Genomic DNA, 72089 nt, shown 5'->3' with positions numbered 1-72089 from the left:
TTATTCGCTCGGCAAGCCTTGCGAATATATACACCTTTTCAACTCGTTGGATAAAGTAAATATAAAATCACACAATATAGATATCCTCTATATATTTAGTTGTAATTATGTTTTATCCCCTCCATCGGTTGTTAGTCATTTATTATATGAAGTTATAAATGATATAAAACGAACACATACTTTTCAAAATGATATTAAAATACTTATAAGTTAACAAGAATTATTGTTACATTTTGTCGCATATGATAATTCCATCTCCATCAAGTCGCATGGATATTTGAGATGGAAATTTCTGTCATATGGTAAAATTGATAAAGCATACAAATGAAATGATTATTAATCATGTCATTTCTACATTATAACACATATCCGGTTAATGTTTTTAATCCACTTTGAATTTTTTTCAAATTCACTTTTTATCAAGTCTATATTGCCACAAGGAAGTAATTTTATACATTTTTAGCAACAACATTTCTGATTTAAATTTAAAAACAAAGTTCGTCCTTAATATTAAAGGAGCATAATCATGATTTTGGTCAAAAAATATATTTTCAATTAAAATGTTTATAATGCTTCAATAAGGATTTTTTTAATAGGCAACCAAAATTTGAGTGTCATTTGTTTAATTATAAGCGCGTTACAGAGCTTACAATCCCTCGCTATGTAAATAAAGCTTTTGTTTACATTTTAAATGTTGAAGTGAAAATTCCAGTTTTAGACCTAAAATGAATGTGTTTATCGTTAGGAACTGTTTATTAATGTTTCAAAAGAATGAGAATATGGACAAATCATCTTGTAAAAGATATTTTACTGGTATATTGAACATATGTAAACAAAAACAGGACACGAGCATTGTTTATATACATGACGAAGAATTGTGAGCCCTGTATCTTGCTTAAAACTCATCGACGGGCACCCAAATTTCATTTGATCACTTCAAATGCATTCATAAAGCATCATGAATAATTAAAACAGAAAAATAAAATTTGACCAAAATCGTGACCATGTCCATTTAATGCACAGAAAGAATATGTTATTCTTTTTTATCGTGTTGTGCAAAATTACATTAAGATACGTATAAAATTTCTCTCAGAAGTTCAAAGAATATTGATAGAAAGTTGTTTCTTCATCTTGCAATCTATTTTTTTTAACAATGCACAATGTAACTAATAATGAAATTCTAATGATTTGATGCATCGTGGTCAGTGGAAGATGTTGTTTTATAATAATTTCTGTAAAATTTCCGTTATGATATATGCTTTGTGCGTAAACAATTTATGACAATCAATAGGTTGCACATTTGTAGAACGGTTTAAGGTGCGAGTAGGAGATGTACGAGGCAAATGAGGGGTGTTTTATTTAAAGGTGTGTATATACATTTCCACAAAAACACTTGCGATATTGAATGAATGCAAGAAATTTGGTAAATTGGCACTTATTTGAATTTACTTTTAAATTTTCCTGAACCAAAATCGATAAAAGGGCAGATTTGTTCTCCAATATGGGATAACTGCATTATCCAATATGGAATAACTGCAATGGGTAGAGGCTATACTGACTGTTTTATCTGCAAGTGTCTTCAACTTTAGGATAATGAAAGCATCGTAGTTTACAAAATATGAATATGTCTAACGTAGATTCAAATCCTTCATATAGCACTCGCAACTACACATAAATTAGGTACTTCCAGTGTCAGTTTGCAAACATCCATCAACAGATTATTTACCAAACTACAAGCGGACTACAAAATTGGGGGGGGGGGGGGGTAAATCAAATCTTAAAAAATTATAAAATTTTATGATTAGTGCATCAATATTCCTCATGAATGGAAGGGGTTGCAAAAAGAAGCCTGATAGTCTGATGGTGTTAAATGATGCAAAGGTAGATATATCAAGCTTAAAAAAAGGTGTTTTTTTTAATTCGTAAGAGTATTAATTGGCAAAAACATATATAGCAATGCAGAATGTATGCTACAAATAAAAAAAAAATATTTGATGATATTGTTAATAAGCAGTGCAATGATGGTCAGAGCCACAGACCAAATGTTTTATGTCAAAAAAAATGTCGCATCAAAACAACATTTCAAATTGCTTCCATGAAGAATTAAATCTTCGGACATGTTATTTCAAACCCGTGCCACTTATTACATATTATTTAATATCATTATTAAAATAAGGTTTATCTGACAATCTTTGACATGAATCTCTTGACAACTGTGTTGTGCATCAATTGATATTATTTTTTTAGCTGTAAAATATCCTGTTAGCAATCATAACGATATTTCCGTTTTCTATTAAAAAATTATAAAAAATCATATAAAAGTTTTGCAAGCCGATATGTTTCAGATGTTTTTAAAAATCATTAATATATGGCATATTACGCATTCACATGCTTATATATGGTCTTAATCTGTAAATTAAATGTGTTTCTAGACTTCCAAATGTACTTATTGAATCAACAAAACAAAATGTCCGTCCGTCTGTTTGTGCACTCTTGTCTGGGCAATTATACATCTGCTCGGGAGGATTATTGGAAGTATCCACGTGATAAAATGATCATTCATAGCTTGCCTCTTTACTCAAATAAAGAAATTGCAAGTAGTTTGTTGAGAGAAGCAAAAAGATTTATTACCTTTTATTATGAGTAATTAATGTCTTTTCAGATATTGCAAAATATTGTCATTAATGGCCCGCCACGAACATAGCCGGAGTGGAAGAAAGGGGGAAAACTCTCATATAGTTAAAAAAGAGGGAAATACTTCTATACAGACAGCATTTCGTGGGAGAAAATATTTTATATAGTCATTATTTCCAAAGGGGGGGGGGGCTGTTATAGAGCCATTTTACCGAGGAAATAGAAGGAAATGGTACTATCCAACATTTGTAGAATTATTATTTTTGACATGTCGTTTTTAATGATGCGTCACATCTAATCAGAAAATAAATTGACATCTTGATATATATACTATTTGTAAGAATTTCTGTTCACCCGAGGGTCAGTAATCCTGAAAGAGCTCAGATTCGTTTGAACAACGAATACTAATTTGTCATAGATTGAAATGAAATTTGGGTTGTGTTGGTTTAAAGAATAAGGGCCCCCAATTCTTTTTGATTTATTTTTCTCTAAAAATCCGTATAACACTTTCAAACTTTTATACGTTTTGATTTCGGTAAAAAAGAATGAGATCCTGACTTAGTTTTCTTTTGTAATCAGTTGCATCATTTAATTCAATATTAACAAACATAATGCAGCGGATGAACTGTTACATGGTTGACACAGAAATGTGAGCCAAATAATGTTTTAAATATGTCATTCTGTCGACTCAAAGGTGACTAAATATTGGTTTACTGTTTACTGAATAAGACAATTCTACCATTTACAAAATAGGTATCCTTTTGAAACCTCTGTCTTAAAATTATTCGTGGCACTGATTCATTTACTGCATAGTACTTCTTTTATATGTGTCTGAATGGTTGTTAAATATTCTTAGTACTGGGATATTGCTGAAAACGAAATGTTGTGTTGAAAGCTGGTGCTGTCGATCAGTCAGCAGACACACGATGATATAGTACAAAACACAATCAGATTTCTTTAACAGTAGTACAACAATTTCACTCTCTTGGTATCTACGTACGTGAATCAATGTAACCGGTGTAAATTGTTACGCCAAAAATGAAATACGATGTATTGCTTTTTGTAAATAAATGCAAAAGATAAACTTAGAAAGAGAGGGTTAAGATTTATGGTTTCCTTATTGATAATGCATTACAGTCAAAAGCTTTAACAACATCAGGTATATATATTTGTTCTTTTTATTTAATACTAACAAAAAGCACAGTCCCTGCGAAACAAAACACAATGATACACTTATATGCTGCTAATGTGTCTATATACTATGTTCTCTCTTTACACAACTGCATCCTGGTTCGAAGGGTACGAGCGTTGAACAATTTAGTTCATTATTTGCTTTTGATAGTTTCAAAAGAAAAAAAATGATAAAATATCTTTACTTACAATTGGTAGTGGTAGATATAGTATGTAATTATCTATTTGTATGAGACATGTATTAGACATAACCATTTTTAAAAAAGTATCAGACAAAATACTCCGATGGTAAAATTACAGAGTACTGCCACTATTTACCTTAATCATTAATTATAATTTGTACGCCATCAATGACCCATTGACCTCATTCGTAAAAAGTGGTTTTACGAGGACGTTTATTGGTTATTGAATCTTTTCAATGAAAAAATAGTTCCTGTTCTACGTATTTTTCTACACAAATTGCTAGCTATATACGAGGGTTGTCCAAAAATAGCGTAGGCAGAACACATAACTTAAAATCTGTTCAGTGCAATTTCATTAGACTTCCACAATTTTTTTAATTGCTCTTTGGCAAACAAAACTGAAAAATCAAATCAGTACTTTGATAATTTCTTGAGAAAATAAATAATTAATAACAACAAGTTTTGTAAGGCGGCACAATGTGCGACGTCGAAAATACACAGTTTTTACGTTGTTGCTAGAAACTCCAGATCATTTTAGATAACATTTACGTTTTATTTCCGAAAATATCTTGAAAAAAATGTTTTCTTTGAAAATGTACCCTGGGTGTACATTGTACATTCAACATGGAATTCTAGTTTTTTTTTTTTTTTTTTTTTTTTTTTTTTAAATATTTACTAAGTATACAAACGATATGCCGACTCCAAACTTGCCTGTAATACTTGTTGCTAACGTTCGTCCTATTTAAATATATTGTTCAGCATTTTGACGTCCATTTCTAACGGTCGGGTTTATTTTTTTCACTTATTGTCATCAGACTCGTCCGAATATTTTCAATGTTGTACGACTACTTATTCACTAAATGCAATTCTAAGCGATTTTGTTAATTTTATTTTCTTTAATGGCCGCATTGGATTTGTTTCAAGGTCTTTACAAAATTTTATCAGTTACCGCAGCGCCGCCTTAAATGGCGACGTCGTTATTTTACAACAACTTAAAACATTCCTACTTGTTACAAAATGCGCTATAAAATCTTTATGAGTTTTATTATAGCCAAAACATATTCTGAGTAAATAATAAAGTTATTAACAAATATAAATGTGTTTTATTTCAAATTTTTCATTCCTTTTTTTAAGGCGTTCATTATAATTCAGCTACTAACGGACAGATAAGGTGCACATTTTTTTGGCTATGAAAAATTATCATGTTTCAAAAAATAAACAGTTAATTTTGAAATATCATTGTTTTCAATTTGTTTGCAAATATCTACCCATTTACTTTATTTGAAACTGAAATGCTTATACAAGGAAGTAAATGAATGATTACAATAGATAACAGCTTAAGCATACCGGATATATAGATATCTGAATTTTTCATGTTCAAACATACAGTACTCTTTTACTTTATGTTTGAATGCCTAAAACACTTTGACATGTGTCACCTTTTTCTGCGAATGCTTATATTCACGATCATGTCTAGATACAGCACTGGAGTCTCGAGCTCAAGGTATGACCGATCGATTTATTTTTTAGACAAATAAGTAATAATTATAATTGTTTGCACTGAATTAAAATGCAAGACAGTTTTGATTGTTTAACTACATTGATAAAATAGGTTAACTTTTATTTTTCAAAAAAATTATTTCATACTCTATCAATCGGTTTTACTGGGTTTTTTATTTTCAAGAAAAACTAAACATACATCTTTCATGAACTTTTTTTTCTTAATCGCTTCAACTAAACCGGAAATAAAATTAAGACATGCATCCATTTCTTGATCAATGATTTGCAAATAATTTTTAACACGACAAGATATAATGCCAGGAAAGCTTTTCTTTCTTAATTAAACAATAATATTAATCTGTGTACGTATTAGGTTGTTCAATGTTGTTGTCTGGGTTGCTTTTGGAACTTTCATACTCTACAGTGTGAGAATATGTACACATAAATTGATACAGAATGAATAAAATTATATTTTGTTTCAAGACGTGCCTCTGAATCATTAAAACATCTGTATTGACAATTTCGTTTACATTAAAATAGGATTAACGATAAATAAAAAAAGAGAACACTTTAACTGTTACATGTACTACAATTAATATTTGAAAACAAATCATCTTGATTGGTACAATTCAAAAATATACGTCTATTATTCAAATGTGACTTCTGCGACTGCACTGTTGAATCTAACACCATTTAAGAAAATGTCAATTTGAAAAACCAAAGAGGTACCAAATTGAATGTTCATTTTTAATTTAAATAATTTTAATCAAAGTTTAAAATTACTGGAATGGAGGCAACATTAACATGATTTTTAACCTTTTTTGAAAATAGGTACTGTATTACATTTAAAAACCAAATAATAAACATAACTTCGCATAAGGAAGGAAGAGGGAAGTTTACAACTCGTTAAGGTTATATACAATGAGTAATTTTTAATTTCATCGTTTATGTGCTTTCAATTTTTAATCAGTTTGGTCGCTAATCCAAATCATTCGGAAAGTTACTATGAAAACTGAGCATTAATTATATTAGTATTAGTACAAATGAGCTCAGTATGAGAAGATTCCATACGATAAGAGAAAATAATTTTAATATATTTCGAACAAAACAAATTAACGTTAAAACAATGTTTCCATTAAGCTTTAACTAATCTTACATGCATTATTTGAACGCAATTAAAAGTTATCGTTGAATAAACAAATAATAAAGATTTTTTTTAAATTTATACACTCTAAAAAGCAACAAAATATCAACAATTATATTTTGAATTGCAGTATGTTCAAAGGTTGCTACTTTGGCTTTATCTGGAATTCAACAACTCAACAATGTGAACGTGCGTTCTCTTCTGTCATTCTTTCTACAAAAAGATTTCACTATTAAGTAAACCAACAATTATCTGATTTACAATAACAATTGTATTATCGATTTGTCAATACTAATGGACGGGAGAACATGGTAACCTATATAATATCTTAAGTTTATATTTACAATCATATTAAGGATGTATGGCAGGCTACACTGGGAGGAACTGTTCACTACTGTGTCCGTATCCTACATACGGAGTGAAGTGTCAAGGATATTGTGACTGCTCCGAAGACTTGTGTGATATTTCTATTGGATGCATTATTCTTACCACAGGTTGACATTTTGATAGATTAAAAAATACTTAAAGTCTTTCGATGGTTGCATGACGTCATCGTAAACATTCCGGAATATTTAACTGTTATTGGTTTTAATATTAGTATTTGGTGATGCATGGTTTTGCCAATTTCTTGATTTAACACATTTTAAGCTATGTAAAGTGAAATGACACCCATGTTTAGCAATTTATAGACAATAATTTGAGTTAAAATCGCTGAATTCAATGAAAATCTGATAAAATCTTACCCAGACAATCTAAACAATTCATATTTTTTTTACCTGGCAAGGTAACCATTTCTTTGCAGATTTCGATATGATATATAATGAAGTACAAATGTACCAATTATCAGTGCGTTTGAACCATTATTTCATAAGACGTTTTATGTTGCTAAACTGTACTTGTTCATGGTTAAAAAATTGTATCAAAATGCACTGTAAATGAGATATCTTTCATACTGGCAAGTTTAAATGGCCTTTAAATGTAAAAAAAAACAAAAAAAAAAACAAAAAATAAAATAAAATCAAGGATTGCGATTAATTTCTTTGAAAAATTGCTTTATTATATCGAAATCAGTAAAAATAAATGTCAAGTTGGATTGGAGAGTGGTCGTTGCTACAATGGCCCTAATAGTGTACCTGAACGAAATTTTTGTAACAAACAATATTCAATTTCAATTTGAATGTTTACATATTAATATTTAAATTTAAACAAACATTACGCGGGTAGGTTAAGGCAACTCATAGTTTAATGACCGTCAAAATTATGATCAATTTAAATAATGTTTATTTTTATGAAAACAGCGTTGGAGTGAAAGAGTTCACCAAGATATTATTTTTCTACTTCGGAATCGACTCAATCTTTGAAGCTGCCGTGCCATGGTATCACGTGACAGTTAAAAATAGATCACTTTTTTACCTTAACAGAAAATCAAAAAGTGTAACACTACCCCAAAGTTCATTTGTATGTTTTCTACAATAATTCGATTGGAAATTAGTTCATGTTTATTAGTATTACTGCTAGAATCCTATTGTACATCGCATAAAATAAATATTGTAAATATTTATCGGAAACCCTCTCAACTTCTAAAATTTCATTAAAAATACTACGTATTTTTCGTTTAAAACAACAAAGCAAAGGATTCTAGCAGCACTTTTCATGTAGTTTAGGTCATATACCGTTGATATGTACCAAACTCATCTTTCCTAATATCCAGGGTAGTGTTACACTTTTGCCATTTTTTGTACACACTGACAGAGGAAAGGCTGGTCAAGCCATATAAATGTCGATCCGCTTACCTTATAACACTCGCTGATTAAACAAAATATCCATGCCTGTATTATCCTGATTATATTCGAACTGACACTCATCTAAATCTTAGGTATCTGTATTAAATAAGTCTTATTTCGGCATTGTTTACACTGCATTCCGATAATTTGTCTCCCGACATGATCTTCTCTTTTAAACATGCTTGTGACGTCATCAATGATAATTATACGTAATAGAGAGAAATCGAAGATATATTCAGTTAGAAGAGTTTCTAGTGATATTTTATGTCTGTAATTTTTATAATATAAACCAGCGATAAAGTTAAAATCGACATGTTTCTGAGTAAAATATGACATCATGCTGCTTATTGTGACGTCATATCGATCAGAGGAATTTGATCGCTGTTAGTTGCCTTATCATACCCGCGTACTCGGAATAATCCATAAAAACGTCAAGGTAGAGAAACCTTAATGTGGAAAAATAAATCTTATAAAATGTACATATTTTTGATGCTATCTATTACTTTACACCACATATATTTATATAAAACAAATCAATTTTATGATTATAATTATTATCATTATTGCTATCATCATCATTATTATTGTATTTTCTATGTATTTCAGCAGCTCAGGAAAAATGTAGCCCCGGATTCTTTGGAAAAAACTGTCGAGCAAAATGTTCTTATCCATATTTTGGGGAAGACTGTCAAAAACGATGTGATTGTGACGAAAGCCTGTGTGACGTTTCCACCGGATGTCTTGTTGTCACAACAGGTGAGCAATCAGTTCTTTTTCTTTTACTTAAATTTACTCTTATTTACTTAATATCTTGACAAGTTTGAGTGGGATCATTATTACTTTTCAGTGCATGCATCCTGTAGCCCAGGATACTTTGGTACAAACTGTAGGGGAAAATGTTCCTATCCTTATTACGGTGCGGAATGTCAAGGTCAATGTGACTGTAATAAGGACTTATGTGACGTATCTACCGGATGTATCGCTATTACAACAGGTAACAACTGATTATGTCAACTTATTCATTTTTTTTTGCTTTAATATTTATTAACAACCATTCACAACATTTAAATGAATTGTTTTTACAGTTCAAGCAGGATGCATCCCCGGGTACGTTGGTGAAAACTGTCGAGGAAAATGTACCTATCCCTATTACGGTATGGATTGTCAAAATCAGTGCGACTGTGATGAGAACAGATGTGATTTCTCAACCGGATGTACAAATTTTACAAAAGGTATTGCATCACCTTGTACACTAATGGTTATCAATAACAAACTCTATTTATAAATGATCAGAACTTTTTTTATCTATAGAATTATTAATATTTGACGATGAATGTTTGCCTATAGAGATGTATTTTACAAGTATGACATAGAAACTACATCCTGAAACCAATAACACAGAGTGTTCTAAAAATAAAAGGACTATAAAACGTGCCAGGTTATCATTATGTTGAAACATTCATATAGGGTATATGTAAACAATGACAACAAATAATTCATCAAAATATCCATTGTGATTGTCACTTATAGACACTATGGCACTAATTAAGAGGACTCGATGGGCGTGGTATTTTTGTAGGGGAAGAGCTCAATATAGAAATCTCAAAAATATATGAAATTTCAATTGTTAGAAATTTTTTTTCTAATTAACAGTTTATGGCAAAAATTGTCATTTCTAAAAATTAAAAGCAGATGAGATAGAAAAATTCTCAACCAGCAGGCTTCCTTAAAATTAAGGTTATTTAATTTCACGTTTGATTAAAAAAAATGATAGTAGCTTGTTTTTTTATTAAAAGAAAAGTGTGTACATGCTAATTAATTGTTTTTGTTTGACTAAAAACTTTTAATTACATGTATGAGGATCACAGTTTGAATGCTGTATCAATTTTTTTTTTGATAAAATTATTCTTTATCCTAGGGTTATGTTGAAAAGCAAATTAAATGTATTGCACGAAATGCTGTAAGAATAAAGAACTTTGACTTTATATGGATGGGAAGCAAAAATGTTACATATCGTATCAATTTGTTAACTAAGAATTACACTTCATAATTGGTTGGTAGCGAGGCTTTTGGGTTTTTTAATTGTAGGATAAATTTTATTGTGAAGAAAAAATATACAACAATAAACGTCTTCTTACTTTTATTTTGAAAGGTGAGGCTTCGAAAAATTATCGTACGTTGACCGTATGCATTGCACAATATTTACGTGCATTATGCAAGTAAAAAAGCTTTGCTGTTATGCTTTTAAAGATTACCGAACCTATGAAAGTACTATCAATAGATATTGTACAATGATCACGATGCTATTTCAGTCTGTGTTAATCGTCATCCCGTACCGGATTTCGTATTCATAGCTGTCTGCTACCCCTTAATTATCTGTTTATATATTCATTTGATGTAAGGTTTTGAACTCTTTGGATCGTGTTAAATTAGCTATCAACACGACTGAAAGAACCCGTAGAACAGAAAATGATATGGTATTGTTTCATAATCGACATGAGTTTGAGTACTGTATTGAATACAGACACAGCTTCTGAGGTGAGGAAAAAATCGTTATCAATTTTCATTTTCTTTTGTTAATTCAATTGTTCTTGTTTAACTTTGTTGTTTAAAGTTGTTTATTGTTTTTTGAATATTTTGTTCGTTTATTTTGTTTTGATATTTTAAGTTATGTACCTATTTCATGGTTTTTATAAATTTATCTGTAGTAAAGTGAGAAGAGTGAGTAGGTAATGTATATATTAAAACATAGCATTAAACAATAACTAAATTTAACAGTGTTATTTAAAGGTAATTTTCGTCCAGGTATTTAAGTTATATAAAGCAATTTACTGTAATTTTATCTTAAAATAAATACAAGTAAATATGATACAGCGCTGTCACGTATACAACAATATCTTACCTCCTGCTAAATTGTAAGAAAATCATTGGCTGACAGTTACGTGGAGACTATGTATATTCCTTACATAGTCAGTACAAAATAATACCTCCTTCGAGTATCATGACGTCATTTTAGAGCATAATGACGTCAAGTTTCGTACTCAAATTGAAACTTATAATATTATTACAAACGCTTGATTTCCATTGTTTTATTTACTTATTATCATTAAAAAAAGACAGTCGGTAAGATATATATCGTTACATTGTTTGTAGCTGACCTTATATGGTTTATACATGGTCAGTAAGTCTAATATTGGGGTATATGGAATTTATAATGTATAAGCCATATTAGGTCAACTACAAACCATGTAACTAATATTGTCTCATTGTTATGTGATTGGTCGTAAATTATTATTGTTATCTGTTAGTTATGTTTCTTGTAAATTTTATGGTTTTTATAATTTATATATTGTTTATCTGTAGTAAAGTGAGAAGAGAGGGTAGTTAATGTATGTATTACAACATAACATCATAAAATAACTTTAAACAGTGTAATTTAACGGTAAATTTCGTTCAAGTATTTAAGTTTAACAAAGCAATTTACTGTAGTTTTATCTTATAAATACAAGTAAATATGATAGAGCGCTGTCACGTATACAACATTGTCTCACTGTTATGTGATGGGTCGTATAGGTCATTAATTGTATTAAATATATGTGTATGTGGAACTTAATGTGTATGTTTTGTATACGCAGATCCCGAATGAAGTTACCTGGTGTTATGAATGTTCCTACCAGACCTACATATGTATGGTGTTTGACGACTTTCAGTCCATGAACTGTCAGACTGTTATAAATGAACACAGATTGTGAAATTATACACAGGATAAATCTCTGCCATTCAGTTAACTTTCCAGGCCATTCAGTTACCATTCAGTTGACTGAATGGCAGAGATTCAACCTGTTAAAACTCTGATATTGGTTTTTCATTTCTGAGGTTTGATAGCCTATTGGGTCAGCCTATATCAGTTATTTTCTGTGATGTAAGCAAACAACATGTAAACGTATATTTTGAGAGTAGTTATTAAAAATACTTTATTTTTGTAGTTTTTGATAAAATTAAGACATGTTTTTAAATGATGTAACAGTTCTGTTTGTTTCATATTTGTTAGATACGACAACTACATTCATAAATGATATTAACGTTTTTAAAAAAATGTCAAATTAGTGTTATACCATGTAATTATCACTTACAAATAATCATCAATAATCAGGGCATGGTTTGTTATGTCTTTTATTTGAATTCACAAATGTACATGTATTGAAAATACTGAAACAACATCAGATTAAGGAATGCCTTGTATTCTGATACATGTATTCATCTATTTCCGTTAGCAAAAACTGAGTTAAGGTTCACTGTATTGTATTTTTTTTAATGTATGTGTTTAATTCATGTTAATTTTCGCTTTAATTGTTGGGTATTTAGGTTCCTAATGAAACCCAAACAACAGCATTTCAAAAAAATCTGCTATTTATCGAAATTAACATAAACAATTAACTAAATTGTCAAAAACAAATATTTTGTCATAATATTCTGATGTGTTATTTATTGCTTTACAAATTTCTGATTAATAGAGGATTTCATATCCTAAACTTTTTTCCGGTTTAATTAATAGGATATAAATAGAAAAGTATTAAAGATAAAATGAGTTAAATGTTTGTTTATGTTTAGGTTTGATAAGTTTACTTAATCCTTTGATTAACTTTAAAATCATTGATTTGAAGGGAAAAAAATCTTTATTTATGCAGAAAAAAAGTTCATTTGCATATGAATTCAGTATATACATTTTTTATCACGTATTTATTTTATACTGATATATACTGATATATCATTCTTCTCCTTGTCATCGGAATGCAGTGATGTACCTTGGCATGATTGTAAACATTAGCATTCCCAGCACAAGTTGAAACACAGTTTAAAATGTTTTGTCTCGCACTCGAAGGTCAGGTTAAAGAGTGTTTTTTTTTGTAAATGAAATTCAGATATATAGATGTATATATCCGGTATTTGTACGCTTTTGAAATAATTTAAATATTTGGGGAGTGTTTAACAATAAAAGTTCGCTATGTTTACTGATAATATATTACAGTAGATTCTTTCAACATCAACAAGTTAATGGATAAATATTCAATTCCTAATTTCTGCGATCAAATTTCTTGATTACAATTTCGTTTTAATAAAAGGAATACTAAGCCCTCGATTGTTTAAAATTATATTGGTATTGAAATTATAAACAAAATAATAATTTGTTTAGAAGTGTACAATATATACTTGGTTTGAATTATGCTTATCCCTTATATCGGTTGTTAGTCGTTTATATGAAGTTATAAGTGATATTTAACGAACACAGACCATTCAAAATGATATTAAAAATATTTATAAGTTAACAGAAGTTTTTGTTACATTTTGTCGCATATGATAATTTCATCTCCATCAAGTCGCACGGATATCTGAGATGGAAACTTCTGTCACACGGTAAAATTGATAAAGCATACAAATGAAATGATTATTAATCATGTCATTTCTACATTATAACACATATCCGGTTAATGTTTTTAATCCACTTAGAAGATTTTTCAAATTCACTTTTTATCAAGTCTATATTGCCACAAGGAAGTAATTAAATACATTTTAGCTACAACATATGTGATTGAAATTTAAAAAACAAAGTCAGTCCTTAATATTAATTCACAGAAAGAATATGTTATTTTTTTTTTCATTATGTAGTGCAAAATTACATTAAGATACGTATATAGTTTCTCTCAGAAATTCAAAGAATATTGATAGAAAGTTGTGTCGTCATTTCGCAATCTATTGTTTTTTTTTAAGAATCCACAATATAAAAAAAAAAACCTTAAAGGGATGATTTATACAAAAGTATTTCTGACAATACTGCAAGTTGTTTTGATAGATACGGTCAAAATGACAAAAAATGACCGGCAGACTTTGATATACGTTATCATGACTTGTTATAGTTCGGCGTCGCTGTGTGAAGGGTAGGGTCAGTTTATTCCTCAACGCAATATGTAAATAGTTGTTGGTTTGTAACTGAATTAAAATGAAACTGATTAAATGACGGGCCCGTCTTTCGGCTTTTTTTTTAATATAACATTAGCATGTCATACATTTATAACAACGAGAAAATAAAAATACATAATGCTTAATCAATACAATAGATGTGTCGTACACGAATAATAGAAATATTTAGGTGTAGATACTTCCTATATTCATACTTCATTTACATAGATAGCTAATAAGATACTGTTGCCTTTTAAATATTCATCTTAGCAAAGTTAAATATAATTTTAAATGGAAATTATACATGTATCATCGAAATTTATTCAAAGAAAAACAGAGACACACACAAAGAGAACTAGAAAACGGAAAGGAAGTTGTACTCAAAGTACTGAGAGTACTGAAAGACGAGTTCTTGAAAGTTTGAATTTGTAATTGTCCTGGATTTCCTCGAATATGCTTCCAAAATTTATGAGTTTGAATTAGTTGTTACAATCTAATATGTTAATTCGACTTTTTGCAATTGTCTGATACTTTATCTAAATTTTACTCAATCACGGCCTTCATAATTGTAGAAAATTGATACAACGGTATGTTATGTAAAATGAGACCCCAAGGAAAATTTTTTAAAAATTACTACATGTACTAACCGGGAAAATCAAACAACTATATCAAAGTAGATATTTTTTATCAATAGATTTATTCAATTTTGTGATCCAAGGGAAAATCCACAGGTCGGACGGTATCCGTAATAAAAGTTTTATGAAAACCCCGAAAACTCTAAAACTGCTGAATTAACAAACAAAGTGAACATTTGTATACCGATAACAAGCACAGGCACCTGACGTTAACAATATTTTTTTTACAATAAGATTCCAAGAACTTTGACAATAAAAAATATTTGTCGCGGTCGCCATTTTGATTTTTAAGACTGACTTATCTGACACGATTTTCTTCATTTGCGATTCATGCAAAATTAATAGGTAAAAATAAATCCGTTCGCAACTTACTACTTTTTTGTGTAAACTCGTGTATCACCTACACGAATTACGATACAACTGTTCCTTTCACTAAAAATCATACTCCGAAAATCAGAGACATAAATAACAGAGATTGTCAACACCGCCATTAGCGTGTAAATGTTACGAGATCAACCTTACTTTTAGAACTACAAGTGCAACAGCAATCCTGTATAAGTCATTAAATTTGAATCTGATAGTGAACATGAACATGAACCTGTTAATATTTTAAGCATGTTTTATTTATGAAATATTTACAAAAACTCTGTATTTAGTTTTTAAATTATTTTTTTAAAACTTATTGACTTTTCACAAAGTAATGGTAACGCATTTCTTTAATCATGTAATCGTAATGTAATGCATTACTTCAAGAAAATTAAGTATTGGTAATGGTAATTTATTGCCCTAATTCATGAAGTAATGGTAATGTAATGCATTATTTTACAATGTAATTCACCCCAAGCCTGATTCCAACTAAGCCGGAAAACATGACTATTAACATTTAACTTGGTTCTTCAATCGATAAGATTGGATATATTATATGATGTATAAGTCTTCCAAAATGTATAATCTATTATAGATTTTGCTTACAATGCATTGTTTAAAATCTATATTCAGTTTAAGCAACTAAAGAGCCAACGAACGAGAAGGCAAATTCAGACTTGTTTTTATTTTCTTTGTTCAAAATTCCTTTAGAGACGAACAGCAGTCATACCGCAAGTAGACTGGAAGCCAGTGAAACACCTATTTAATTTGTATAACCCGTTCCGATTTTAACTTCGGATTGTGCATGAAGTTTGGTAGTATTAAGGTGAAATATTGTCAAAATAAAATTCACAACTTTTCAAAAATGGCACATTGCGTTTGGGAACTTTAATTTCGATTCCACCATCAACGAGCTCGTACGCCAACTGAATCGTCAACGTCGCTGTGCATTTAGTTACGTAACTCATTCCACATTTGAACCCTAGCAAGAATATTTTGATCAATAAAACTATTTGTTTATTTTCTAAATAGAATTTTGTTTATACACAGAGGACTTAAAATATTTAATGCGTGTATTTATAATACATATTTACTTAAATGCATGAACACTTTCTGCACTATTTTCTTACGCGTAGACTCAATTCATGTGTTCTACGCGTGCCTTCCGGTTTGAGACTTCGGCTGACAGTAAACCAATAGACGTGACCCCGTCTAAAAAGCAAAAACAAAAGTGTATCGGTGTACAAAACTGACCAGATAAAAAGATGTGGTAAATTTATGAAATGCAATGACTATTTAATGTTATTATCATTATTACTCTTATAATAATATTGTAACTTAAGTTCTAAAGTTCTTATAATTCCCATTTACTGTAAGTTTCCTCTACAACGTGTCAAAATATGTATAAAATAAGACAGAAGGACAGCCTCCAGATGATTACTGAAGACCCGTGTATCCCCAGTGCACATGCATACGCTACAATGATATACGGTTAAAGCCTTTTGATGAGGTCAATACATGGTTTCATCGATCTGATGAGAGTATATCGACCGAGGACGAAGTTATCAGGTCTTTAAAACCGTGCATTGACCGATATCAAAGGGTATGATTTTTTTATCATAATAAATCAGAAACTAATTCTCTTTATTTTTTTTATTGTCTCCAAGCGTATAACAGTGAAATATTTTGTTCATAATGTATAGATGCTGATTTCGCTATTATGACGTCAAAATACCGCACGTGCCAAAACCAGTATTTTGTCAAGAACATTTTTCTAAATATTTTCTTTTGGGGGGGGGGGGGGGGTATATTAGGGTCTGTATCAAAAAACAGGGTCATGTGACAGTAATTGACCATTCATATGCTTAGGAAAATACGATATAATAGTAATATAAGTTAATGCAATTAAGTCAATACTAATGATTTGAAGCATCGTGGTCAGTGGAAGATGTTGTTTTAAAATAATTTCTGTAAAATTTCCGTTATGATATATCCTTTGTGCGTGAAAAATGTCTTACAATCAATAGGTAGCAAATTAGTAGAACGGTTAAAGGTGCGAGTAGGGGATGTACGAGCCAAATGAGGGGTGATTTATTTGAAGGTGTGGATATACATTTCCACAAAAACACCGGCGATAATAAGCGAATGCAAGAAATTCAGTAATTTGGCACTTATTTGAATTTACTTTTAAATTTTCCTGAACCGAAATAAATAAAAGAGCAAATTTGTTCTCCAATATGGGATAACTGCATTATCCCATATGGAATAACTGCAATGGGTAGAGGTTATACTAATTGTTTTATCTGCAAGTGCCTTTAACATTGGGATAATGGAAGCATCATAGTTTAAAAATATATATATAAATATGTCTAACGTAGATTAAAATGATTCATTTGAGACTCGCAACTACACATAAATTAAGTACCTACAGTGTCAGTTTGCAAACATCCATCAGCAGATTCTTACCAAACTACCAAGTGGACCACAAAATTCATTTTTTTAATCAAATCTTTAAAAAATTATATAATTTCACGATTAGTGCATCAATATTCCCAATGAATGGAAGGAGCTGCAAAAAGAAACATGATAGTCTAATAATATGGATGGTGCATGCGGTAGATATACCAAGTTTAAAAAGCGTTTTTTTATAGTATTTATTGGCAAAAATATATAGCAATACAGAATGTATGCTATTGATAAAACAAATATTTGATGATATTGTTAACAAGCAGTGCAATGATGGTCAGAGCCACAGACCAAATGCTTTATGCTAATGATTTGTCGCATCAAAACAACATTTAAAATTGCTTCCATGAAGAATTCAATCTCTGACCATGTTATTTCAAACTAGTGCCACTTATTAAACATTATTCAATATTTTATTATTTTGCATAGATAATTATGAACCCATTATTGAAACATAGCAACGGAAGCTTAAAATTAGTCACTAAGTTTCTTTTTCAACTACGCAGGGATGTTAAGGAAGCATGTGAGCAATTTAGCGTCTTATTTTGACTATTATATTCAAAATCGTGAAATTAAATAACTTTTTGAAGAAGATCAAAAACTTTATATAATCCTAAAAATGGATGACAGTGCAATAAAATCGGGCAGTACATTACTGCCACATTGGTGCATTATCACCTGATAGCTATAGATAGCTTACGTATATTCCTATTTTCCATTTTACGCATTTATAAAAAACTAACAATCCGTATAAAATATCAAGTTCAATATATACGGGATAGTGTTGTTCTAGTCGGATAATTATATCGTAAACAACCACAGAGGAAAGCTTAGCCGAAAAGGAAAGCAAATTTACATATCTTTTAGCGAATGATCGATAAAACTAACATCTCTCGAAGTATTCTTGTTAAATTCTCCATAAATCACACCACAATACTTTATAAGAGTTCTTAGATTAGTTATTTTTTGAACATGTTAAACGTTTAAGATGCTTTCCGATCAAATTCACACGACATTCAACTAAATGTAATAATTGATGCATTTTTGTGACGTCATATGTACTTCGTTACAACGTGGCGTGTGTTTCCTGATATTGCATATTGTCTAATAAAAATTGCATAGGCCCAGGTGATAATATTGGCATTAGTTTAAAAATATTTTTAAGAAAAATCCTTTGTTACGTCATACACTTTGGAGGTCTTGCTTGGGCTTCAAAAAGATATTTTGTTCATGAAAGATATTGCTAAAACATTTCGCGAAATCATCAAAATAAGGAACACTTTTACTATTTAAAAGCGATTTACCTAAAAGCGGGGTAGGTTTTCCAAGCATGACTTACTTTGGTAACCGTATTCTTAACCGATTAAATTTTGAAAATTCGAAAACTGTACTGATCTTCACCTGGACCAAGCTGTTTTTACATGCATTAAAATTCCTTTATTGAGTTATTTACATGTAACAGAGAGAGTGTTTAAACCACTAAATGATAAATATTTTGTTTTAATTGAAGCTTTAAATCAACAGAATATTTAATACTGATTATTAATATGAATGTATTCTGTACATATAGCGTAAATGGCGGTATCAATGTAAAGGAAACAAGCGGTTTTTATCACAGTTTCAATATTATTCACTTTCAACGTTACGATACATTTTTAAGACCTATCGAAAGGAATGCAGATCGCGACGTCAAAGTGATTATGGCGTCATAGTGTATAAAGTACATACAAGTGACGCTCTACACATCCCTATGGGAAGCCTGCACATACCAGCGTGGTCAAAATCGTAATCCTCATTGGTAGGATGGGGTCACTTGGGGGAGGGAAGCCAATTTTACAAAATATATTTTAAATTATGATGTTTACAAAAACTCAAATGTTTAATATAAAGTGTTATTATATGCAAAAATTTTGACATATTGTTGATTCTTGAAAATTGTTTGGACTTTGGACCCTGGAAATTTCTTGGGCCTCACAAGGGGTTTAAATGTGTGTAGAGGTTTATATCCCATATATAAACAGTTATTTCAGATCTTCTTGAAAACTACAATGCTTAATATGAGATATGACTATAAAATCATCCTGATACAAAAGGGGATCAATGATAAAGATATGATAAGAACATCAAGGGGAAATTTTAAAATCTTTTTATGCAGGATCTATTATGCCACATTGTCCAGAAATTTTGTATATGACTCCATGAATCTGATTTCATTATGTCTATTATTCCTCAGATTAGCGATGTGGCCCGTGAGCCTCTTGTTATTGTGTTGGTCATAATTACATTAACATAATAATGCAGACGATTTCATTTTCAGATCTTTCAAGAGAAGTGAGAGAATACACCTTAATTGAAGACTTTATGCAGATCATTCGATTTTATTTAGAAATGCAAAATGTAGATAAGTTCAAAAGGAAGGAAGTATACAAACCCATTTTAATATCAGCGCATTTTATTTTGATGCATTCGATATAAATGGCAAGCTTTGGGTTGCAGACGCTGATATGCATTTTCGTCACTAGTTACACTTCTGCATCGCGATGTGAAAGGTAAGAAATTAAATCATCATTTCTTAATGAATTTAGCAAAATTATTTCACAATCCTATCAATAGAATCGCTACAATAGCAAACAAATCGTTCATCATTCATCAAAATGAATATTCACAAATATTAAATAAAGCCTTTTTCATTTATTTTAAGGTATTGTTTAAATATAGCTACAGAACTATTCTTTCATGTATGATGCATTCATATCCTTAAATAACACCTTGTACCTTCCTCTGGCTTCTATTCTGTAAAAATACAGTCTTTCATATGATGAAAACATTCCTTAAAAGAACCTTCATCCTTATCTTGATCAGAAGAATACAATTGTGTTAAATGCGCAATACGCTTACGTTTGCTGTTGTAAATTGATGAATAAACACATTACGTTCTTTTAGTTAACAAAATATTTTCAATAATAAATTGAATTGCATTATGACTTTTTATATAATATGAACTTATCTCTGTGTCTCAATTTTCATACTAGAGTTATGCTAGAAACAATTGACTTAATAACATCTAGCAAGTCGAGCTATTTGCTTTGTTTAGGTAGCAAGGGACAGTTTCGAATAAAGTACCCGTCAATATTTTTGTAAAATTGAGAGTTGCTGTACTAGAAGGCTTATGATTATTGCTAAAATTCATGAAATGATTTTTAATGATTATCATTAGTTAGAGGGGTGTCTCTTGATGAAATTGATATGCAATATGTAGGCCCTTTATGTTAGGTACATGAGAATCAGAAGTAAAATGCGAAACCTGCGGCTATGACTGTTGTGCTGACTTTACACAGTGAAATTGCAAGTTACAGACGGGAGGTAAAATAACACGAAAAGTAGGTGGATGGGACATTGTAAACTATACACCGGTAAGTTTCTGACATGTGATAGTGCAACATGCACGCGGTACGGAAGGTCAACCCTCTGCAGGGAATTAGCTGGGGGAGGTCTAAAAAGCTGAAAAATCATGAAAAATTAGCAAAATATGAAAGGGTCAAAATCTCATAAAAACCAGTAGGTAGAGAATTTTACAGGTTTTGACTAGTCATTTTCTTTAGAAATTGATGATTGGCCTTATAAAGAGTGAATTAAAGGTATTTGTGCTGAATGGGAACTGAGGAAATTCTAGTTACAGAGTTCCGAAGACATGCATCCCTTGGCTACAATGAATTGTATAAAAAAAACTGTCCCCTGCCACCTTAGTGGTAAAATTCAAAGAAAATCCCATTTATATTAAGGGGGAATTCAAATATTGCATTTAAAGATTTAATGAAGTTTAAATGGTGTGAGGTTGTGTATATTAAATAAAAATCTTTTTCGTCTATAATTTATATTTGAGAAAACTTATATATTAAAATGTAGGGTTGTCAACGAGGCAATTATATACATTGTAAGGTAATAAACAACAACCAATTTTGTTTCTGATAAATAAAAAGTCTGAAATACAAAAACTCATATGTTTTTGCCAATTGATCTATTATTTCATCTGTAATTTTTTATTATTACTCAAAATGTTCGTTTAAAACGGATAAACATACTAAAATGCAGTGTTCATGACATACACACTTGTCACACATTACATACTATTTATATTACTACATAGTATAGTACGTAGATATTTCTATTATAATAAAACTAAATACATACATCTAATGTATTAGTGGAATAATTATTTTCTATTACTAAATGATGTTATAATGTGTTTGACGTGAATTGAACATATTTTCAGAAATCTGAATATCTAACAGTCCATTTTAATGGAAGTTTTTTTTCGTATGGTTAATTTCCTATGCATTCAAATTAAATACTTATTATACATGTCATTCCTACATTTTAACACTTATCCGGCTTATATTTCAAAACCACTTAACATATTTATCAAATGATTTATTTATCAAGTCAACAAAATATTGCCACAAGGAAATAATTTAACACATTTATAGCAACAACATAAATGATTCAATTACAAAAACAACGTCATGTCCTAAATCTCAATTGGCAGATCATTAGGTATGTTATTTTTTTAATGTTTTGATTTGATTTAAACAGATTTTATTGTATATATAAAACATACATACACAGTTCTTACTGTATATGCCATAATTATATTTACATAGGCAAATGGGTTGGGTTTTTTAAATGGAAATTCAAAGGTTATTGTTAGAAAATCATCTTGATTTATGTTTTCATCAAGCATTTTTCTTTTATATTTATAAATGCCATATCTGAAAAAGTTCAAAGGAAGGAAGTATACGAAAGCATTTTCGAAATTAGAGTATACTGTTTTGATGCATACGATCCAAAATGGCAAGCATCAAGTTGCAAGCGTTTTTGTGCATTTTCCTGACCAGTTGCCATTCTGCATTGAAGTGTGAGGGGTAGGATTTATTTGTACCCTTACAAAAAAGTAAAAAGTGTTAAATTGTTTATTGAACTGAACCAGAACGGATTACATGTACACATAGCTTGCACGCAATCTCTTTCACCTTCATTTAACCTAATATAAGCATGTTACAGTTTTTAAACAAAGGCGGAGAAAAATAACATACTTATTACTTTTTCTCGACAATAAATGTACATGTATTGCAGATGAATAACTAAAATGCGTCTAATAGTTGATCATTCCTATTTCCATACTTCATTTAACTTTTGCATGTATTCAAATGTTATCAACTGTCAAATTTACATTGCTTCTGTTATTTCAATCCTTGTGAAACATTTCAGGTTTTACAAAGGCTGTTGTCCAGGTTCGTCATGGAACTCATCAACTGAACAGTGTGAGAGTAAGCATAACTAAAATATATCAGTTTCTTCTCTAAGTTTGTTTGATTTTAGAGACAATAACAATAAGACCCCCAAGTTGTCAAGATTTAAAACACCAAAAGCATTGAATCCAAAATTAGATGAAGTTTGTCATTGGTTACTTTAAAATTAAAGACATTTGTTTTATACCAATAAAGATACTGCCTACGTTGCACTAATTTACACTACACTTCAACAAGACAAACAATGAGACTTCCAACCAACGTCCACATAAACATGGATTTTGAAATATCGTAGATACCGAAGTTAAATTTTGTTCTTACAATTCTCATTTGAGACTAACAGTTATTATGGTTATTACTGGCTAATCTTCTACTTCATTTTCAAATGTTCATGGACAAAGAAACAAAAAACTCACACAAATTTTAAATGAAATGTTTGAAATGAACAAACGTGAAATAAGAAGACAATTTAGTTTAATGTACTAACGGGTATATTTGTTGCGAAGTGGGTACCTAGAGATAATCATTTTTATTTTAAAATGACAATTCATTGTTCATAATACTAGGGGTTTTAAAGACTTCATTTTCCATTGCGCATCTTTTGTGCATTTTTGTAAAATATAGTATACTATACTTTTTTGTATATTGTTTCGATAAAACTTATTAAGTTAAACTTATTTGAGAAAATGAAATAGAGGTAAAAATCTTTAGATATTTGTCAAAATATTATTTTTCCGTTGTTTGTTTGGTGAGTGTAATCGTTGAGCTTTATAGACGTTATTATCAAATTATGATCTAAATAGTAAGTTATAAGAAATAACAAAAAGAGAAAAATTAAAATGTGGACGCTTTTGAAATTTCTCACACAATGTTAATGTTATTCTCAGGTAGTAGAATGACAAAAATTGCAACTGTATCAAAGATTACTGTGATGTGTCAACAGGATTTTTAAGTTTTAACAAAGGCAAACGCCTAATAATGTCAGATCTTAAAAATCGATGTAACTGTTGATGCTCAACTCTGAACTATTAAAAGGGATTTTTCTACTAAGGATGTATGCCAGGTTACAGTGGATTGAACTGCTCCAGTCCGTGTCCTTATCCATTATACGGAGTAGAATGTCAAAAGAGTTGTAACTGTAACCGAGATTTGTGTGATGTGTCGACAGGATGCATTAATAATAACAAAGGTAAATATTAACATATCATATACTTTCTTAAAAATCGTTTTGCTAATAAATGTATTAATATATTGAATATTCATTATTATTTTTTTAAATTGATGTATAATGACTAAAATTGTATTTATAATAATATGAATGAAAATGTCAGATATTCATGATTAGTTTCATTATTACAGACACATCTATTCATTGTTTAACTTTGAACTAAACATATATGTTTACATACTTAGTATGTATGCCTGGCTACAGTGGAGTGAACTGCTTTCTTCAGTGTCCTTATCCATCATACGGAGTGATTGTCAAAAGATTTGTAACTGTATCAAAGAACTGTGTGATTTGTCGACAGGATGCCTACAAACTACCACAGGTAATTAACATATTTGTTTATCAACTGCTAAATATATATGATGTACTACAGTCAAGTTTTAACAGAGTGCCCTAGTATTTTTTGTTAGAAAATCTGTGACGGAAAATTCTGGGGATATAAAGAATTATATTTTTTAACCTTTTATTTCCTGATGATAATACATATATAAACGGTTAGATATAATAGAAGATTAGATATAATGAAGGATTTAAATTTCTAATTATTTTTTTCTCTTATTTTGAAATATAATTATTAGCCCAGAAAAGATGCATAACTGGGTACTTTGGAAGGGACTGTAGAGCAAGGTGTATTTATCCTTATTACGGAGAAGAGTGTGAGGCACAATGTAACTGTAGCGAGTCAATGTGCGATGTGACTACTGGGTGTAAAGCTGTAGATGAAGGTATGATTCAAATGACTACCAAAAAATATAAGGTTTTTTTCCCAAACCTATTGCTATGATGTTCCGTTTTAAAAGATAACAATTGAGGTTTATCATAAAAAATAATTTTTATTCACTATTATTTTTTTTCTGTAATGTGTCAAATGATTTAAATCAGACGTAAATAAAAATTAAGTCTTAAGTTTTCATTTTGTTTCAATAAATTATCCTTTAAATCATCAAAACTAGGTTATTAAACACACCGATTCGTTCAAAACAAATAACTGTTATATTTTTACAATTGTTAAATATTGTTTATTTTTGTATCGTTAGTTATACATAATTTGAAGTTTTCGAAGTTGTTATACCAACGACAGCGTGTTTTTTTCTATGCGTGTGTGAGTGCTTCTGTTCCCAAATTCTCAACAAAGACGTCTCTCCAAGAATTTCCGTTATCGTTCTTTATTGACGGCAAAACATAAAAAATGGTTACAGCATTTTTACATTCTCAAATAATGGTAAGAATTAATAAAAAAAGATAAATGAATTATTGTTTTATTGACCGATTGCTTACTTTTTAATTTTATATTTATAAGAGAACGATTGCTGAAAAATGGTGAAATAAAAAGTTTTATTTTTTTTATTTTTTATTTTTTGTATTATCAAAGGTGAAATTGAGAGAAAACTGTGGGTTTAGTTTTTAAGAAGGTGTGTTGGAAAGTTTTAAATTTGTTCTGTATTTCTTTTCTTCTTTCTTTAAAAAGAAGCTTTTTTTATCAAAAATTATTAAAATCCATACAGATTATTAAATACAAAATGAAAAAAGATTCGAAATCTTTTAACAATTAAAAGATTTTGGATCACTTTTCATTTTGTTTTTAAAACATCTGTATGGATTTTAAAAATTTCAAACGATTTGACTGATTGAATTGATGAATTTAAAAATTGCCATTAATTATATAATTGCATTCAATATTGTTTGTAATTTATAGTTTGAAATTTACATGTAATTAATTACACTTAGAGATATATAATTTATAGATCGTTATTGGCAGATTTCCAAAACTTGTGATAATCGAATAAACGTGTTGGATCTCTAGTAATGCTCAGATAAAATAGTTGATAGTAGTCTGTGATTATAAATCCCGTACTTAAATTTCAATTTCACTTCTTAGTATTATAGTTAACGGAACGTAGCATCGCGTTTGGAGTTAAAATAAACTTCAGGGTCGTAACAAAAAATGCATTTATATTACTCCTATTTTTCATTATGATGTCGATTATTCGCAGAAATGAAGGAATAAACTGTAATAAGTAAGATTATTATAAGATAATTATATAATATTGTATTAAATAGTAAATATAGATTTTTAATAGAATAAATGATAATCAAAAGAATGTAGGTATGTTTTTTCATGTCAACGTTTTCTATACCATACTATGAGCATATAATTCCATTAAATAACTCAGCTTGGCTGATCAACATTGACATTTGTTTGTATATTCCTATTTGATTTCTTTTATGTGTAATCATGGGTAATTGTTAGGACTGTAATAAATATTTTTGATCAGTTAAACTTGAAACAAATATATATCTTTAGATTGTACACAAACGTAACATTTCGATATTTTTTGGCTCACTTTTTTCTATATCACGTTTGAATAACTTTACATGTTTTTTTCCCTAGGAATTACACCCGAATCGTTATTTTTTTAGTTGATTGATCTTAAGTTAAATTAACAATTAATTTAATATTAATATGATACTTAGTTTTATATTCAACTGTTATTTACGAAGAATAACATTTAGTAAATCAGAGATATGTCACTGTTACTACATGATTTAATTCCTTTAATGACATGCATACACAAAATGGTCATTGTACGGATAAATATGTTGTTTGCAAAATAATGATGAAACATACTCATGTATGAAATAATCGATATAAAAACATTTCTATTGTAATCTATATTGTTATTTTTATCATTTGAAGAAATAATGTAATAACGTTTAGTATTCATAAGTTTTCAAATCTATATTTCAATTTGTTTACGTGATGGAGTTTGAAGATTATAAAAGAGGATAGTAAAATCTATCTTCATGTTCAAACGGTGTCACAAATCGTATTTTTAAAAAATAGTTCAGTTTTTGGAATCTACCATTCATCGTGAAAAAGGTTTTCCATTCCTACAAAACATTTCTTTGGATATGACATTTGCGTGAAAATCTTTACCAAAAAAAAAAAACAGTGAAAATATTGAGCATCAAATTTAAAAAATGCACTGATACATGTAACTTAGTCTCTAACATACATATAGCAAAATTTATATTCTCCATTATTCCACATTTAGATTTGATTCAAAATTGTCAATAAAACAAGGCTGATAGTGAACAAATAGAATAAGTTTAATGTTCGAAAAATTTTCAAAACACTTGTCTCTTTTTCAGAGACGGAAATTGTTGCACTGGTTATATTTGGAATGCCGAGACCAAAGAGTGTGACGGTTCGTATTATTATGTAGTCATGTGTAAAATAAACACATACATAGGTTTACATGTCTTTATTTCAAGTAATGTTTTTTATGCATATTTTGCAGTTTGTCCTCCAGGAGAACTTGGTACGAATTGTAGCTCTCGTTGCCCGTATCCCCTGTACGGACTCTTGTGTCTAGAGTACTGCAAATGTAGCAGAGATTTGTGTGATTACGTTTATGGGTGTAGTGGATCGACAACAGGTAGAGTATTAGATTAAACTTTTCATTTGAAAAAGGGAAAATGTTACCTTAATGATCAATACAATTTTTCGAACTTTTTTATGTTTTGAGATAATAGCATATTTCTCAAGTTAGATACGAAACTTTTTCGGGATATTTGGAACAAATCTATGATAATATTTCCAATTAAAATTTCATAAAGTATTGACTAAACTTTAGCTAGTTATGGCGTAATAAAATACTAAACGTTAACACACTCATTACGTTTCACGTTTGCCTTATATTCCATAAATACAATGGAAAATAATTTAATAGAGATAATATGTATATGAATAAAATGTGGGCTGGGAAGTGTTGTTTTTTTTTATTATCGACGGATAAACAGGTATTAGGTATTCAAAATGTGTTGACTGACCGTCCTTTTAATGAGTTATTAGTGTAAACTCTTTTCCGGGCTAATGATATGGCACATTGCAAACAACTTTTAAGAGAGGAGTTTACATGTTTGTACAAAATATTTTAAACCTTTACAAACTAATTTTAAATGACGTCAAATAGTTTTAAAATTGTATTGCTTCGTGTTTGTATTCTATTACTGATCTTTTTGGGGGAAAACAAATTTATTTTATTTTTTCCTACGTTTTTGTTATAAAATCATATGTAATTCCAATTCCGAGGAGATCCTATTTTATGATTTCGATAAATTTCTGTAGTTAACGCAAGGTGTGATCCTGGATTCTTTGAAACAAATTGTCCTGCAAAATGTTCCTATTCATATTTTCGAGTAGATTGCCAGGAACGAAGTGATTGCACCGAAAATCTGTGTAATGTTTCCATTTGATGCCTCACTCAAGCATCAGGATCAAAATCTGTTTCTAATATTACATGTAGGTTTTTATATGGTAATTCCGAACTACTGTGATATTTAATCATGGAATTATATTAAAAGAAATATACTTTTTGTTTACAACCAATCCGAAATGCAGTCCGGGTTTTCTTGGTAAGAACTGTAGGGGCAAATGCGCCTATCCTTATTACGGTGAGGAATGTCAAGGTCAATGTGACTGTGACATAGACAGCTGTGATGTCTCTACAGGGTGCAGGAACATTTCAAGAGGTATTCATTTTTTTAAATGTGGGTTTTTCATTATCAATCGAATTTTAAGTATAACGAAATATATTTACATTTTCCTGTGTCTTTGCCTGTGATAACACTACGTATCGATTTTGTACTACATAACTCATAAAGCCAAATTGAGGCACCATCTGGGTTTGCTTATTTATATTTCAATATTAATTCGTACGATGGTTGAAATTATATAGATATAAGTAATAAGGAATCGTTCTTTGAATATTATGAGGTCACCGTGATAATTTCGGTCGGGGCGTGATCAAATATATCATAAAGCCATTCGGACTTTATTGGATTTGATCACGCCCCGACCAAAATTATCACCTCATAATACTCAAAGAATGATTCCTTATTCCTTATTTAATACGTTCACAAATATAACGAAATGATAATTTGATTGTAAAGTTATTCCTGCTTTTTGTAAAAACATGATGATGAAAAGGGTTGTTGTTTTGACAATATGTTTGTTTCATTAATGTAGAATTAATCAATTGTCAATGATAAGTCCTACAACGAGGAATTTTTTTCTATGAACGATAAGTGCATGCTTTAATTAATGATTGTGATAAATATGATGGATATGTACACACTTGCAGAGAATGTATCAATCATAATTGGGCGAGCGATGTGATCTTGTTAATCTTACTAAATAGTTGAACAGCTGGACGATTGACAATCCATCGATTCAAATCACTGAATTGGAAAACACAACCATTTAAGCTACTGTAGTGTATTGGGGGGGGGGGGGTAACTTCCGCTTTATTTTTATCGGGCTCGGTGTCCTTTTCGCGGGCTTCTGCCTCTTTTTTCCCGGGATCTCGACAGAGAAGCCATGAGAAGGTCTGCTGTTGATTGTGTTTGCCTTTTGTAGTCTTTTATTATATAATATACCTGTTTTATACATAAGTTATTGTTGGGTTATTTATTGACCGCGGAAATCACTTCACTACATAAAATTGCGACTCATTAAAAAGTGTCTTTCTATATCATACAATATCAAAATGCAGATGTATTAACTATTCGTTGTTGCACCCGTGGAACGTTAAGCCGGCGCGTATAGCACTTCGTTCTTGCTTTGCGTATTACACAATGTTTCTTCTCGTTTCGTGTACATTTAACAGTAAAGTTGCAATGAAGGAGCAATGCTAATAAGAAGAACATTTACACAGGTGGGTCTGTACAGAGAAGCAGAAGTTTGAAGTCAGGAAAGAGCTTTCCATTGGACGGAAAGATAATGACATAGAAAGACAAAGTACTCAAAGTACCTATATCCGGTCTCATTTAATAGTGTTGAAAACATTTTTATCGTGTGACATTATTACAGACTAAATAAACATATTGAGAATAAATGAATTGACTGAGTAGAGAAGCAAGTGAATACACATTTATATTGTGTATAATAATTAACTCCCAGACTAAGACTAACTATTTTACAATTTCCGCAACAAGTTGTTTTCTCAAATTGAAACATATGTTACAGGATTTTTGATTTTAGAATGTTCTCGGCTATTCGTGTTAGAAATGCATACCGCCGCTTAGTAACTAACACAAATCTGCATTGCAATCTCGAAGCATTAAGAGTGTTACAAAGAAGATTATTACATTTGGTACTAAAAAGAAAAACCAAGCTAACTGGAATATGGTATTTCTGCATGATTTTACCTTATAAATTCATGTCAAATGAAGTGTTTATTTTTTATTAATATCTAGTTTCTTCAAACATTTTTTTTTCACAATGAAGAAAACAGATATATGTCGATTCTATTCACAAAAAACCCACATTTTATTAGGATTATCACTTATTAAGTTTGTAAATAGCATTTATAAATATTTATGCAAAGTCAATGCAACTACCTATGATATATAATTATGACATTGAATTAAATGTATGGCTGACAAAATTAATGAAAAAGGAAATGGCTTGCAAACGTGCTTGTAATAACTTTGTAAAGATTCAATCCAACAAATGTTGGTCATGCACCTTTTTCGATAATGAAAGTATTTATTCGTTAGATGAGCCATATTGATACCCATGTCTTTTGATTTCCTTAAAAATTCTTTATTACATTTATGTAGAAATTGTTCAGGCTCTTATTACGATAGCTTTCTCAACAGAAGCCAGTACATTGGATCTATCAGGAAATTTGGAAGAACAAGTACATCACTTCAATGATTCTTGATGTTGACAATTTGTTCATTTTTTAAAAATTTTTGTTCAATCAACTCAATGCTGAAAAAGTTAATACATGTATATAGTTTGTCAGAGCAAATGCTTGCAAAATATTAGTTATAAAACATTCTTTGTATAATTATATTGTTATTGTATTATAAGTTGACAGGATACAAAGACCATATGCAAACGGTCATGACTTAATAAATCAATGGATAATAAAAATTGTTGTTAAGAAGCCTCTAAACTTGAAAATAAAGGCAATTTTCGTTTTGAAAAAAAATACTCACTATGCGTCATATTTAAACGAGGTATAAGATGTTTATGTCAAGATTCTCATTAATTCTTCCATGCTGATAATCTTTTATATATATATATATATATATATATATATATATATATATATATATATATATATATATATATATATATATATATATATATATATATACAAGAATTAATGAGAATGTTGAAAGCTTTTTATTTATGAATTGTTATTTTTTGTACACGAATTATATAAATGTAAAAACATTTAATTGTATTATTCTTCATTTTTTTCAAATCATATCTTGTGTTTAAGAATGACTATATACATTGAAAAAAACCACAAAAATGTGTCTTAATGTCTTTTGAGAAGAAAATTAGATTGAACATACATGTATAATTAACGTATATAGTAACGATATGAAGACAATATATGTTGATTTCATAAATTTAACACTAACACAATAAATTCTGACAAAAACAACTAAACTAGGAAAAACCCAACTAAATTTGCAAATCAAATCTACCTAAGCCTGTTGGTAAAATTCTGATGTTTAAAATATAAATAAAACCGGCAACATTAATCGTTCAAAATTACAATTTCATTGAGAAAAAAGAGGGGAGAGGTATATGATGTCTACAGTTTCCGGTATCTCATTCATCAAAATTATATGCACAACATAAAAGGAAGAAAACTTTCATTATCTTCTAATTAAGCCCTGTGATGTGAATTTTCAAATCAATGCATAATCATTGTTTTGCGATGTTACAAGTATCAATATTCACATAACCTTTGTCCATTCGCATTTCCTCAGCAGATAACAAGTGTCATAAGGAAACAGTTTCATTCAATATATTTTTAGAAATAATTAGATAATGAAGTGTCGGAAAATCAAAGTGTTTATCTTCCCATTACATCAATATCAATGACAAACGAGTTTGATTTTCCTATCTGTAGGCGAGTTTTATTTGAATGATACTTTTTACGAATATAAAATACTACTTTGCTCATGTATAATATCAGACTAAACAGTACGTTTTTTTTTTAAGCTCAAGCGGAAAAGTTAAGAGTACCGTCATGGTTTTATTGTGTGTGCTTTTTCTTCTTTTTGTTTGGGGGGGGGGTCGTTTTTTGTTTTTTGTTTCTTCTTTTGTTTTGCTTTTTTGTTTTTTGCTTCTTCTTTTTTTTTTGGGGTGGGGGTGCGAACACAGTTCTATCTATTGCTGTACAGTCACCTAATTTGCAACTACTAATTAAATTGTTTTAAAACCTTTTTTTAAATGCTACTGAAAAACTGTTTGATCTTTTTTTTATCCCCTACTGACCGATTATGAAGGGAATTAGTGTCTTAAACTTGGGTGTTAGTTTGTGTTGTTACAGGTGACACGCCACCTATTACATGTTTCCCTTCAGATGTCTCCCAGTATATCAGATATGTACCTTTCATATGTATACTAGTAATTAATAAAATAAATCGTGTCAGGCTGAGATCGTAAGTCAAAAGTTTGAAGAGTAATGGCCCTCAAGAATGAAGTCTTTGTCGTGGAAAAACAAGATATATTATTTTATTGAATATGCATTTATAAACTTAGAGGTGAACAATTAAGTAGTAATAAACTATCATGAAAATAATAGGACTCTATTTTAGCATGATAATGTGTAAAAAGCTGTCCAACAAAATTTCTTAATATCTATTATGCTTTTAGAGTAAATAATCTAACAATGCGGGCAGTATTGCACTGTAAACATTGTTGTAACTGGAAGATGATACAACAATTCTCTGGCCTTATCTTTATTAAATATACTGATAAAAATTAATGCGTAAATCTAATGGAAAAAAATAAACGGAGAAAATTTTAAAAAACAATGTAACTGCAGTGAACTAATGTTGGATGTAAAGCTTTAGATAACAAATGTATTCATTTCATAATAAAACAAATTTTATTTTTTAAATAAATAATTTTAATTTTTAATTGACAATTCAGGGATTTATAAACGTCCCATGATAAATTAAACTGTCTGTTGATGAAATCAGGGGCGTTCACACTAACATATACGTCACTTATAACGAGTTATAGCAAAATTTAAAATTATTGAACTGTTCTTTCCGTTTTGACAAATTACAACATTCTTGATCTCATTTGAATAACAGTCCATTTTCATCAAACTACGTTAAATTGAAAAAAACAATTACAATTTCTGGACTCTTCCTGAGCTCTACCGGAAAGACCGGAAAGTTTCGATTGTTTTCACAGTGCGGCAAGCAAAACCTTACGCGCCTCCTGACCACAAACGAACATCAAGTGTTTCGGCGATCAACGATAATGACGATTGTTTTCTATGATTTATCGTTGTAGATATACCAATATCTTGTATAAAAATGGGTTTCAACAGACATGTAGCATTGACAAGCAAAAAATAAAAAAAATAATAAAAAATGAACTGGCAAATCACAGAAAACTCTATCCCGTTAGAAGAGCCTATACCTATTCCCTCCTGCGAGAAGCCCCCCCCCCCTTCCTCCGATGTTACATATCTGTTCAATAAGTAACATACTCATGGGTATAAATAAGCACAAATGGAGAACTATCGAACTTTCTTATCATGACACTTGAAATATTTCAAGGGCACATTTTCTACATCCTGAAAAAATATGTATTCAAGCTCTTAGTCATATGCAAAGTCATCATAAATCTTCAGAAAAACAAGCTCTCTCTCTCTCTCTCATTCTCATTCTCTCTCTCTCTCTCTCCTCTCTCTCTCTCTCTCTCTCTCTCTCTCTCTCTCTCTCTCTCTCTCGTATTGTATTTATTTATTCAATGAAAATAAGAAAAAAAACTATAAGGACTCATGTACATGAACAGCTCGAGTGGAAAATATTAATTTGTACACATTTATATTTTAAAATTTTAAAGGCAAAGATAGGAAGATAAAACCTGGAATTTGTAGATACGGATGCAGAGATACTATACAATAAGAGGTGTTTCGGTCCCTTGTAGAAGACTTTAGACTGTGGTGTTGAAAGCTGACGTCTACATTTCAGTATACATTAGGGATGGTTTATTATCAATAAAAGTACTATGCAAGTAAGGAAATTTTTTTAATAAGAAGAACAATAATTAAATTCTTCTTCAGTGTATGTTCTAATTTATCTAATATTATCAACGGAAACATTACACACAAGGAAGTACTTACGAAATTGATTTATTGCTGAATCTATGAAAAACAGGAAACACGATAAGTCGAAGTGTTATTAGCGAGAGTCGGCAATATCAAAAGTTGATTTTGCATAATTTTGGAAATAAGCCTGGAACTGCCTTTACATTGTGACGTTCTGCGTTTTAATTTGACCGCTTCTCTCTGCTTCGGATAGTAATATGGATTTTTATAACTTTACGTAAGTTCTATTGACAGATTTAATCTTACGTTTTCAAGCAAGATTGAAAGATATGGCCACGAACACAGCACAAGACGCCGTCCGATGCAGCATGTGCACGGAGGTCGTCGTCTTCCTATGCGGCAGTTGTCATGTTAACCTTTGCGGACAGTGTTTACCGACCCATCTAGACAGAAACAAATCTTTGAAGCATGAAATTCTTTCATACACCTCCGAGTCTGTCCAACCGAAACCACAGGCATCGGAATGCCAGGACCATCCTGGAGAATCTCGAACCCTTTACTGTCAGGACTGCAACGTCCCAATCTGTTCGCAGTGCCTGATCATGACGGGGAATCACAATCGACATGGGGCAGTGAAACTGGCGGATTTCTCGGAAAAAACCCGGAACATTATCATAGAAGATTTGATAGAATTGCATCATTTTGAAAAAGAGTATTCAATGATTGTCAAAGACCGGGAGAATAAAATTAAGAAGTACACCGAGCACAGTAATCAAGAAAAGAGTTCGTTAAAAAAACGAGGGCAAGAGTTGAACCAAATCCTCACTAAAGCAATAGAAACAATTGAACACGAGTTGACTGATATGGTTAAAGAAGATCTTCAGATTTTACAAAACGATAAAGACAAAGTGCAGAATTCATATCAAGTAGTAAAAGACTGCATTGAACGAAACGAACATATCTTGAATGAAGAAAATTCCTTTAAAATGCTTGAGTACAAATCAATCGTAGAAGATTTACGGCTTGTACCACCTATGAAAGACATAAGTCCACCAAAACTGATATTGCCAGACGTGAAAAAAGAAGAAATCATTAAACAAGTTGTGTCTCTCCAGTCATCTGTACACTCCACTCTTCCAGGTTTTACCATAAGTAAAACGGGCGATGTTACGATGGCTTCAACACTAACGATGATGGAAGAGCCAACTCTTCTTGTAGTTCTTTTAACGCACTGTACAAAATTAAAAGGAATCTGCTGCGAGTCTGAGGAAAAGGTTTGGATTTATGGAGATGACGAGAAGATTAAACAGCTAGACAAATCGGGTAATGCGTTAAATTCCTTCAATGCTGCATCTGGAACCAGTCAGAAAGATATTGCGATGAATAGTGATGGCAATATTGCATTTTCTCACAAAGAGGATGCATGCATTTATTTAGTAAAGAAGACCAAGATCGAGAAGTTTGTCGATGTATCCGGCTGGATACCCTATGGTCTCTGCTTTAATTCAGACGGAGATTTAATGGTCTGCATGAGACGGAATGATTATACAGAAAGCAAAGTGGGTGTATTTGCCGATGGTAAATTGAAACAACAATTTCAATTCGACGATATTAGGAAACCATTATTTTCAATAAGCCGGAACAGCATGTATATCTGTGAAAACGGAAATGGCGACATCTGTGTTTCTGACTGGAACGCATGCGCAGTGATAGTGATGAAAAAATCCGGAGAATATCGCTTCCGTTATACCGGGTGTCTATCGCGCAGCTTTAAAGAGTTCTATCCTCACGGTATTGCAACTGACAGTTACTGTCGTATTCTGATCGCAGATCGAGATAATAACTGTGTTCATGTAACCGACAGAAACGGAAAGTTCGTCCGGTATATCACGTGTGGTTTGCAGGATCCGTTTGTTTTGAGCTTGGATACAGAGGAAAATCTTTGGGTTGGAGAATGCGACACTGCCTGCATCAAAATCATCAAGTATCTTGAGTGACTTGACAATGAAAGTTATATATATATATATATATATATTTATATATATATATATATATATATATATATATATATATATATATATATATATATATGATAAGTAAAACAAACTTTTTTTTCTTGAAACAATTCTCAATGCCTCATATCATTTTCTATATCTGACTACCATCGTTCCGCTTGATTATATTTATATTTTATTTTCTAATGTTAATATTTCCTAAATTGAAGATACAGAGGACTTATTTTAAATATACCTGTCCGTCTTTTCACCGTATATTTTGAACTATGCAAGCTTTAAATTAGATTTCCTACCAGTGAAGTGTTAAAAGCTGTTGGTAATATGGCTTCAAAAGTTCAAATTGTAGCACAACATCATGTACATTCTTACTGAAGAACGTTTCATAATTGATATGAATTATTCAATAAATATTGAAACACTTCGACTATTTTTAAACATTGTAGAACCGTGTATCGTCGAACACGGATATGTAAAGTCCGGACATGCATAAATATAAAGAATCTAACATCTGTAGGAATTGTTGGTAATCTTCAACTATCATAGAGAAATGGTAATTGAAGAAAGGGTTGATTTGAATTAACAAAGACGGCATTGATGTTTGGTCATTCTATCTTTTACTTACTAGCACCAGTTGTGTAAAATTCTTTACTCTCTGTTGCTTAATAACAGGTAAATAACAGCTTTAAGGTGGTGCAGGATACCTGCATATTGTGGTGTATACTTCTTATTGAGATAAACAATAAAGTATATTAAATATTAATTAAATATTTACCCCCCAAATAGTGTTACCTTACATTGAAACGCAATGGGTTAGAGCGTTTACATGTCTGTTAGAGCATTGGGGTCCAAGGTGTACTTTTGGTTTAGAATTATAATAAATGAATTTTCAGGGGGGGGGGGGGGTCTGGACCCTCACTCCCACCCCTTCTCTAAATCTGTGCACACGATGATGTACATGTAGGCACACAGAAGCAAATCTAAAACCGGCAACCGCCACGGGGAGGGGGCATAATTTAATTTTTAATTTTGTTTGTAATAATTATATAGACCGTTATACTTTCAATGACATGAAATGTTAAGATTATTGATTAACTGAAATTCACTGCAAACAGTTCAACCCCAAATTGCACATAAAATGCTGCTCATGTGTATTATCATATTAGAAGGGATCTCATCCGTCAGTTATGAAAATTATCATTTTTAAATGTATTACCGGAGTTTGCATGTGGCCTTCATTTTTAATCAAACTGGTACAAAACAGTGTTATTTAGGGGCAAACCCTTGGTGCAGGTTTTACTGTCTAATGACAGCATCTAGTTTAAATATTGGCAAGAAGTTCTCACTTGATAAATAACAATATATCGGGAATAGGTGCGGGGGAAAATTATTATTATTATAATATAGAAAATATCTGTACTAATTATTATTATTATAATATAGAAAATATCTGTACAAGCCATGGGCCTTCTTGTCATTAACCTTACGATATTATTGCTCAGGCGACAATTAGCCATGTGTAAACATATATTTGATATCATTCACACTAAAGGCATTATGGACAAATCTTGCGATTAAATCAGTTAGTAATAAATGTAAATTTACATACTTGACGACCCAATACCCCGATGTTTAGGCCAGTTGGGCAATTGACATCTTCCCAAGTCAAGGGTTTCTGATCCGCATCGCTTCTCACGGATCAGAAACCCTTGACTTGGAAAGATTGGCTATTGACTAAATAAGTTCACTTTCTAGACGATTATATATTCTAAGTTGTATTAATGAATACGGGCAGTATATGTTTGTAAAACACCAATACCTTGTTTGGCATCAGAGACATCAAAAACATTTGTGTTTATGTTATTTTTGTTTCTGTTGGCATTTGATGCCAATATTAGTTTTATAAAAGTAGACTTGACTCCAGTATCAATGTCATATTAAAGATTTTAAAAAAATGTTAGCTGATGTCCAAAGAAAAAAAAGCAAAAGCTCAATCCGTTCAAGGTTATAGCAAAATAGATAATATCCATTGTTAAATCATGAATTAAAAATGAAATGCGAAGAACTTTGGTGTGTGCCACTAAAGAATAAATCTGCGATTTATAAAAGCTCTACCGCGAAATCAAAACTATTTACAAGGTAATTACTATCGGGATCGAAATTTCTTGACATGAATGTAAGCGATAATGCTTTAAAATTTAAAAAAAATGACGTCATTTGAGTGTTTTACTACGGGAAGATTTTACTTGGAATAACAGAGATGAGATGGGCGTGCGGGCGCGCCGACGCGCTGAATACAATTAGTCCCTACCAACGATGGAGGAGCTTAATGCAGAACCAATAGTAGAAGAAGCAAAGGTATCGGCGACCTGCCATTTGCACCGTTTGAAACAGTGCAAGGTATATGCATGACATCCTTTGTCAATGCAAAGAAACAAGTCGCAGGAAATGGAGAATTTAAAGATCATTATTTTCTTCACGAGCAAAGGAAAGAGAAGCGACTACAACAGCTACAGAAGCACACCCCACACGAGCATCCTCGACCTAGCATTTGTTCAAATTATCTTGCTCAGACTGCAGAAGCTAGCTATGTGTCTATACTCAGAATCACAGAGTTGCTACCGCTTAGAAACGTCAATGGTAGGTATGATTTTCTTCCTTTGACAATTTCAGAAGAAATGCATATCTTCCATGACATCATATAACAACTGAAGGTATTTGATCTGGACATGGTCAGCAGATAGGGGCATTTTGATATCCTTCTAAATATTGCTAGCCAAAAACTTATCTTTGTTGAAACCTTCCACACGGATATAAGAAGACAGATCTGTTTTAATGGCAGTGTCTCTGAGACATTCAAAATTAACAGTGGCGTCAGATATTATTTTGATAATTTGTTGATAATTTTTATAAAGTTTATTTGACAATCTTTGACAGGAATCTTTTGATAACTGTATTGTGCATCAAATGGTACTAAATTTTTAGCTGTAAAATGTCTTGTTAGCAATCAAAACCATGTTTCCGTTCTCTATTTAAGGTAGCTCCATACTCGTAAAATTCTCTGAGGAAAGTTGAAAAACCGAACTGATTTCGACTTAATAGACTTAAATGTCATCAATTGTTAGAAAAAATATGCATGTCATCACACTTTTTGAGATGCCAAATAAACATAAACTAAAGCATATTTTAGCATTAGAAAAATGTATTTTTTTGTTGTTAAAAGTAAAATCTTGTAGGCAGAAATTTGTTTTTCTTGTTTAATTTTAATGTCAACTTTATCAGAAAACTAAAATTACTAAAATATTTTAAAATTAATCGTTGGAATAAGAACAACTATAGCATTTAGACATACAACTGAGAGAAAAGTCAGAAAAAGAGTTATTTCCCCTTTGCATAGATAAAATATATATAAACATTTGGAAATTTAGTATAAAATTAAGTGCGAAAATATCTTGAACCTACCAATATTTCTAATTACATCCATGTGATTATATTCACATAAAATAAATAAAACTATCTTGCACAATTTTTAAAGAATTCAAAGTTTTACAAAAAAGTGTGACGTCACAGAACACTGGATCTACTTTAAAAGTACGAAAACAAAATCATATAAAATCATTGCAAGCTGATTTTGGTCTCAGTTTTTTGTAATCATTAAGATATGGCATATTCCGCATTCATGTGCTAATATATGTTCTTAATTTGTAAATCAAATGTGTCTCTAGAATTCTAATTGAACTTTTTGAAAATCAACAGAACGAGTCGTCTGTCCGTCTGTTTGTGCAATCTTGTCTGGGCCATTTTACATCTGCTCTGGAGAATCATTGGAAGTATCTACGTTATAAAATAATCATTCATAGCTTGTCTCTTTACTCAAATTAGGGAATTACAAGTAGTTTGTTGAGAGGAGCTAAACTATTTATTACCTTTAAATATGAGTAATTAATGTCATCTCAGATATTGCGAAATATTGTCATGAATGTCATGCGACGAACATATTTTTCCAGGAATGGGGGGGGGGCTGTTTTATAGCCATTTTGCCGGAGGGAAACAGGAGGAAATTCTACTATCAAACATAATACAATTATTATGCTTGACAGGTCGTTTTATTGTTTTTACCCAAGGGTCAATGATCCTGAAAGAGCTTAGATGCATGTAAACAACAAATACTAATTTGTCATTGATTTGTTATAGAAGTTATGTTGGTTTAAAAAATAAGGACTCCCAGTTTTTTTTTCACTAAAAATCCGTATGTATAACACTTTCAAACATTTATACGTTTTGATTTCAGTAGAAAAGAATAAGACTCTGTCTTAGTTTTCTTTTGTAATAAATTGCATCATTTAATTGAATAACAAACATAATGCAACGGATTGACTGCTACATGGTTGACGCAGAAATATGGGCCATCTCAGGTTTTAAATATCTCATTCTTTCGACTCAAAGGTGACTAAATATTGGTTTACTGTTAACTGAACAACACAATTCTACCATTTACAAAATATGTATCCTTTCGAAACCTATTTCTTCAAATTATACGTGACACTGATTCATTTAGTGCATATTACATGTTTTATATGTGTCTTAATGGTTGTTAAATATTATTAGTACTGGGATATTACTGAAAACGAGACGTTGTGTTAAAAGCTGATTCTTATCTACCAGTCACCAGACACACCATTATATAATACAAAACACAGTCAGATTTCTTAAACAGTAGTACAATATATCACTCTCTTGGTACATACGTACGTAAATCAATATAACAGTTGTAAATTTTTACGCAAAAAATGAAATACAATGTATTGCTTTTTGTAAATAAGTGAGAAATTTAAACTTAGAAAGGGAGGGTTTCAGATTTAAGGTTTCCTTATTGCTAATGCATTACAGTCAAAAGCTTTAACAACATCAGGTATGTATATTCGTTCTTTTCATTTAATACCAACATAAAGCACAGTCACTGCCAAACAAAACACAATGATACAACTCATGCTGCTAATGTGTCTATTCACTGTTTTCTCTCTTTACACAACTGCATTCTGATGCGAAGGGTAAGAACGATGGACAATTTAGTACATTATTTGTTTTTTGATACAGTTGTAGTCTCAAAAGAAAAAAAACATGATAAAATATCTTTACTAACGATTGGTAGTGATATATGGTATGGTATTATCTATTTGTATGAGACATGTATTAGACATAACCATTTTTAAAAAAGTATCCGACAAAATACTCCGATGATAAAATTACAGAGTAATGCCATTATTAACCTTAATCATTAATTATAATTTGTACGCCATCAATGACCCATTGACTTCATTCGTAAAAAATGGTTTTACGAGGACGTTTATTGATCATTGAATCTTTTCAATGAAAAAATAGTTTCTGTTCTACGCATTTTTCTACAATAGTTGCTACCTATATACGAGGGTTTTCCAAAAATAGCGTAGGCAGAACACATAACTTAAAATCTGTTCAGTGCAATTTCATTAGACTTCCACGATTTTTTCAATTGCTCTTTGGCATACAATACTGAAAAATTCAAATCAGTACTTTGTTAATTTCTTGAGAGAATGAATAATTAGTAACAACAAGTTTTGTAAGGCGGTGCAATGTGCGACGTTGAATATATACAGTCTTTACGTTGTTGATAGAAACTCCACATCATTTTCGATAACGTTTACGTTTTATTTCCGAAAATATCTTGAAAAAAAATATTTTCTTTGAAAATGTACTCTGGGTGTACAATCAACATGGAGTTCTAGTTTTGCTTTTTTAAATATCTACTAAATATACAAACGATTTGCCGACTCCAAACTTGCCTGTGATACTTGTTGTCTAACATTCGTCCTACTGAAACATTTTGTTCAGCATTTTGACGTCCATTTCTAACGGTCGGTTTTACTTTTTTCACTTATTGTCATCAGACTCGTCCGAATATTTTCAATGTTGTAGGACTACTTATTCACTAAATGCAATTCTAAGCGATTTTGTTAATTTTATTTTCTTCAATGGCCGCTTTGGATTTGTTTCAAGGTCTTTACAAAATCTTATCAGTTACCGCAGCGCCGCCTTAAATGCCGACGTCGTCATTTTACATCAAGTTAACACTTTTACTTGTTACAAAATGCGCTATAAAAATTATAGTCAAAACATTTTCTGAGTAAATTATAGAGTTATTAACAAATATTAATGTATTTTTATTTCAAATTTTTCATTCGAAAAGACCTTAAGCTTTTCCTTGCATTTTTCATTTCATGTTGATTTCGTTTTTGACATTGCGCTGCAAGTCAAAATGATGATTTAACATTCATTTATTTCACTTATTTAATCTTAAACAATATTTGATTTCAAAACATAACTTGACTGCACACTTCTTAAACCCTTTGTGGCACAAGTTTCATCTTCCTGTGATTTCGATTTACTAAATAACGCCACTTGTCTACGCTATTTTCGGGACAACCCTCACAAATGTCAATCGTTCGATCTCGCTGAATTTAACCAAAATGTTGAATGATTTGCAAATGTTGGAGTGTACACCGTGGCATCGAAAAGTAGGAATGACTTATTAGCTAGAAAAATGACTAATAACTATTTATAATAACTATTTAAACAACATTTCAATACAAAAAAATATTTGTTTGTTTTTTCTGTTTGACAAACTGTTGACCATGATAATGCAAGATAAATGATATTAGGCCCAAAATGGCACGGTTACTAAAAAAGATGATTTATCTTTCAAATATGACAACTGAAACCAGAAGAAATGTACAGAATTTGATCATACGGCAGGTTGTACGCATAAATCACCACCTAAAATGTATCAGTTTACAGGATGTTAAGACTCATTTAAAATTTCACTTGCACAATATGTAAACAAACAATTTTTTGCGTATACATTTCTCTTTAATCAAACGACTAACTAAACAGATCAATTTTCACAAATTTTAATAAAAACATACAGTCATACATTTATATGCGATAAGTTCACTCACTATATGTAAGTCCCATTTCCCCCTCTATAAAACCGGAAATAAAGAAAAGATATGCTAACAGGATTTGATCAAAAATTGAAAAACAAATATATAAAAATAAAAACATGAGCAGGCCAGAAGATTTATTTTAAGATAAAGTTGACTTTGTTGCTAAACATATTTTTTTTAATGGTTGTTGCCAACGTTTCTTTTGGAACTCGAATTCACAGCAATGTGAACGTAAGTAAACATCCATTAGAGGCCGACTAAAATATACATATATAAGTATACATTTATTGGCATCATCATGATTAAACTTTCAGTAGCCATCAGCCGTTTATCAGTTAAGGAAACGTACATAAACGCTTAACAATTTTATTAACATGGTGAAATATTATTTGTTAAACTAAATATTTCTTTTTCAAACCTCTAACAATTATTACATGTACGTCAATAATGTTCGACAAATAAGCTCACTATGAGTAGAATTGCATTGCAAATTCACCCTGACACCAATAACGTAAAGTTAGTCTTTATTTCGATTATTTTTCTTATCTTATTAATCCGTTTTTATTCACAATTCCAAGTCTGAAGTTTTCTTTTTTAATGGTTTAATGTTTAATGACGTGGTTTAATGTGATAGCGGGGAAACAAGTTTACTTCTGATTAGAATCAACACGTTCACAGTCTGTTATTCAACTGCTACATTTAAAGCTTTGAATAACGACACTATTATAAGTAGATGTATTTGCACAGCATCCGGATTCTGGAAGTGTCTGCACATTGATTTAATTTGTTTTTAAAGCTGCATTTCATAATTCTTTTATACAAACAGTCCTGTTCTATTGCTTAAAAATTTTGCTCTGAATGATAGCTATGTATTTTTGTATAATTCCAATAATAACTGTGAGTATGTAAGTTGTTGTGTTTTAAATTATGGAGGCTTTAATAGTTTATTTTGTCAGTCAGTAACGGTTATCTTCTGTCCGCATACAATCATTTAAATGTATGTTTGTAGGGAGTGTTTTTAAAAAATATATTTAAGTAGTTTATAAATCTTTAATATGAAACAGATGCATTATATTATAAGGATCTAGCTATTTTTTCTTTGTTAGCCAAAAACAAATTCATTATTTTCACATATTTAATTTTTCTACATTTTTCTACATTTTAAAACTATATTGCCAAGCCGACGCTACATCAATTGGTTATAATATCACACAGTCTTTTGTAATCCAGACATTTGTAATGTCTTTTCTTCTAATCTCGAAAGTACTTGAACATGTATTGTTAAACTACTTAAGAAAATTAAGATCATATAGGAATGCTTCGCATTCTTACAGTTTTTATGAAGTGAAAACTGATTTCTGGTTCACTATTTGTGTTTATTTACTTCTGTGTAGACATCGTAATTAGGATCAAATATCATACAGCAATCTGTTACTTTGAGCCAATACAGTCAATTCACAATTAGACTAATTGTCAACTTACTGACTGAATTATGCCAGCCCTCCAGGTTAAATGGTACGGGTTCAGGCTGTACTTGTGTCAATATTTACATTATAGTTTATGTGAGATACTTGTTGATAAGTAATATTTCAATGATTAACCTCTGCGGACGTTTTAAGGCGTTCATTATAATTCATCTGCTTACGGACAGTTAAGGTGCACATTTTATTTTGCTATGAAAAATTATCATGTTTCAAAAAATAAAAAGTTAACTTTGAAAAACCATTCTTTTCAATGTGTTTGCAATTAGCAACCAATTTTTTTTATACAAGTACGTAAGTGAATCATGATAATAGTTAAAAGCTTAAGTATACCGGATATGTAGATATCTGATTTTTTTAATTTTCAAATATACAGTACACTTTTACTTTATGTTTGAATGCCGAAAACACTTTGACAAGATGTTACAACGGTTGCTGCGAATGCTTATATTCACGATCATATCTAGGTACACCGCTGGAGACTGGTGCCTACGGTAAGATCGAGTTATTAGTTAGATAAATAAGTAATCATTATAATTGTTTGAACTAAATTACAATGCAAGAAAGCTTTGATTGTTCTACTACATTGACTAAGAAGGGTAACTTTTATTTTTCTAAAAAATAATTTCGCTTTTTCTGACGGCTTTACTGATTACTTTTTATCAAGAAAAACTAAACATACATCTTTTATTCACTTTTCTTAATCCTATCTAATAAACCGGAAATAAAATTAAGACATGCGAACATTTCTTGATCAATGACTGGTAAACAATTTATAACACACAAGATATAATGCAAAGAAAGTTTTTCTTTTGGAAAAAACATACTGTTGATTTGAGTACTTAGGTTGTTCAAGGTTGGTGTCTGGGTTTCTTTTGGAACTTTTATAAACAGTCTTAGAGTAGGTTCACATAAATTGAAACATAATAAATATCATGATATTTCATTTCAAAACCAGCCTCTGAATCATTTAAACATCTATCTGTATTGATAATTTCCCTAACATTAAAATAGAATTTAGGATAAATGTCAAAAAGAGAACTCAATAGCTGTTACATGTAACAAAATTATTTGAAAAAAATTTATCTTGACTGGTAAAATTAAAATATATACGTCTGTTTTTCAAATGTGTCTTTTGCGACCACATTGTTTAATTTATTATCGGTATATTATGTAAGAAAATGTCAATTTTGATAACCAAAGAGTTACAAAATGGAATGTTCATATTTATTTTAAATTTTTTAATCAAAATTTCAAATTATTGGAATGGAAGCACCATTAACGTGATTTTTAACCATTTCTTTTGTTCAAAATATGTACTGTATTACATTTAAAAAGCAAATAAACACATCAATTTTGTAGAAGGAAGGAAGAGGGAAATTAAGCACTCGTTGAGGTTATAGACAACGAGTAATTGTTCATTTCTCTGTTTGTGTGCTTTCAATTTTTAATTAGAATGGTCGCTAATCTAAATCATTCAGAAAGATATTGGTTTAAAAAATGAACATTCATCATATCAGTATTTCAAAAACTTAGCTCAGTAATAGAAGATTTCATACGTTAAGAGTAAACTATTTTTATGTGATTCGAACAAAACAAATGAACGTAAAAAGCCATGTTTCCATTTAGCTTTAACTTATCTTATAACGCAATTAAAAGTTACCGTGGAATAAACCAATCATTTTTTTTATACTCTAAAAAGCAAAAATAGGCCAAAATGTTATATTTTGAATTGCAGTACGTACAAAGGTTGCTGCCCGGGCTTTAGCTTGAATTCGACAACTCAACAATGTGAACGTGCGTTCTTTTCTGTCATTGTTTCTACAAAATGATTTCACTATTAAGTTAACCAACAATAATCGTATTTACAATAACAAGGATAACGAACATTGTATTATCGATTTTTAAATACTAATGGGCGCGAGAACATGGTAATCTATATAATATCTTTATATTTACAATTTTATTTAGAATGTATGGCAGGCTACACTGGGTGGAACTGTTCAATACCGTGTCCGTATCCTACATACGGATGGGGCTGTCAAGGATATTGTAACTGTTACTAAGACTTGTGTGATATTTCTATGGGGTGCATTATTTTTACTACAGGTTAGCATTTTGATAGATTATAAAATGTTTAAAGTCTTTCGATGGTCGTATGACGTCATCCTGAACATTCCGGAATATTTTACTGTTATTGGCTTTATCATAAGTGTTATATGATGCATGGTTTTGCCAATTTTTTGATTTAACACACTCTAAGCTATTTAAAGTAAAATGTCACTAATGTTTAGCAATTTATAGAGAATAATTTGAGTTAAAATTGCTGAATTCAATGAAAAACTAATAAAACCTCACTCAGACAAACTTAACATTCATAATTCTTTACATCGCAAGGTAAACATTTCTTTGCAGATTTCGATTTTATATATAATGAATTACAAATGTACCAATTCTTAGTAAGTTTAAACCATTATTTCAAAATTTACAGACGTTTTATGTTGCTAAACTGTACTTATTCATGGTTACAAATGTGTATCAAAATGTACTGTAAATGTGCTAGCTTTCATACTGGCCTTAAAATGTAAAAAAAATAATACATAAAATAAAGGATTGCGATTAATTTAATTAAAAAAATGCATTATTATATCGAAAACAATAAAAATACCAATATTTAATTTCAATTTGAATGTTTACATATTAATTTTTAAATTCAATCAAAAAGTACACCAAATAAACCAGAAAATCGTCAAGGGTAGAGAAACCTTAATGTGGAAAATAAATATTATAAAAGGTACATTTTTTTAATGCTATATTATATTCAACACAACATATATTTATATAAAGCATATCAAATTATGATTATAATTATAATTAACATTACTATCTTCAACATTTGTTTTGTTTCTTGCATTTTCTATGTATTTCAGCGGCTCAGGAAAAATGTAGCCCCGGATTCTTGGGAAAAAACTGTCGTGCAAAATGTTCTTATCCATATTTTGGGGAAAACTGTCAGGAACGATGTGATTGTGACGAAAGCCTGTGTGACGTTTCTATCGGATGTCTTGTTGTCACAACAGGTGAGCAATCAGTTCCATTTCTTCTACTTAAATTTACTCTTATTTACTTAATTCCTTGACAAGTTTGAGTGTGATCATTATTACTTTTCAGTACAAACATCCTGTAGCCCAGGATACTTTGGTACAAACTGTAGGGGAAAATGTTCTTATCCTTATTACGGTGCAGAATGTCAAGGTCAATGTGACTGTGATAAGGACTTCTGTGACGTATCTACCGGATGTATCGCAATTACAACAGGTAACAACTGATTATGTCAACTTATTCATTTTTTTTTTTTGCTTTAATATTTATTAACAACCATTTACAATATTTAAATGAATTGTTTTCTCAGTTCAAGCAGGATGCATTCCCGGGTACGTTGGAGAAAACTGTCGAGGAAAATGTACGTATCCCTATTACGGTATGGATTGTCAAAATCAGTGCGACTGTGAAGAGAACAGATGTGATTTCTCAACCGGATGTACAAATTTTACAAAAGGTATTGCATCACCTTGTACACTAATTGTTATTAATAACAAACTCTATTTTCAAATGATCAGAACCTTTTTATATATATATAGAATTATTAATATTTGATGATGAATTTTTGCCTATAGAGATGTATTTTACAAGTATGACATAGCAACTACATCCTGAAACCAATAACACAAAGAGTGTTCTAGAAATGAAAGGACCATAAAACGTGCCAGGTTATAATTATGTGAAAACATTCAAATAGGGTGTATGTAAACAATGACAACAAATAATTCATCAAAACATCCATTGTGATTATGTCACATATAGACACTATGGCGCTAATTAAGAGGTCGCAATGGTCGTGGTGTTTTTGTAGGGGAAGAGCTCACTATAGGGAATCTAAAATAATATATGAAATGTCAATTGTTAGAATTAATTTTCTAAATGACAGTTTTGGGCAATTACATTACATATATGAAGATCACAGTTTGATTGCTGTATCAAAATTGTTTTTTTTTGATATTCTTTATCCTAGGGTTATGTTGGTAAGCAAATTAAATGTATTGCGCAAAATGATATAAGAATAAAAAGAAACTTGACTTTATATAGACGGAAAGCAAAATTGTTATATACCATATCAATTTTTTAACTTAGAGTTACGTTGTTTTCATAAATGATCGGTAGCGAGGCTTTTGGGTTTTTAAATTGTAGGATAAATTTCATTGTAAAGAAAAAATATACTACAAAACTAAACGTCCTCTTACTTTTATTTGAAAGGTTAAGCTTCGAAAAATTACCATACGTTGACCGTATGCATTGCACAACATTTACGTGAATTATGCAAGTAAAAAAGCTTTGCTGATATGATTTTAAAGAATACTGAACCTATGAAAGTATTTCAGTCTGTGTTAATCGTCGTCCCGTACCGGGTTTCTTATTCATACCTGCCTGGAACCCCTCAATTATCTGTTTATATATTCATTTCATGTAAGGTTTTGAACTCTTTGGACCGTGTTAAATTAGCTATCAGCACGACTTTAACAATCCGTAAACGAGAAAATGATATAGTATTGTTTTAAAACCGGTATGAGTTTGAATACTGTATTGCATACCGACACAGCTTCTGAGGTGAGTAAAACAATTCGTTATCAATTTTCATTTTGTTTTGTTAATTCAATTGTTCTGGTTTAACTATGTTGTTTTAAGTTATTATTGTTTAAATATTTTTTCGTTTCTTATGTTTTGTTATCTGTTAGTAATGTTCCTTATATATTTTATGGTTTTTATGATTTTATATATTGTTTATCTGAAGTAAAGTTAGAAGAGTGGGTAGTTAATGTATGTATTACAACATAACATCATAAAATAACTTTAAACAGTGTAATTTAGAGGTGATTTTCGTCCAAGTATTTAAGTTTAACAAAGCAATTTACTGTAGTTTTATCTTATAAATACAAGTAAATATGATAAAGCGCTGTCACATATACAACATTGTCTCACTGTTATGTGATGGGTCGTATAGGTCATTACTTGTATTAAGATACATGTGTATGTGGAACTTAATGTGTGTGTTTTGTATACGCAGATCCCGAATAAAGTAACCTGGTGTTATGAATGTTCCTACCAGACCTACATATGTATGGTGTTTAACAACTGTCAGTCGAAGAACTGTCAAACTGTTATAAATGAACACAGATTGTGAAAACGTTGATATTTATTTTTGATTTCTGAGATTTTAATAGCCGATTTGATGAGCCTATATCAGTTATTTTCTGTGATGTAAGCAAACAAACATGTAAGTATATATTTTGAGAGGAGTTATTAAAAGATTTTTTGTTGTTTTGTAAATTTTTGATAAAATTGAGACATATTTTCAAATGATGTAACATTTCTGTTTGTTTCATATTTGTTAGATAGGACAACTACATTCATGTATAATATTAACCTTTAAAAAAAGAATTGTCAAATCAGTGTTATACGATGTGATTATCCCTTTCAGAAGAACCATCATCAATAAACACGGCATAGTTTGTTATGTTTTTCATTAGAATTCACAAATGTACATGTATTGAAAAAACTGAAACAACATAAGATTAAGGAATGCCTTGTATTCTGTTACATGTATTCATCTATTTCTATTAGCGAAAACTGAGTCACTGCATTGTATTGATTTTTAATGTGTGTGTCTAATTAATGTTAACTTTCGCTCAAAGTATTGGGTATTTAGGTTCCAAATGAAACCCAAACAGCAGCATTTCAAAAAATCTGCTATTTATCGAAATGAACATAAACAATCAACATAATTGTCAAAAAACAAATATTATGTCTATGAATTAACTGCACTGTTACAAATTAACATATAGAAACTGTAATAAGAAACAGATACAATGTATAATTAGGTTCCAGCTATCCAGCTTTGTTAGCCAAAGACAACTTTATTAACATATTTTATTTTTATGCATTATAAAAAGAATTGCTAAGTCGAGGCTACATTAATTGATTATAATATCATACAGCCATCTGTAATCCAGACATTCGTCACGTCTTTTTCTTCATATCTCGAGAGTACATGAACATGTATTGTTAGACTACTGACGAAAATTAAGATATGGGAATGCTTCGCATTTTTATAGTGTTTTTTTATGATACGAAAACTGGGTTCTGGTTCATTATTTTGTATTGATTTCTGTTGAGACATCGTAATAAGATTAAATATCATACATTTCGAGCCGCTACAGGGTTGAAGTCTTACTTTCAGTCAACTACACATGACTAAATGTCAACTTATTGACTGAATTATGCCACCTCTCCAGGTTGAATTGTACGGGTTTACGCTGTACTTTTACATGTACATGTATATGTACATGATTGATTTTGTGAGTTACGTGTTAATAACTAATATTTCAATGATATAGCTTTGCAAACTTTTTTAGGCGTTCATTATAATTAAGCTGTTTTCGGACTGTTTGGATGCACATTTTTTTGCTATGAAACATTATCATATTTCATAAAATAAACAGTTAACGTTGAAAAATCATTGTTATCAATTTGTTTGCAATTAGCAACCCATTTTTTATTACAAGGAAATAAATGAAACATTATAATAGTTAAAGGTCTAAAAATACCGGATATGTATATTATCTGATTGTTTTATTCACAAACATACAGTACATTTTGGCTTGATGTTTGAATGCCTAAAACACTTTGACACGATGTTTCAACGGTTGCTGCGAATGCTTATATTCACGATCATATCTAGGTACACCGCTGGAGACCGGTGCCCACGGTAAGATCGATTTATTAGTTTGATAAATAAGTAATCATTATAATTGTTTGAACTAAATTACAATGCGAAAAAACTTTGATTATTCTTCTACATCGAATAATAAGGTTAACTTTGATTTTTTCAGAAAAAAAATTTCACGCTTTTTCAGAGGGTTTTTATCAAGAAAAACTAAATATACATCTTTCATTCACTTTTCTTAATCCTATTTGCTAAACCGGGATGAAAATTAAGACATGCAAACATTTCTTGATCAATGATTGGCAAAACAATTATAACAGAGACATAAGATATAATGCTTTTGAGTACTTAGGTTGTTTAAGGTTGGTGTATGGGTTTCTTTTGGAACTTTTATAAACAGTTTGAGAGTAGGTTCACATCAATTGAAACAGAACAAATATCATTATATTTTATTTCAACACCTGCCTCTGAATCATTAAAACATCTATCTGTATTGATAATTTCCCTTACATTAAAATAGAATTTAGGATAAATGTAAAAAAAAGAGAACTCAATAGCTGTTACATGTAACAAAATTACTTTAAAAAAATTATCTTGATTGGTAAAATTAAAAACTATACGTCTGTTATTCAAATGTGACTTTTCCGATCGCATTGTTTAATTTATTATCGGTACATTATGTAAGAAAATGTCAATTTTGATAACCAAAGAAGTACAAAATGAAATGTTCATATTTATTTTAAATTTTCTAATCAAAATATCAAATTATTGGAATGGAAGCACCATTGACATAAATTTTAGCCATTTCTTTTTCTTCAAAATATGTACTGTATTACATTTAAAAAGCAAATAAACACATCAATTTTGTAGAAGGAAGGAAGAGGGAAATTAAGCACTCGTTGAGGTTATAGACAACGAGTAATTGTTCATTTCTCTGTTTGTGTGCTTTCAATTTTTAATTAGAATGGTCGCTAATCTAAATCATTCAGAAAGATATTGCTTTGAAAAATGGACATTCATTATATCAGTAGTTCTAAAAATTAGCTCAGTAATAGAAGATTTCATACGTTAAGAGTAATCTATTTTTATGTGATTCGAAAAAAATGAACGTAAAAAGCCATGTTTTCATTTAGCTTTAACTTATCTTATATGCATGATTATAACGCAATTAAAAGTAACCGTGGAATAAACCAATAATTTTTTTTTTGAATTGCAGTACGTACAAAGGTTGTTGCATTGGCTTTTGCTGGAATTAAACAACTCAACAGTGTGAACGTGCGTTCTTTTCTGTCATTGTTTTTACAAAATAATTTCACTATTAAGTAAACCAACAATAATGATATTTACAATAACAAGGATAACGAACATTGTATTATCGATTTTTCATTACTAATGGATGCGAGAACATGGTAATCTGTATAATTTCTTTATATTTACAATTTTATTTAGAATGTATGGCAGGCTACTCTGGGAGGAACTGTTCAATACCGTGTCCGTATCCTACATAAGGAGTGCGCTGTCAAAGATATTGTAACTGTTACAAAGACTTGTGTGATATTTCTATGGGATACATTATTCTTACTGCAGGTTAACATTTTGATAGATTATAAAATAGTTAAGGTCTTTCGATGGTCGTATGGCGTCATCGTGAACATTCCGGAATATTTTACCATTATTGGTTTTAACATAAGTGTTATAGGATGCATGGTTTTGCAAATTTTTTGGTTTAGCACATTCTAAGCTATGTAAAGTAAAATGTCACTAATGTATAGCAATTTATGGAGAATGATTTGAGTTAATGAACAACTTATAAAACCTTACTCAGACAAACTTAACAATTCATAATTCTTTACATTGCAAGGTACATGTAAACATTTCTTTGCAGATTTCGATATGATATATAATGAATTACAAATGTACCAATTCTTAGTAAGTTTAAACCATAATTTCAAAAGTTAAAGACGTTTTATGTTGTTAAACTGTACTTATTCATGGTAACAAATTTGTATCAAAATGTACTGTAGATGTGCTAGCTTTCATACTAGCCTTAAAATGTAAAAATACATAAAATAAAGGATTACGATTAATTGCTTTAAAAAATTGTTTATTAAATCGAAATCAGTAAATATAAATATGATGTTTGATTGGAGAGCAATCGTTGCTACAATTGCCCTAATAGTGTACTTGTGTTACACATGTAGCTCCTACAGTATGAACAAAATATTTGCAACCAATATTTAATTTCAATTTGAATGTTTACATATTAATCTTTAAATTTATAATTAATCAAAAATTACACCGAATAAACCATAAAAACGTCAAGGGTAGAGAAGCCTCAATGTGGAAAATAAATGTTATAAAAGGTACATTTTTAATGCTTTTTATTATTCAACATCACATATATTTATATAAAGCTTATCAATTTTTAATAATAACTACCAATACCTTCTTCATCATTTTTTGGTATTCTTGTTTTTTCTATGTATTTCAGCGGCTCAGGAAAACTGTAGCCCCGGATTCTTTGGAAAAAACTGTCGTGCAAAATGTTCTTATCCATATTTTGGGGAAGACTGTCAGGGACGATGTGATTGTGATGAAAGCCTTTGTGACGTTTCTACCGGATGTGTTGTTGTCACAACAGGTGAGCAATTAGTTCCATTTCTTCTACTTAAATTTACTCTTATTTACTTAATTCCTTGACAAGTTTGAGTGTGATCATAATTACTTTTCAGTACATACATCCTGTAGCCCAGGATACTTTGGTACAAACTGTAGGGGAAAATGTTCCTATCCTTATTACGGTGCAGAATGCCAAGGTCAATGTGACTGTAATAAAGACTTATGTGACGTATCTACCGGATGTATGGCAATTACAACAGGTAACAACTGATTAAGTCAACTTATTCATTTTTTTTTGCTTTAATATTAATATACAACCATTTACAACATTTAATGAATTGTTTTCTCAGTTCAAGCAGGATGCATCCTCGGTTACGTTGGTGAAAACTGTCGAGCAAAATGTACGTATCCCTATTACGGTATCGATTGTCAAAATCAGTGCAACTGTGATGAGAACAGATGTGATTTATCAACCGGATGTACAAATTTTACAAAAGGTATTGCATCACCTTGTACACTAATGGTTATTTATAACAAACTCTATTTTCAAATGATCAGAACTTTTTTTATTTATAGAATTATTAATATTTGATGATGAATCTTTGCCTATATAGATGTATTTTACAAGTATGCCATAGCAACTACATCCTGAAACCAATAACACAAAGAGTGTTCTAGAAATGAAAGGACCATAAAACGTGCCAGGTTATCATTATGTTAAAACATTCATATAGGGCATATGTAAACAATGACAACAAATAATTCATCAAAACATCCATTGTGATTGTCACTTATAGACACTATGGCACTAATTAAGAGGATGCGATGGTCGTGGTATTTTTGTAGGGGAAGAGCTCAATATAGAAATCTCAAAAATATATGAAATTTCAATTGTTATAATTTTTTTTCTAAATGACAGTTTTTGGCAAACATTGTCATTTCTAAAAATTAAAAGCTGATTTGATAGAAAAATTCTCAACCAACAGGTTTCCTTAAAATTAAGGTTATTTAATTTCACGTTTGATTAAAAAATGATAGTAACTTGTTATTTAATTAGAAGAATAGTGTGTACATGCTAATTAATTGAGTTTTCTTTGAATAAAAACTTTAAATTACATGTATGAAGATCACAGTATGAATGCTGTATCAAAATTGTTTTTGTTTTATATAATTCTTTATCGTAAAGATATGTTGGTAAGCAAATTAAATGTATTGCGCAAAATGATATAAGAATAAATAACATGAACTTTATATAGATGAAAAGCAATAAAATTAAGAATTACATTGTTTTCGTAAATAATCGGTAGCGAGGCTTTTGGGTTTTTTAATTGTATGCTAAATTTGATTGAGAAGAAAGATATAATGCAACAATAAACGTCCTCTTACTTTTATTTTTGAAAGGCGAGGCTTCGAAAAATTACCATACGTTGACCGTATGCATTGCACAACATTTACGTGCATTATGCAAGTAAAAAAGTTTTGCTGTTATGCTTTTAAAGAATACTGAACCTATGAAATGACTACATGTATCAATAGATATTGTTCAATGATCACGATGCTATTTCAGTCTGTGTTAATCGTCATCCCGTACCGGATTTCTTATTCATACCTGCCTGGTACCCCTCAATTATCTGTTTATATATTCATTTGATGTAAGGTTTTGAACTCTTTGGACCGTGTTAAATTAGCTATCAGCAAGACTTTAACAATCCGTAAACGAGAAGATGATATAGTATTGTTTTAAAACCGGTATGAGTTTGCATACTGTATTGCATACCGACACAGCTTCTGAGGTGAGTAAAACAAATTCGTTATTAATTTTCATTTTGTTTTGCTAATTCAATTGTTCTGGTTTAACTTGGTTGTTTCAAGCTGTTAATTATTGTTTAAATATTTGTTTCGTTTGTTATGTTTTGTTGTCTGTTAGTTATGTTTCTTGTATTTTTTATGGTTTTTAAAAATGTATATATTGTTAATCTGTAGTAAAGTGAGAAGAGAGGATAGTTATTGTATGTATTACAACATAACATCATAAAATAACTTTAAACAGTGTAATTTAAAGGTGATTTTCGTCCAAGTATTTAAGTTTAACAAAACAATTTGCTGTAGTTTTATCTTATAAATACAAGTAAATATGATACAGCGCTGTCACGTATACAACATTGTCTCACTTTTATGTGATGGGTCGTATAGGTCATTACTTGTATTAAGATACATGTGTATGTGGAACTTAATGTGTATGTTTTGTATACGCAGATCCCGAATGAAGTAACCTGGTGTTATGAATGTTCCTACCAGACCTACATATGTATGGTGTTTAACGACTGTCAGTCGAAGAACTGTCAAACTGTTATAAATGAACACAGATTGTGAAAACGTTGATATTTATTTTTGATTTCTGAGATTTTAATAGCCGATTTGATGAGCCTATATTAGTTATTTTCTGTGATGTAAGCAAACAAACATGTAAATATATATTTTGAGAGGAGATATTAAAAGATTGTTTTGTAGTTTTGTAATTTTTTGATAAAATTGAGACATATTTTCAAATGATGTTATTAGTAATATATCTGTTTGTTTCATATTTGTTAGATACGACAACTACATTCATGTATAATATTAATCTTTTAAAAAAGAATTGTCAAATCAGTGTTATACCATGTGATTATCACTTAAAAAAATCACTTACACCAATAATCACGGCATAGTTTGTTATGTCATTTATTTGAATTTACAAATGTACATGTATTGAAAATACTGAAACAACATAAGATTAAGGAATGCCTAGTATACTGATACACTGTACATGTATTCATATATTTCCGTTAGCGAAAACTGAGTTAAGGTTCACTGCATTGTATTTATTTATAATGTGTGTGTCTAATTAATGTTAAATTTCGCTCAAAGTGTTGTGTATTTAGGTTCCAAATGAAACCCAAACAGCAGCATTTCAAAAAATCGAAATCAACATAAACAATTAACATAATTGTCAAAAACATATATTTTGTCATAATATTTTCATTTGTTATTTATTGATTTACCAATTTTTGATCAATAGAGGATTTCATAGCCTAAACTTTTTTCCGGTTTAATTAATAGGATACAAATAAAAAAGGATACAAGATAAAAGGAGTTAAATGTTTGTGTATGTTTAGGTTTGATAAGTTTACTTAACCCTTTGAATTACTTAAAAATCATTGATTTGAAGGGAAAAAAAATGTTATGCAGAAAAAAGTTCATTTGCATATGAATTCAGTTTACACATTTTTTTAATTCTTGTTAATTAAATACTGATATATCATTCTAACCCTTGTCATCGGAATGCAGTGGTGTACCTTGGCATCATTGTAACCATTAGCATTCCCAGCACAAGTTGAAACACGGTTTAAAGAGTTTCGTTAAGCATTCAAAGGTCATGTTAAAGAGTGTTTTATTTTTGTAAATAAAATTCAGATATATTCATGTATACATGTATATCCGGTATTTGTACGCTTTTGAAATAATATAAATATTTAGGGAGTGTTTAATAAAAAAAATTTCGCTATGTTTACTGATAATATATTACAGTAGATTTTTTGAACATCAACAATTTAATGGATTAATATTTAACTCCTAATTTCAAATTTCTTTATTACAATTTTGTTTTAATAAAAGGAATACTAAGCTATCGATTGTTTATAATTATATTCGTATTGAAAGTATAAAAGAAAAATATTTTTTTTATAAGTTAACAATCTATACTTAGTTGTAATTATGTTTTATCCCCTTCATCGGTTGTTGGTCATTTATATGAAGTTTTAAGTGATATTGAACGAACACAGACCATTCAAAATGATATTAAAAATACTTATAAGTTAAGAAGAGTTTTTGTTACATTTTGTCGTATATGATAATTTCACCTCCATCAAGTCGCACGGATACCTGAGATGGAAACTTCTGTCATATGGTAAAATTGATAAAGCATACAAATGAAATATTTATTAACATGTCATTTCTACATTGAAACATTTATCCAAAATGTGTTTTTAATCCACTTAGAATATTATTCAAATCCTCTTTTTATCAAGTCTATATTGCCACAAGGAAGTAATTAAATACATTTTAGCAACAACATATGCGATTTGAATTTAAAAACAAAGTCAATCCTCAATATTAATTCACAGAAAGAATATGTGAAGGGCAGGATATGTTTATTCCTTAACGCAATATGCAAATAGTTGTAGCTTTGTAACTGAATTAAACTGTAACCGATTAAAAGACAACACAGTCCTTCGGCTTTTATTTAACATAATATTAGCATGTCATACATTTATAACAACGACAGAGTAAAAATACTTATTGCTTGATAAATACAAGAGATGTGTCGTACAAGAATAAAAAAAATATTTAGGTGTATATACTTCCTATTTTCATACTTCATTTAGCTAGTAAAATACAAAATAATACTATCACATTTTAAATTTTTATCTTAGCAAGGTTAAATATAATTTTCAAATGAAAAAGATACATGTATCTTCGAAATTTATTCAAAGACAGAGACACACACAGAGAGAAGTAGAAAATGGAAAGGAAGTTGTGAAATGCAAAAACAGAAGTGTATCAGTGTACAAAAATGAACAGATAAAAAGTGTGGTCAATTTATTAATTGCACTGACGTAGTATTGATCTGCCTTTGAATGCTAAATAGGCGAGTGATGATACAGAAAACGAACATACGCTGTCATAATTTACGATGAGACAAATGTTCGCAGTTAGCAACTACATATACACACATATTTTTAATTTACGCATTAGTTCTGGTTAAAAGAGAACATATGTATAAATGATCCGCAGAACAAATGCATCCTTTTGAAAATGAATTAAGATATAAAACAATGTTTTTAAAAAAATTGATTGTTTATATAAAAGGAAAGTTGTTTTTCAAAGGACTATATATGATAAGGGCCTAAAATGGCCCCCTAAAATGAACATCATCATTTTACTATCATTCTTTGTTTTCTTAGTACAGATATGTATGTGATGTGTTTACATAATATTCATTTTGGTTCAAGTGCCCACAATTTAGAAATATGACATTGTAAAGACAACCTTTTCCCGCCATTTTTGCATTTTTAGCGTAAAACAGCTTGTTTTCAAGCAGTTTTTCCTTCCGAAAACATAGAGCGCATTCTTGAACAAATAAAATATTTTAATCAGGGATGTATCTAGCCAAGACTGATAAGTGACAAAAAAAATTTCCTTGTTCAAGCATGCGCTCTATATTTCCCATTCGTAAATAGATAACAAAAATGTCAATTTTTGGCTGATTTTGATTGAATTATAGAAATGGCGTCACTTCTGACGTCATATACTGCCAGTGAGTGGAAATAAATCAAATATATAGATGAGAAATATATTTTATATCAACTCTTCTATAAAATTAGTTAACATTTTATTGTACCCGAAACACTTAAAAAATGGCGAATTATGGGGGCCAAATTTAACTCTTATCATATATAGTTCTTTTTAGATAAATAAGATCAGGCAATAATACGAATCGCATTTTATAGAAGGTTATTCTTATTTTTTTCTAATTTGCGCGGTAAGAACAATAGTTAGTCTCTATTTGTACATGAAAAATTTGTAGAGGAAAGTGTTGGGCCCATTTTTATGAATGAGTTCGATAACAATACCGGATACGCGTAGATATGCTATTTTCGTCATTATAACGCTTAATCAGCTGTTGTGTGAATGTCTATGATAATAATATGGTCCGGTTCTTGCTGCAAATATGGATATGTACGTTCATGTTAGGGCACACAAATACAGCTGAATGCGAAGGGTATGAATGATTAACTAATTAGGTGAATAAGTTATTATCATAATTGATTTTACTGCAATTAATATAAAAATTTAAAAATATTTCTTTTATTTGTTAGAGAAACATAATAAATTTATTCGATTGAAATGATTATATTTTTAACAAACTGAAAAATATACATTTTACTTGTGTTTGTTCATCGACAGTGAAAAAAAATAAGAAATGAAAAGGATAGGTTTTGCAACTTTTAATTGACGAGAAATTGATTACAATATAAAATAAATCATCATCCGGATAAAATTACAGAGTACTGCCATTATAAATCTTAATCATTGATTATAATTTGTACGCCATCAATGACCCATTGACCTCATTCGTAAATACGTTTTGTTTTACGATGACGTTTATGGATCATTAAATCTTTTCAATGAAAAATATAGTTTCTGTTCTACGTATTTTTCTACAAAAATTGTTAACTATATAAATGTCCAATAATTTATTTCAATTTTATTTGAACAGTTAATTAAACTTATTTATATTTAGAAATTAAACAACAAACAATTGTTTGATCTTGTCGCATTTAACCAAAATGATTAATGATATGCAAATGCAGAAGCGTATTTGATTGAAAATGAAAAACAACATTTACTTAATATCATTATTGACAAACAAACGTTAAATTCACCCTTTTTAAAGCAAAATGAGCTGCATTTACATCTCGGAATTGTTTTTTTACGAAAATGTGACTTTCTACTAAAATGACAAAAGATATCATGGTTTTTAATATTCTGTTAGCCATACTTTTGTGGGAAAGTTTAGAAGCCTTAATTGGAGCAAAATTTAATTATTGTCGTCCTGTACAAAAATTGATCTGCTGTCTCTTCCTTAGAAGAGAAATCTTTCTTCTGACAAAAATTGTTGGGTTTTTTTTTCAAATCTTGTTTATCATAACAGTTTAAGTTATATGTAGATTTATCATACTAGCGGGTTTTTTGCAGCAAAATAAAATTCTAAATCATACAGCTCATATTGCTTTAAACTTAAAAATCATTTTGCTATTTAATAACCTCTTCAAAGATTCCTCATGGAATGCAGAAACACAACAGTTTGAATGTAAAAGTCATCCATAAGAAACTTTCAAAAAAATATTCTTTTTATATAGTATATAGAATATTGTGATTTTGATTCATGAGAAGAATAAATACATGTAGTTACTTTAAATCTATTATTTCCGAATGATATGTTGTTTTTACGGAAATGAATGGGCTATATAATGAAGACTTTTGATTATAAAACAGAATTAAACGCTCTACAAGTACCAGACAAACATATATGTCAATTTCATTAACTAACACACAACACTTTAAAACTAGTTGGTTGAATGCTTAACAAAACACGATGTTTCAACTCGTAATACAGATTTTAGCATGCATGTTCATGACAAGGTACACCATGGGACCTGGATGCGAAAGGTAGGAATGACTTATCAGCTAGACAAATAATTAATAACTATAACTATTAAAACTACATTTCAAATACAAAAAAAAATATTTGATTGTTTTTCCTGTTTGACATAAACTGTTGACTATGATAATGCAAAATAAATTATATTAAATCTAAAATGGCACGGTGACTTAAAAACGATGATTTACCTTTTAATTATGACAACGTAAATCAGATAAAATGTACAAAATTTGATCATACGGAATGTTGTACGCATTATAAATCATTACCTAAAATTTTTAGTTAACGGGTTGTTAAAACTTATCTGGAATTTCACTTGTAAACAAACAAAGTTTGTGTGTCTAACTGAACTGATTAATTTTCATAAAGTTCATATAAACATGTATATGCGATAAATTACCTCACAATTTGTTCCTCCCATTTATCTCGCTGTATAAAACCGGAAATAAAGAAAGATATACAAACATAATTCGATCAAAAATTGAAAAACACATACATAAAAAAAAATCAGCAGGCGTTAAATTCTTTTTTTATAAGATAAAGTTGACTTTGTTGCTTAACAGATTTTATAAAGGTTGTTGCCAAGGATTCTTTTGGAACTCAAAAACACAAAAGTGTGAACGTGAGTAAACATCCATTAGAGTCAGACTTAGATATATATAAATGTACATTTACTGATTAGTGTGAATCTTACTGAGTAAAAGCGTCCTTATTAGTTTTTTATTTGAATTTCATAATCGTAGTATTTTTTTTATTAAATGACAAAGTAACTTATCTTTAATCTAAAACTGTTATATTATGTTACAAAAGATTAATTTCAGTTACGAAGACAGGTGCAAACGTGAATTTATTCCATCTATCAACCCTTCATTACATCCATACCAAACAATTGTGTACTTACATGTACATGTATTGTATCTTAAAGTAATATGTATTGCAGAGGATGCCATTAAACTGATTTCTTATAAACATTTTAAACGTTTTAATACCTATCCAACGTCTATAAAACTTACAAATGAAATAATATAATTCTTGCGAACTTCAACATTAAGTTAAGTTAACATAAAAGTTAAATTTTTTTCAAAACAGTTTTCTATTGTTCATGAAATCACCAGCACTTTTGATAATTTTGATGATCAGGCACAAAGAGTTTAAATTGTAGTTTAATATTACTTTTTTCATTAATAAAAAAAAACTTTCTGAAGCTGATTCATTTTAACCTCTTATATTTCACATTAGTTGTGTATCTTTTTCCAAGGATGCATGCCAGGCTATACTGGGGTGAACTGTTCATCATCGTGCCCATATCCTTATTACGGAGTGGACTGTCAAAGATCATGTAAATGTAGTAGAAACATGTGTGATGTGTCTACAGGATGCAATAGTCTAACCACAGGTAAACAATTTGGAAAAAAAATTAGGATGTAAACCGGTCCCAGGTATTGTGAAACTTTATTTCATCGAAAGTTAAGTCAAAAGCGTTGGGAACAAGGAAGGAGATAAGTTGAAAACGGTTAGAAGAACGGCATCGTGCCGATTACTAGTACATGTATCTGCCATTCCTTGAATTGTACCATAATAATAATATTCATTGTTCAAACATGTAACAAAAACGTATTGAAAAGTTAATGAAACATTTTGTAGAATTTAAATCAGCTCATTCACATCAAATGCGAAGCGTAGCATTATCCTCCCCGCTTTCTGTGTTCCGTATTTAGCGGCGGTAATGCTTTTACAATAGGTTACAATTGATTCTACAAATAAAATCTTATTAGTTCAACCATAAGTGTTTTTTAGTTCAAACAGAATGCATTTCTGGATACATTGGTGAAAAATGTCGAGGTAAATGCGCCTATCCTTACTACGGTGTGGATTGTCAAGGCCAATGTGACTGTGACGAAAAAAGATGTGACTTTTCTACCGGATGTACAGATTTGATAAAAGGTATTGCATAAGATTTAACACTAGTCTGATTTGTGATAAACAAAAAGAATCCTAATACCCATGATCGTTTTTTACCCTAAGAATATCGGGGTTTTTTTTTATTGTTATATGTTTTCTCATTTAGCCAATGAATAATATCCTACACAGTAAATTGTTGACTATAATGTTGTTCCTTTTCTATACACCATCAATGACCCATATATTTTAAAGGTAATAAAGCTATAAAGTCAACCTTCCTATATTTGTAATCCATGAACAATTATAAAACAAGGAAGTTAACATTTGTTATATGAAACGTTTTAACAATACCGGATACATGAACGTATAAGACTTGTTGTTTAGATGTTAAACAAAGCATGTTTATACAACTCATACTGGAAATATATATATGCACTTCCATGCCGAGTTACACCACGGCTACCAAATGCGAAGGGTAAGAAGAATTAATTTTATTTACCTAGATACGTTGTTAATAACTTGTATTTTACCACAAGTATGCAAAAGTGAGGGGTGTTTTGTACATTTCACCAAAAATTGTGTACTATGTTATGTCGACAATAAGACTTTCAGTAAGATTGAATGGTTTGTCAATTGAGAGTTTGTTTTAACAAAATTGTATATATGTGTTTTCTTATTTTACATTGCACATTTCCCCAGTAAACTAGAAAACAAAGATTTAATCAGAAAAGAGATAAAACAGAGACACAATATACTAGAAACAGATTTGCTTTGAATACGGTGCTTTTAGGAAGTAATTTTATCTCATTTATGTAACAGGGTTTACAAAGGCTGTTGTACAGGTTCTTCGTGGAACACAGAGACACAACGGTGTGAACGTACGAAAACAACCATTAAAGGATATATAAAAGAAATTGCAGATCAAAGAGTTATATTCTGTCTAAAAAGAATTTCTGCATTTTAAATCATATTATGAAATGGAAGTAATCGAACAAAAGAGTTGTTTTTTTACTAAAAGTAAAGGTTTAATAACGAATTTAAGAGATTGCACTATCAACGCAAAAATCGCTTATATGCTGTACTGTATTGCAAAAAGAAAGAAAGTTACAATTTAAGTTCTAGATACAAAGGCATAAATGGGATTTTAATTATATGGTTATTTTAAAATACATTTCAACTTACTACCAAGTTCATATAAACATTAGACTTTAGACAATATATTTGCAGGTTGTATGCCAGGCTACAATGGAATAAATTGTACATCGTTGTGTCCTTATCCCCTTTATGGTGAAGACTGTCAAAGATTATGCAACTGTACCAAAGACATGTGTAATGTTTCTACTGGATGTATTGGTCCAACTACAGGTTAACAAAAGCAAAAACAGAATATTGAAGAAGAGATTGAGTACATTTAATTAAAATATTTTTGGAAAACATAGACTTATTTTTCTTAAATTCTTATTTTTTTAATGTATCAAATTAGCTTCAGAAGGATGCAGCCCTGGATACTTTGGAAAAAACTGCCGCGCCAAATGCGTGTATCCATATTTCGGGAAAGATTGCCGGGAACGATGTGATTGTGACGAAAACTTGTGTGATGTTTCTACGGGATGTTTTGCGGACACAACAGGTTTTAAAACAATAAACCAAATCCTTGTTTTAATAGGTATATGAATTTGTTGATTTTAAGCTAAAACTGTGTGTTACTATTCGGTTATAGTTTTTATTATGTTATAAATACAGTGCCATCGGATTGTAATCCTGGGTACTTTGGAAAGAACTGTAGGGGAAAATGTTCATATCCTTACTATGGCGAAGAATGTCAAGGTCAATGTAACTGTGACAAAGAGAGATGTGATGTTTCTATAGGATGTACCAATGTCAGAAAAGGTATAGCATCTTATATCAATTCAATATTTCAGAGAATTATCGGACAATTATTTTTTTTTTGACACATAAAATGTATGAAAAAGGATTTTAGTCTTAACTTTTTTCTTTCATGATAAAATGAATATGTTGTTATACATATAGAATTGTATATTTCTTGATGTGCCATCCTTAATATGGTCTTACATCATAGGATTACTCTCGCTCGAACATTTGATTGGGTGTCAAAGTAGCGTATTGAACAATGCACTCGCTTCTCACCGCTGCAACTCTAGTTCGATCCCCATGATCGACAGTGGTTGTATATGAAAGGGTTTAGTGGTTGCCCGCTTGGACATGTATGTTTTCTCCGTGTGCTCCGGTTTCCTCGCACATTGATGACCCCCTCGAGCTAACATCCTTGCCAACGAAAAATATAAATATAAGTTGTTTTTTATCAATTGTTGTAAAATAAATAAATTTCACTTTTTTAAATGAACAAATTATCATAGAATTTTTTTCCAAAAAAAAAATAACAGACAGATACACACAGAGAAGAAAAGGGAAGAAAACAGGAAGGAAGTTGTATGGATAGTCAAAATATGTTAACAGAAAAAAACAAATCAAAGAAAAGTGTGTTCAACTTATGAATTATACTGACGTAGTCATGATCTGTATTTGACTGGTACACAGTCGAGTATTGATACATAGAACAGACATAATATGTTTTATCATGAATTACCAGATGACATATTTTTGTGGCTCAACGAAATAAACACTTCTAATTCAGGCATCAGTACCATTCGAAACCGAACATATGTATAAATGATCCGCCGATTACTGCATTCATATGAAGAATAATTCAGTTATAAGGCGATAATATAAAAGTTTGCTTGGTTTTTTTTTTCAAATTCATTAGATGAGGAAGACTTCAGATAAAAGCCATTAGATTAAAAGGGCTTCATTTCGTTTTACAGACATTGAAAATCGTGCGTTTGCACGGTTTAATTGGTACGGTTTATGAATGATGGGGTTCGATTTGTGAACGGTACGGTTTGTTTTGGTAACGGTGCGAATCGCTTCTTGCACAGTATGGTTCGTTTTACAGATGTTTTAGCACGTTTCATGGTATTTACAACGAATATATATAAGATGACATTTGAAATTTTTTAGTTTCAATGAAAAAGGTAAGCAATCATTACTTCAATTTTAAAGAAAAGAATTGAAATTTCCACCTGTTTAAAAAATTGTTGACTTTATAAATGTAAAATAACTATTTCAAGTTTTAGAAACGCTTTACCAAGCTGATTTATGTTACAAAAATTGAACATCAACAAGCAATCGTTCAATCTCACTGCATTTTATCAAAATCAACAATGTTGGAGTGTATCAAATATAAATTCAAAAGAAAAAATTGGTTTTGACGAACCAGATTTGAATTCACATATTTTTATGCAGAAGGATCATTTCTGTGTAACATATTCTTGTCGCTTTTTGTCAAACATTGAAGGTTGTTTCTTCTTTTAACAGATATTCAAAAGTTGCTTCAAAAGTCATGGAATTAAAGAAAAAACATAACATATACGTAAGTAAACATCCATTATAGATATTATTTATTAATTGTACAATACAAGTACATATTAAGTAGTGTAATCAGGATCTATGAAAACATAAATAGTTGCTTTTCCTCTTCCTCAAAAACTTGTATTTTAACGGAAATGGATAGGTTACATACGGAAGATTATTGATTTTAAACATTGAAAAACGCTCTACAAGTACGGAATATAGACTCAGATATGACCAAACTATTAGCTTACACACATCACTTAAACATGTCTAGGTAACCTCATTTTTGGAGGGTAAGATTTTATCCTTTAAGATTGGAGGATAGATGCTTGCATCCCCTGCTGGGTATTTCAGATAAAGGACAATTAACTCAAATTTTACGAAGGAGTTTTTATTTTATTTTTTTTTTCACACATTTATTCAATCATATATATGTAACAAAACAGAAGGTAGCAGGCCTGCGCAGAGGCTTAGTACAACATACATTTTGAAATTTTTTTTGTATTACAATTTTGCACGAAAAAAAAGGAGGAAAATATTCATTTACAAGTAAATTTCCGCACATGAAATGTTTCATGCTAAGTATGTCATTAATACAGCAAAGATAGAAGGGAAAAAAATAACCAGGTTGTTACATGAAAAATATATAGATATCAAACATATATTTAGATTTGTACATAAGTAATTAGCATGTTTATGTAACAGTATATTTCTCTGTTAGATGCGTAGGGGGGATAACAGTATTAGTGTCCAGAAAATCCCCCTACCAGTTTTTTAATCTAAAGGTCTGGTCACCTTTAGAGTTATATTTTTCACAATGGCATTCATTTACAAGTAAATTTTCAACTATAAGCATAATATTTCGATTTGTACATAGATATAGCTAATACATGTAACAGCAAAGTATTTTTCTGGTAGATATGTGTAGGGGAAATCAGTATAAGGAGTTAACTATGAAATAAATTACAATTATTAGACAATTAAAAATCACCTTATATAGTTGTCATTAATTATCAATTAATTGTTATTAATTATTCAATAAATATTTAAGTTGAAATAATTGCAGGGCTAATTTAAAAGAAAACTATTTTCATTGGAGACTCTCCCATTTTTTTTCAATATTCATTATAATTAATATTCATAAATGGTATCATTTTCATTAATTTAATTTGACAATGTCTTTTTGTGTGAAGAGATATTACTTTCATATGACACTAAATTAAATGTGTATTAATTAGAATAAGAGTTACCAAGTTCCTTAGGTATGCAAACATTTACTTTGTACATGTACAATATAGCAGATCAAGATATCCATTATGTGTCTGTAAACGTGAATGAATTCAAATATGTTTGAATGTGGAATGAACATCACCATTTTGTTATTTTTATTAAATTAAACAGTTGTAAATAGTCTCTGTCATTTGTAAAACTGAACAAAGGAAGTACACACTTTTCAAAGTATATTGTGATAATACAATACATAAAATATCAAATCGCCACATACAATCATTAGTTTATTTCCTTAACTTTAATTTCTATATGGTCTGGTGCTTGAAATATACCCACGCTATCCTCCAAAAATGGCGGATAATTTCACTAGAAACTCTTCTAACTGAATATATCTTCGATTAAGTATGATTATCATTGATGACGTCACAAGCATGTTTAAAAGAGAAGATCATGTCGGGAGACAAATTATCGGAATGCAGTGTAAACAATGCCGAAATAAGACTTATTTAATACAGATACCTAAGATTTAGATGAGTGTCAGTTAGAATATAATCAGGATAATACAGGCATGGATATTTTGTTTAATCAGCGAGTGTTATAAGGTAAGCGGATCGACATTTATATGGCTTGACCAGCCTTTCTAGTCAGTGTGTACAAATAATGGCAAAAGTGTAACACTACCCCGGATATTAGGAAAGATGATTTTGGTAAATATCAACGGTATATAACCTAAACTACCTGAACAGTGCTGCTAGAATCTTGTGCTTTGTTGTTTTAAACAAAAAATACGTAGTATTTTCAATGAAATTTTAGAAGTTGAGAGGGTTTCCGATAAATATTTACAATATTTATTATATGCAATGTACAATAGGATTCTAGCAGTAATACTAATAAACATGAACTAATTGCCAATCGAATTATTGTAGCAAACATACATGTACAAATGAATTTTGGGGTAGTGTTACTCTTTTTGAGTTTTTGTTAAGGTAAAAAAAGTGATCTATTTTTAACTGTCACGTGATACCATGGCAGGGCAGCTTCAAAGATTGAGTCGATTCCGAAGTAAAAAAAATGATATCTTGGTGAACTCTTTCACTTGGTATTAATATCCCGCGCTGTTTTTATAAAAATAAACATTTTTTAAATTGATCATCATTTTGACGGTCGTTAAACTCGGAGTTGCCTTAACCTACTGGAGCAAAAATTAAATACATGTAGGATTCATTATTGTTCGAGATGGTATATGATTTTTATTCAACGATTTTTGTTGATTTTTTTTCAACGAGCCCTAACAGACACAGTGTGTTGTTAAAAATCAAATACCATCGCACACCATGAGATAATCTGTATTTGTCGCATGGTTCCACTCCAATGACCTCTAATTTCAATTTCATTGCCCGTGAAATATTATTAATGCCTTTTTGTATGAAAAGTGTTATTTAGTTAATCATTAGACCAATCACTCAGGTCAGTCGTGGATGAAGCAATAGAACGTATGACAGACAAACTGTTTTAAATAGAGTAAACAAGTGAATTAAGGACATTTAGTAGTATTTTGAAATTAATTCCACAAGTGCTATGAATGCAAAGACAAAAAAGTTAAATTGTCATTCTATTACTTTTAATCGACGTACAAAAAGTGATTATATCTCAGGACAATGTTGACTGTTTATCAGTCCTTGCCTATCTAACCTGTAAGTCAATGATTCAAACTGGAAACAATTGCAAAGACTATATGACAAAATGGTTGTGTCACGGTTGTCTCGGGCGCGCACAGCACAGTGTCAAGCCATCTTCTGTTACAACTGTGAGCTACAAAATACTTTTACTGCAAAACGTTAACAAATTTACGAATGTTGAAAAGTTTAATGAAGATTAATTATATAGCAAGCAAAATATTTGATTTTCGAACATACTTTTTTAATTCATAAAATTAAAAAAAAAACAGCATCAAATGATTCCTTTTTTGTTAACATTCACCATTCTTTCAACTGCTTTAACCTACGTAAAGTTTAATAATTTTGACGTTGTCACTTTTAGTAAGAATACACAATGTAATATAAAACAATTATTGCATGAAAGATATCCACCATATATTTAAACAAACTTGTGATTAAAATACATATTATGTTAAAAAAAAAACAGGATAATTCTACGACAAGCATACTCGAAAACTTATTTCATTTAAGTTAATTTGGTGCTTAAAAGACTCTTAAATGGTTGCTGCCTGGGTTTTTTTTGGAATTCAAAAGCACAGACGTGTGAACGTAAGTAGACATCTACATGTATTAGAGATATTAAAAAGAAATATACATTTCAAATTGCATATGAATGAAGGTGAATCTACTGATCTAAGGCTTCATTATTGATGCTTTGATTTATAATCATATGTGTTCTAAACATTACAATAAAAATATTATATCTAAAGCTGTTATATTATGTCAACAGAAATCAATTTTCACTAGTAATGAAAATGTAAACGTTAATGTATTTTATGTCTAAGTTTTTCATTGCATCCAGAATAAATTTGTATGTACTTCTATGTAGTACACTTTATTATATTATGTAATGTAGAAGATAATTAATTGATCCTTTTTTTTGAATTACTTATATTTGATAATAGAAAGTTAAGCATTTTTATGTGTACTTCAACGGATGGAGCTACAAATATGTTTGTGCACCCGTTATGCACAACTTGTAGAATTACGCGGTAAGCAGAAATTATGTTGTAATACACATAATATTAGGAATTTCCGTATTTTCTAATATTTATAAATGTACACGTTGAATTACTGGACCTCTCTAATAAAATGTTTTGCCGAATTCTTCATTTAAGTTTATTCTTTTAACAATTTCTACTAAAAATTGTTAAAGAAGTCACCTGCAAAATTTAGCATGTATCGGTCACTTAGTTCAAGTAAAATTGGAAGTTTTATTCTTCTATAGAATCCAGAGCAAAATTCCTCCGATTTACAGATAAAAAAATGATTCATCATAGGATCTGATGTTTCACATTAGTTGTGTTTCTATTTTCAAGTATGCACGCCAGGCTACACTGGAGTGAACTGTTAATCATTGTTCCCATATGCGTATTACGGAGTGGACTGTCAAAGAACATGCTATTGTAGAAAAAACAAGTGTAATGTGTCTACAGGATGCAATAGTCTAACCACAGGTAAACAGTTTGAAAAATATAATAATTAGGATGTAAACCGGTCCCAGATACATGTAAAACTGTAAATAAATAATCTGAATAACAAAACTTCCTTATTTCTAGTAGGTAAAAATCTGCAAAGCTTTTTCTTTGGGGGAGGGGATGTTAGTTTGTTCATTCGTCGTTTTTCAGTGTTTTTGTTTTTTTTAAAATATCATCCTTTATCTTTCTTATCTTTTGTATCTAAAAAGAAAGAAATAGATTCATTTACTATCGAGTAGATATGCTGGTGTATACAAAAACGAGACTAAGTTGCAAACGGTTTGATGAATGGCACTGAACTGGTTTCTAGTATCTGCTGTGCCAAGAATTGAACATAATAATAATATTCGTTGTCCATACATAACTTTCATGTTATCAAAACTTACTTAAATGTAAATAAAACAGTTAGTAAAATTTAAGCTCATGTACATGAAATCGCAAAGCGAAGCATTAACCTACCCGCTTTTGTGTGACGTTTCTAATGGCTGTATTGATGTAATATTAGGTTACAGTTAATTATACATCTACATATACTAATAAAATTCCTTCAACTATTCATTTGAAATTTGATTCTGGAATTTTTAAAAAATAGATACATTGTTTTCTCAGTTCAAACAGGATGCATCTCCGGATATGTTGGTGAAAACTGCCGGGGAAAATGCGCCTATCCTTATTATGGCATGAAT

General features: G+C 30.2%; 8 protein-coding genes and 1 long non-coding RNA gene across 9 annotated transcripts; all 9 read left to right on the top strand.

The window, feature by feature from the left end:
• Positions 1-1821: 1821 nt before the first annotated feature.
• On the top strand, positions 1822-9691 carry LOC128185144 (uncharacterized). Its single transcript, XM_052854816.1, has 5 exons — positions 1822-1881; positions 7104-7145; positions 9042-9191; positions 9283-9429; positions 9521-9691. Exons 1-5 carry the CDS (start codon positions 1822-1824, stop codon positions 9689-9691), a joined length of 570 nt encoding a protein of 189 aa, XP_052710776.1.
• A 10644-nt stretch (positions 9692-20335) lies between these two features.
• LOC128185143 (cell death abnormality protein 1-like) lies at positions 20336-25181 on the top strand. The gene is made up of 4 exons (XM_052854815.1): positions 20336-20409; positions 23129-23187; positions 24221-24358; positions 24976-25181. The coding sequence occupies exons 1-4, from the start codon at positions 20336-20338 to the stop codon at positions 25179-25181; spliced, it is 477 nt and encodes a 158-aa protein (XP_052710775.1).
• Positions 25182-25586: 405 nt separating this feature from the next.
• On the top strand, positions 25587-31466 carry LOC128185141 (multiple epidermal growth factor-like domains protein 10). The gene is made up of 6 exons (XM_052854814.1): positions 25587-25619; positions 26285-26415; positions 27551-27606; positions 27700-27837; positions 28787-28933; positions 31064-31466. The coding sequence occupies exons 1-6, from the start codon at positions 25587-25589 to the stop codon at positions 31126-31128; spliced, it is 570 nt and encodes a 189-aa protein (XP_052710774.1). The 3' UTR covers positions 31129-31466.
• Positions 31467-34757: 3291 nt separating this feature from the next.
• On the top strand, positions 34758-36506 carry LOC128183371 (uncharacterized). The gene has a single exon (XM_052852361.1). It carries the CDS (start codon positions 34833-34835, stop codon positions 36498-36500), a length of 1668 nt encoding a protein of 555 aa, XP_052708321.1. The 5' UTR covers positions 34758-34832; the 3' UTR covers positions 36501-36506.
• Positions 36507-45370: 8864 nt separating this feature from the next.
• LOC128183397 (uncharacterized) lies at positions 45371-47088 on the top strand. The gene is made up of 3 exons (XR_008243588.1): positions 45371-45473; positions 46718-46776; positions 46951-47088. It is a non-coding gene; the product is annotated as an uncharacterized LOC128183397 (long non-coding RNA).
• Positions 47089-47837: 749 nt separating this feature from the next.
• On the top strand, positions 47838-48681 carry LOC128185140 (uncharacterized). The gene is made up of 3 exons (XM_052854813.1): positions 47838-48059; positions 48151-48297; positions 48392-48681. Exons 1-3 carry the CDS (start codon positions 47838-47840, stop codon positions 48560-48562), a joined length of 540 nt encoding a protein of 179 aa, XP_052710773.1. The 3' UTR covers positions 48563-48681.
• A 4529-nt stretch (positions 48682-53210) lies between these two features.
• On the top strand, positions 53211-54900 carry LOC128185139 (uncharacterized). The gene is made up of 4 exons (XM_052854812.1): positions 53211-53255; positions 54252-54401; positions 54493-54639; positions 54730-54900. Exons 1-4 carry the CDS (start codon positions 53211-53213, stop codon positions 54898-54900), a joined length of 513 nt encoding a protein of 170 aa, XP_052710772.1.
• A 6677-nt stretch (positions 54901-61577) lies between these two features.
• Positions 61578-63598, top strand: LOC128183393 (platelet endothelial aggregation receptor 1-like). Its single transcript, XM_052852379.1, has 4 exons — positions 61578-61651; positions 62207-62265; positions 62902-63039; positions 63441-63598. Exons 1-4 carry the CDS (start codon positions 61578-61580, stop codon positions 63596-63598), a joined length of 429 nt encoding a protein of 142 aa, XP_052708339.1.
• Positions 63599-63943: 345 nt separating this feature from the next.
• Positions 63944-65497, top strand: LOC128185138 (scavenger receptor class F member 2-like). Its single transcript, XM_052854811.1, has 5 exons — positions 63944-64020; positions 64365-64423; positions 64773-64910; positions 65029-65175; positions 65289-65497. The coding sequence occupies exons 1-5, from the start codon at positions 63944-63946 to the stop codon at positions 65495-65497; spliced, it is 630 nt and encodes a 209-aa protein (XP_052710771.1).
• The last annotated feature ends 6592 nt before the right edge of the window (positions 65498-72089 follow it).

Source organism: Crassostrea angulata, chromosome 5 (assembly GCF_025612915.1).
Source record: "Crassostrea angulata isolate pt1a10 chromosome 5, ASM2561291v2, whole genome shotgun sequence".
NCBI lineage: Eukaryota > Metazoa > Mollusca > Bivalvia > Ostreida > Ostreidae > Magallana > Magallana angulata.
The sequence above is the reverse complement of the archived record's forward strand: the minus strand, read 5'-3'. Positions and strand labels throughout refer to the sequence as shown.

Excerpts from the sequence above, each read along its gene's own strand:
- LOC128185141 (XM_052854814.1), top strand. The coding sequence starts at position 25,587 with ATGGTTACAGCATTTTTACATTCTCAAATAATG. Across the intron at positions 27,607-27,699 it reads CGAGACCAAAGAGTGTGACG|TTTGTCCTCCAGGAGAACTT; the intron begins GTTCGTATTATT and ends CATATTTTGCAG. Across the intron at positions 28,934-31,063 it reads GTGCAGGAACATTTCAAGAG|AAGCCAGTACATTGGATCTA; the intron begins GTATTCATTTTT and ends CTTTCTCAACAG.
- LOC128185138 (XM_052854811.1), top strand. The coding sequence starts at position 63,944 with ATGTTTATACAACTCATACTGGAAATATATATATGCACTTCCATGCCG. Across the intron at positions 64,424-64,772 it reads AGAGACACAACGGTGTGAAC|GTTGTATGCCAGGCTACAAT; the intron begins GTACGAAAACAA and ends ATATATTTGCAG. Across the intron at positions 65,176-65,288 it reads ATGTTTTGCGGACACAACAG|TGCCATCGGATTGTAATCCT; the intron begins GTTTTAAAACAA and ends TTATAAATACAG.
- LOC128183393 (XM_052852379.1), top strand. The coding sequence starts at position 61,578 with ATGTTTCAACTCGTAATACAGATTTTAGCATGCATGTTCATGACAAGG. Across the intron at positions 62,266-62,901 it reads AAAAACACAAAAGTGTGAAC|GATGCATGCCAGGCTATACT; the intron begins GTGAGTAAACAT and ends TCTTTTTCCAAG. Across the intron at positions 63,040-63,440 it reads ATGCAATAGTCTAACCACAG|TTCAAACAGAATGCATTTCT; the intron begins GTAAACAATTTG and ends AGTGTTTTTTAG.
- LOC128185139 (XM_052854812.1), top strand. The coding sequence starts at position 53,211 with ATGTATGGCAGGCTACTCTGGGAGGAACTGTTCAATACCGTGTCC. Across the intron at positions 54,402-54,492 it reads ATGTGTTGTTGTCACAACAG|TACATACATCCTGTAGCCCA; the intron begins GTGAGCAATTAG and ends ATTACTTTTCAG. Across the intron at positions 54,640-54,729 it reads ATGTATGGCAATTACAACAG|TTCAAGCAGGATGCATCCTC; the intron begins GTAACAACTGAT and ends TTGTTTTCTCAG.
- LOC128185140 (XM_052854813.1), top strand. The coding sequence starts at position 47,838 with ATGATTATAATTATAATTAACATTACTATCTTCAACATTTGTTTTGTT. Across the intron at positions 48,060-48,150 it reads ATGTCTTGTTGTCACAACAG|TACAAACATCCTGTAGCCCA; the intron begins GTGAGCAATCAG and ends ATTACTTTTCAG. Across the intron at positions 48,298-48,391 it reads ATGTATCGCAATTACAACAG|TTCAAGCAGGATGCATTCCC; the intron begins GTAACAACTGAT and ends TTGTTTTCTCAG.
- LOC128185144 (XM_052854816.1), top strand. The coding sequence starts at position 1,822 with ATGAATGGAAGGGGTTGCAAAAAGAAGCCTGATAGTCTGATGGTGTTA. Across the intron at positions 9,192-9,282 it reads ATGTCTTGTTGTCACAACAG|TGCATGCATCCTGTAGCCCA; the intron begins GTGAGCAATCAG and ends ATTACTTTTCAG. Across the intron at positions 9,430-9,520 it reads ATGTATCGCTATTACAACAG|TTCAAGCAGGATGCATCCCC; the intron begins GTAACAACTGAT and ends TTGTTTTTACAG.
- LOC128185143 (XM_052854815.1), top strand. The coding sequence starts at position 20,336 with ATGGCAAGCTTTGGGTTGCAGACGCTGATATGCATTTTCGTCACTAGT. Across the intron at positions 23,188-24,220 it reads ATCAACTGAACAGTGTGAGA|GATGTATGCCAGGTTACAGT; the intron begins GTAAGCATAACT and ends TTTTCTACTAAG. Across the intron at positions 24,359-24,975 it reads ATGCATTAATAATAACAAAG|CCCAGAAAAGATGCATAACT; the intron begins GTAAATATTAAC and ends TATAATTATTAG.
- LOC128183371 (XM_052852361.1), top strand. The coding sequence starts at position 34,833 with ATGGCCACGAACACAGCACAAGACGCCGTCCGATGCAGCATGTGCACG.